The sequence below is a fragment of the Nipponia nippon genome, unplaced genomic scaffold, assembly GCF_047370975.1.
Source record: "Nipponia nippon isolate SJK-2023a ecotype South Korea unplaced genomic scaffold, ASM4737097v1 scaffold_50, whole genome shotgun sequence".
NCBI lineage: Eukaryota > Metazoa > Chordata > Aves > Pelecaniformes > Threskiornithidae > Nipponia > Nipponia nippon.
This window is the reverse complement of record NW_028262370.1, coordinates 731,792-800,442: the sequence shown is the minus strand read 5'-3', so window position 1 is coordinate 800,442 and position 68,651 is coordinate 731,792. Positions and strand designations below refer to the sequence as shown.

The following is a 68,651-nucleotide window of genomic DNA, read 5'->3' as shown; positions in this document are numbered from 1 at the left end:
GTGGGGCAGTGAATGCAGTTGCCTGGATACTGGAAGAGCAGCAAGAGCTTTTGTTCCTGGCACCTTTTGGTGTGGGAGGAATCCCTGGACGTTCAGAATTGCTAGAACTGGCACCGGCTCAGAGGCCCAGGCAGATAGTATTGGACTTTGGGAGAGTACAGAAAGAGACAGCCCCAGCGTTTGTGGGGCAGTGAATGCAGTTGCCTGGATACTGGAAGAGCAGCAAGAGCTTTTGGTGCCGGCACCTTTGGTGTGGGAGGAATCCCTGGACGTTCAGAATTGCTGAGCTGGCTCCGGCTCAGCAGCCCAGGCAGATAGTATTGGGCTTTGCGAGAGTAAAGAAAGAGACAGCCCCAGCGTTTGTGGGTCAGTGAATGGACTTGCCTGGATACTGGAGAGAGCAGCAAGAGCTTTTGGTGCTGGCACCTTTGGTGTGGGAGGAATCCTTGGACGTTCGGAATTGCTGAGCTGGCTCCGGCTCAGCAGCCCAGGCAGATAGTATTGGACTTTGGGAGAGTACAGAAAGAGACAGCCCCAGCGTTTGTGGGGCAGTGAATGCAGTTGCCTGGATACTGGAAGAGCAGCTAGAGCTTTTGGTGCCGGCACCTTTGGTGTGGGAGGAATCCCTGGACGTTCGCTCTTGGTAGAAGCTAGAGCCGGCTCAGCAGCCCAGGCAGCCAGTATTGGACTTTGGGAGAGTACAGAAAGAGACAGCCCCAGCGTTTGTGGGGCAGTGAATGCAGTTGCCTGGATACTGGAAGAGCAGCAAGAGCTTTTGGTGCCGGCACCTTTGATGTGGGAGGAATCCCTGCACGTTCGGAATTGGTGAGCTGGCTCCGGCTCAGCAGCCCAGGCAGCTAGTATTGGACTTTGGGAGAGTCCAGAAAGAGACAGCCCCAGCGTTTGTGGGGCAGTGAATGCGGTTGCCTGGATACTGGAAGAGCAGCAAGAGCTTTTGGTGCCGGCACCTTTGGTGTGGGAGGAATCCCTGGACGTTCGGAATTGGTGAGCTGGCTCCGGCTCAGCAGCCCAGGCAGATAGTATTGGACTTTGGGAGAGTGCACAAAGAGACAGCCCCAGCGTTTGTGGGGCAGTGAATGCGGTTGCCTGGATACTGGAAGAGCAGCAAGAGCTTTTGTTTTTGGCACCTTTGGTGTGGGAGGAATCCCTGGACGTTCAGAATTGCTGAGGTGGCTCCGGCTCAGCAGCCCAGGCAGATAGTATTGGACTTTGGGAGAGTGCACAAAGAGACAGCCCCAGCGTTTGTGGGGCAGTGAATGCGGTTGCCTGGATACTGGAAGAGCAGCAAGAGCTTTTGGTGCCGGCACCTTTGGTGTGGGAGGAATCCCTGGACGTTCGCTCTTGGTAGAAGCTAGAGCCGGCTCAGCAGCCCAGGCAGCCAGTATTGGACTTTGGGAGAGTGCAGAAAGAGACAGCCCCAGCGTTTGTGGGGCAGTGAATGCAGTTGCCTGGATACTGGAAGAGCAGCAAGAGCTTTTGGTGCCGGCACCTTTGGTGTGGGAGGAATCCCTGGACGTTCGGAATTGGTGAGCTGGCTCCGGCTCAGCAGCCCAGGCAGATAGTATTGGAGTTTGGGAGAGTCCAGAAAGAGACAGCCCCAGCGTTTGTGGGGCAGTGAATGCGGTTGCCTGGATACTGGAAGAGCAGCAAGAGCTTTTGGTGCCGGCACCTTTGGTGTGGGAGGAATCCCTGGACGTTCGGAATTGCTGAGCTGGCTCCGGCTCAGCAGCCCAGGCAGATAGTATTGGACTTTGGGAGAGTCCAGAAAGAGACAGCCCCAGCGTTTGTGGGGCAGTGAATGCAGTTGCCTGGATAACGGAAGAGCAGCAAGAGCTTTTGGTCCTGGCATCTTTCGTGTGGGAGGAATCCCTGGACGTTCGCTATTGCGAGCCGGCTCGGGATCAGCGGCCCAGGCAGCTAGTATTGGACTTTGGGAGAGTACAGAAAGAGACAGCCCCAGCGTTTGTGGGGCAGTGAATGCAGTTGCCTGGATACTGGAAGAGCAGCAAGAGCTTTTGGTGCCGGCACCTTTGGTGTGGGAGGAATCCCTGGACGTTCGGAATTGCTGAGCTGGCTCCGGCTCAGCAGCCCAGGCAGATAGTATTGGACTTTGGGAGAGTACAGAAAGAGACAGCCCCAGCGTTTGTGGGGCAGTGAATGCAGTTGCCTGGATACTGGAAGAGCAGCAAGAGCTTTTGGTGCCGGCACCTTTGGTGTGGGAGGAATCCCTGGACGTTCGGAATTGCTGAGCTGGCTCCGGCTCAGCAGCCCAGGCAGATAGTATTGGACTTTGGGAGAGTACAGAAAGAGACAGCCCCAGCGTTTGTGGGGCAGTGAATGCAGTTGCCTGGATACTGGAAGAGCAGCAAGAGCTTTTGGTCCTGGCACCTTTGGTGTGGGAGGAATCCCTGGACGTTCGGAATTGCTGAGCTGGCTCCGGCTCAGCAGCCCAGGCAGATAGTATTGGACTTTGGGAGAGTCCAGAAAGAGACAGCCCCAGCGTTTGTGGGGCAGTGAATGCAGTTGCCTGGATACTGGAAGAGCAGCAAGAGCTTTTGGTCCTGGCACCTTTGGTGTGGGAGGAATCCCTGGACGTTCGGAATTGCTGAGCTGGCTCCGGCTCAGCAGCCCAGGCAGATAGTATTGGACTTTGGGAGAGTACAGAAAGAGACAGCCCCAGCGTTTGTGGGGCAGTGAATGCAGTTGCCTGGATACTGGAAGAGCAGCAAGAGCTTTTGGTCCTGGCACCTTTGGTGTGGGAGGAATCCCTGGACGTTCGGAATTGCTGAGCTGGCTCCGGCTCAGCAGCCCAGGCAGATAGTATTGGACTTTGGGAGAGTACAGAAAGAGACAGCCCCAGCGTTTGTGGGGCAGTGAATGCAGTTGCCTGGATACTGGAAGAGCAGCAAGAGCTTTTGGTCCTGGCACCTTTGGTGTGGGAGGAATCCCTGGACGTTCGGAATTGCTGAGCTGGCTCCGGCTCAGCAGCCCAGGCAGATAGTATTGGACTTTGGGAGAGTACAGAAAGAGACAGCCCCAGCGTTTGTGGGGCAGTGAATGCAGTTGCCTGGATACTGGAAGAGCAGCAAGAGCTTTTGGTGCCGGCACCTTTGGTGTGGGAGGAATCCCTGGACGTTCGGAATTGCTGAGCTGGCTCCGGCTCAGCGGCCCAGGCAGATAGTATTGGACTTTGGGAGAGTACAGAAAGAGACAGCCCCAGCGTTTGTGGGGCAGTGAATGCAGTTGCCTGGATACTGGAAGAGCAGCAAGAGCTTTTGGTGCCGGCACCTTTGGTGTGGGAGGAATCCCTGGACGTTCGGAATTGCTGAGCTGGCTCCGGCTCAGCAGCCCAGGCAGATAGTATTGGACTTTGGGAGAGTACAGAAAGAGACAGCCCCAGCGTTTGTGGGGCAGTGAATGCAGTTGCCTGGATACTGGAAGAGCAGCAAGAGCTTTTGGTCCTGGCACCTTTGGTGTGGGAGGAATCCCTGGACGTTCGGAATTGCTGAGCTGGCTCCGGCTCAGCAGCCCAGGCAGATAGTATTGGACTTTGGGAGAGTACAGAAAGAGACAGCCCCAGCGTTTGTGGGGCAGTGAATGCAGTTGCCTGGATACTGGAAGAGCAGCAAGAGCTTTTGGTGCCGGCACCTTTGGTGTGGGAGGAATCCCTGGACGTTCGGAATTGCTGAGCTGGCTCCGGACCAGCAGCCCAGGCAGATAGTATTGGACTTTGGGAGAGTACAGAAAGAGACAGCCCCAGCGTTTGTGGGGCAGTGAATGCAGTTGCCTGGATACTGGAAGAGCAGCAAGAGCTTTTGGTCCTGGCACCTTTGGTGTGGGAGGAATCCCTGGACGTTCGGAATTGCTGAGCTGGCTCCGGCTCAGCAGCCCAGGCAGATAGTATTGGACTTTGGGAGAGTACAGAAAGAGACAGCCCCAGCGTTTGTGGGGCAGTGAATGCAGTTGCCTGGATACTGGAAGAGCAGCAAGAGCTTTTGGTCCTGGCACCTTTGGTGTGGGAGGAATCCCTGGACGTTCGGAATTGCTGAGCTGGCTCCGGCTCAGCAGCCCAGGCAGATAGTATTGGACTTTGGGAGAGTACAGAAAGAGACAGCCCCAGCGTTTGTGGGGCAGTGAATGCAGTTGCCTGGATACTGGAAGAGCAGCAAGAGCTTTTGGTGCCGGCACCTTTGGTGTGGGAGGAATCCCTGGACGTTCGGAATTGCTGAGCTGGCTCCGGACCAGCAGCCCAGGCAGATAGTATTGGACTTTGGGAGAGTACAGAAAGAGACAGCCCCAGCGTTTGTGGGGCAGTGAATGCAGTTGCCTGGATACTGGAAGAGCAGCAAGAGCTTTTGGTCCTGGCACCTTTGGTGTGGGAGGAATCCCTGGACGTTCGGAATTGCTGAGCTGGCTCCGGCTCAGCAGCCCAGGCAGATAGTATTGGACTTTGGGAGAGTACAGAAAGAGACAGCCCCAGCGTTTGTGGGGCAGTGAATGCAGTTGCCTGGATACTGGAAGAGCAGCAAGAGCTTTTGGTGCCGGCACCTTTGGTGTGGGAGGAATCCCTGGACGTTCGGAATTGCTGAGCTGGCTCCGGCTCAGCAGCCCAGGCAGATAGTATTGGACTTTGGGAGAGTCCAGAAAGAGACAGCCCCAGCGTTTGTGGGGCAGTGAATGCAGTTGCCTGGATACTGGAAGAGCAGCAAGAGCTTTTGGTCCTGGCACCTTTGGTGTGGGAGGAATCCCTGGACGTTCGGAATTGCTGAGCTGGCTCCGGCTCAGCAGCCCAGGCAGATAGTATTGGACTTTGGGAGAGTCCAGAAAGAGACAGCCCCAGCGTTTGTGGGGCAGTGAATGCAGTTGCCTGGATACTGGAAGAGCAGCAAGAGCTTTTGGTGCCGGCACCTTTGGTGTGGGAGGAATCCCTGGACGTTCGGAATTGCTGAGCTGGCTCCGGACCAGCAGCCCAGGCAGATAGTATTGGACTTTGGGAGAGTACAGAAAGAGACAGCCCCAGCGTTTGTGGGGCAGTGAATGCAGTTGCCTGGATACTGGAAGAGCAGCAAGAGCTTTTGGTGCTGGCACCTTTGGTGTGGGAGGAATCCCTGGACGTTCGGAATTGCTGAGCTGGCTCCGGCTCAGCAGCCCAGGCAGATAGTATTGGACTTTGGGAGAGTACAGAAAGAGACAGCCCCAGCGTTTGTGGGGCAGTGAATGCAGTTGCCTGGATACTGGAAGAGCAGCAAGAGCTTTTGGTCCTGGCACCTTTGGTGTGGGAGGAATCCCTGGACGTTCGGAATTGCTGAGCTGGCTCCGGCTCAGCAGCCCAGGCAGATAGTATTGGACTTTGGGAGAGTCCAGAAAGAGACAGCCCCAGCGTTTGTGGGGCAGTGAATGCAGTTGCCTGGATACTGGAAGAGCAGCAAGAGCTTTTGGTCCTGGCACCTTTGGTGTGGGAGGAATCCCTGGACGTTCGGAATTGCTGAGCTGGCTCCGGCTCAGCAGCCCAGGCAGATAGTATTGGACTTTGGGAGAGTCCAGAAAGAGACAGCCCCAGCGTTTGTGGGGCAGTGAATGCAGTTGCCTGGATACTGGAAGAGCAGCAAGAGCTTTTGGTGCCGGCACCTTTGGTGTGGGAGGAATCCCTGGACGTTCGGAATTGCTGAGCTGGCTCCGGCTCAGCAGCCCAGGCAGATAGTATTGGACTTTGGGAGAGTACAGAAAGAGACAGCCCCAGCGTTTGTGGGGCAGTGAATGCAGTTGCCTGGATACTGGAAGAGCAGCAAGAGCTTTTGGTCCTGGCACCTTTGGTGTGGGAGGAATCCCTGGACGTTCGGAATTGCTGAGCTGGCTCCGGCTCAGCAGCCCAGGCAGATAGTATTGGACTTTGGGAGAGTCCAGAAAGAGACAGCCCCAGCGTTTGTGGGGCAGTGAATGCAGTTGCCTGGATACTGGAAGAGCAGCAAGAGCTTTTGGTCCTGGCACCTTTGGTGTGGGAGGAATCCCTGGACGTTCGGAATTGCTGAGCTGGCTCCGGCTCAGCAGCCCAGGCAGATAGTATTGGACTTTGGGAGAGTACAGAAAGAGACAGCCCCAGCGTTTGTGGGGCAGTGAATGCAGTTGCCTGGATACTGGAAGAGCAGCAAGAGCTTTTGGTGCCGGCACCTTTGGTGTGGGAGGAATCCCTGGACGTTCGGAATTGCTGAGCTGGCTCCGGCTCAGCGGCCCAGGCAGATAGTATTGGACTTTGGGAGAGTACAGAAAGAGACAGCCCCAGCGTTTGTGGGGCAGTGAATGCAGTTGCCTGGATACTGGAAGAGCAGCAAGAGCTTTTGGTGCTGGCACCTTTGGTGTGGGAGGAATCCCTGGACGTTCGGAATTGCTGAGCTGGCTCCGGCTCAGCAGCCCAGGCAGATAGTATTGGACTTTGGGAGAGTCCAGAAAGAGACAGCCCCAGCGTTTGTGGGGCAGTGAATGCAGTTGCCTGGATACTGGAAGAGCAGCAAGAGCTTTTGGTGCTGGCACCTTTGGTGTGGGAGGAATCCCTGGACGTTCGGAATTGCTGAGCTGGCTCCGGCTCAGCAGCCCAGGCAGATAGTATTGGACTTTGGGAGAGTACAGAAAGAGACAGCCCCAGCGTTTGTGGGGCAGTGAATGCAGTTGCCTGGATACTGGAAGAGCAGCAAGAGCTTTTGGTGCCGGCACCTTTGGTGTGGGAGGAATCCCTGGACGTTCGGAATTGCTGAGCTGGCTCCGGCTCAGCAGCCCAGGCAGATAGTATTGGACTTTGGGAGAGTACAGAAAGAGACAGCCCCAGCGTTTGTGGGGCAGTGAATGCAGTTGCCTGGATACTGGAAGAGCAGCAAGAGCTTTTGGTCCTGGCACCTTTGGTGTGGGAGGAATCCCTGGACGTTCGGAATTGCTGAGCTGGCTCCGGCTCAGCAGCCCAGGCAGATAGTATTGGACTTTGGGAGAGTACAGAAAGAGACAGCCCCAGCGTTTGTGGGGCAGTGAATGCAGTTGCCTGGATACTGGAAGAGCAGCAAGAGCTTTTGGTCCTGGCACCTTTGGTGTGGGAGGAATCCCTGGACGTTCGGAATTGCTGAGCTGGCTCCGGCTCAGCAGCCCAGGCAGATAGTATTGGACTTTGGGAGAGTCCAGAAAGAGACAGCCCCAGCGTTTGTGGGGCAGTGAATGCAGTTGCCTGGATACTGGAAGAGCAGCAAGAGCTTTTGGTGCCGGCACCTTTGGTGTGGGAGGAATCCCTGGACGTTCGGAATTGCTGAGCTGGCTCCGGCTCAGCAGCCCAGGCAGATAGTATTGGACTTTGGGAGAGTCCAGAAAGAGACAGCCCCAGCGTTTGTGGGGCAGTGAATGCAGTTGCCTGGATACTGGAAGAGCAGCAAGAGCTTTTGGTCCTGGCACCTTTGGTGTGGGAGGAATCCCTGGACGTTCGGAATTGCTGAGCTGGCTCCGGCTCAGCAGCCCAGGCAGATAGTATTGGACTTTGGGAGAGTACAGAAAGAGACAGCCCCAGCGTTTGTGGGGCAGTGAATGCAGTTGCCTGGATACTGGAAGAGCAGCAAGAGCTTTTGGTCCTGGCACCTTTGGTGTGGGAGGAATCCCTGGACGTTCGGAATTGCTGAGCTGGCTCCGGCTCAGCAGCCCAGGCAGATAGTATTGGACTTTGGGAGAGTACAGAAAGAGACAGCCCCAGCGTTTGTGGGGCAGTGAATGCAGTTGCCTGGATACTGGAAGAGCAGCAAGAGCTTTTGGTGCCGGCACCTTTGGTGTGGGAGGAATCCCTGGACGTTCGGAATTGCTGAGCTGGCTCCGGCTCAGCGGCCCAGGCAGATAGTATTGGACTTTGGGAGAGTACAGAAAGAGACAGCCCCAGCGTTTGTGGGGCAGTGAATGCAGTTGCCTGGATACTGGAAGAGCAGCAAGAGCTTTTGGTGCCGGCACCTTTGGTGTGGGAGGAATCCCTGGACGTTCAGAATTGCTGAGCTGGCTCCGGCTCAGCGGCCCAGGCAGATAGTATTGGACTTTGGGAGAGTCCAGAAAGAGACAGCCCCAGCGTTTGTGGGGCAGTGAATGCAGTTGCCTGGATACTGGAAGAGCAGCAAGAGCTTTTGGTGCCGGCACCTTTGGTGTGGGAGGAATCCCTGGACGTTCGGAATTGCTGAGCTGGCTCCGGCTCAGCAGCCCAGGCAGATAGTATTGGACTTTGGGAGAGTCCAGAAAGAGACAGCCCCAGCGTTTGTGGGGCAGTGAATGCAGTTGCCTGGATACTGGAAGAGCAGCAAGAGCTTTTGGTCCTGGCACCTTTGGTGTGGGAGGAATCCCTGGACGTTCGGAATTGCTGAGCTGGCTCCGGCTCAGCAGCCCAGGCAGATAGTATTGGACTTTGGGAGAGTACAGAAAGAGACAGCCCCAGCGTTTGTGGGGCAGTGAATGCAGTTGCCTGGATACTGGAAGAGCAGCAAGAGCTTTTGGTGCCGGCACCTTTGGTGTGGGAGGAATCCCTGGACGTTCGGAATTGCTGAGCTGGCTCCGGCTCAGCAGCCCAGGCAGATAGTATTGGACTTTGGGAGAGTACAGAAAGAGACAGCCCCAGCGTTTGTGGGGCAGTGAATGCAGTTGCCTGGATACTGGAAGAGCAGCAAGAGCTTTTGGTCCTGGCACCTTTGGTGTGGGAGGAATCCCTGGACGTTCGGAATTGCTGAGCTGGCTCCGGCTCAGCAGCCCAGGCAGATAGTATTGGACTTTGGGAGAGTACAGAAAGAGACAGCCCCAGCGTTTGTGGGGCAGTGAATGCAGTTGCCTGGATACTGGAAGAGCAGCAAGAGCTTTTGGTGCCGGCACCTTTGGTGTGGGAGGAATCCCTGGACGTTCGGAATTGCTGAGCTGGCTCCGGACCAGCAGCCCAGGCAGATAGTATTGGACTTTGGGAGAGTACAGAAAGAGACAGCCCCAGCGTTTGTGGGGCAGTGAATGCAGTTGCCTGGATACTGGAAGAGCAGCAAGAGCTTTTGGTGCCGGCACCTTTGGTGTGGGAGGAATCCCTGGACGTTCGGAATTGCTGAGCTGGCTCCGGCTCAGCAGCCCAGGCAGATAGTATTGGACTTTGGGAGAGTACAGAAAGAGACAGCCCCAGCGTTTGTGGGGCAGTGAATGCAGTTGCCTGGATACTGGAAGAGCAGCAAGAGCTTTTGGTCCTGGCACCTTTGGTGTGGGAGGAATCCCTGGACGTTCGGAATTGCTGAGCTGGCTCCGGCTCAGCAGCCCAGGCAGATAGTATTGGACTTTGGGAGAGTACAGAAAGAGACAGCCCCAGCGTTTGTGGGGCAGTGAATGCAGTTGCCTGGATACTGGAAGAGCAGCAAGAGCTTTTGGTGCCGGCACCTTTGGTGTGGGAGGAATCCCTGGACGTTCGGAATTGCTGAGCTGGCTCCGGCTCAGCAGCCCAGGCAGATAGTATTGGACTTTGGGAGAGTACAGAAAGAGACAGCCCCAGCGTTTGTGGGGCAGTGAATGCAGTTGCCTGGATACTGGAAGAGCAGCAAGAGCTTTTGGTCCTGGCACCTTTGGTGTGGGAGGAATCCCTGGACGTTCGGAATTGCTGAGCTGGCTCCGGCTCAGCAGCCCAGGCAGATAGTATTGGACTTTGGGAGAGTACAGAAAGAGACAGCCCCAGCGTTTGTGGGGCAGTGAATGCAGTTGCCTGGATACTGGAAGAGCAGCAAGAGCTTTTGGTGCCGGCACCTTTGGTGTGGGAGGAATCCCTGGACGTTCGGAATTGCTGAGCTGGCTCCGGCTCAGCAGCCCAGGCAGATAGTATTGGACTTTGGGAGAGTACAGAAAGAGACAGCCCCAGCGTTTGTGGGGCAGTGAATGCAGTTGCCTGGATACTGGAAGAGCAGCAAGAGCTTTTGGTCCTGGCACCTTTGGTGTGGGAGGAATCCCTGGACGTTCGGAATTGCTGAGCTGGCTCCGGCTCAGCAGCCCAGGCAGATAGTATTGGACTTTGGGAGAGTCCAGAAAGAGACAGCCCCAGCGTTTGTGGGGCAGTGAATGCAGTTGCCTGGATACTGGAAGAGCAGCAAGAGCTTTTGGTCCTGGCACCTTTGGTGTGGGAGGAATCCCTGGACGTTCGGAATTGCTGAGCTGGCTCCGGCTCAGCAGCCCAGGCAGATAGTATTGGACTTTGGGAGAGTCCAGAAAGAGACAGCCCCAGCGTTTGTGGGGCAGTGAATGCAGTTGCCTGGATACTGGAAGAGCAGCAAGAGCTTTTGGTGCCGGCACCTTTGGTGTGGGAGGAATCCCTGGACGTTCGGAATTGCTGAGCTGGCTCCGGCTCAGCAGCCCAGGCAGATAGTATTGGACTTTGGGAGAGTACAGAAAGAGACAGCCCCAGCGTTTGTGGGGCAGTGAATGCAGTTGCCTGGATACTGGAAGAGCAGCAAGAGCTTTTGTTCCTGGCACCTTTGGTGTGGGAGGAATCCCTGGACGTTCGCTATTGCTAGAAGCTCCGGCACAGGGGCCCAGGCTGATCGTATTGGACTTCGGGAAAGTACAGAAAGAGACAGCCCCAGCGTTTGTGGGGCAGTGAATGCAGTTGCCTGGATACTGGAAGAGCAGCAAGAGCTTTTGGTCCTGGCACCTTTGGTGTGGGAGGAATCCCTGGACGTTCGGAATTGCTGAGCTGGCTCCGGCTCAGCAGCCCAGGCAGATAGTATTGGACTTTGGGAGAGTCCAGAAAGAGACAGCCCCAGCGTTTGTGGGGCAGTGAATGCAGTTGCCTGGATACTGGAAGAGCAGCAAGAGCTTTTGGTCCTGGCACCTTTGGTGTGGGAGGAATCCCTGGACGTTCGGAATTGCTGAGCTGGCTCCGGCTCAGCGGCCCAGGCAGATAGTATTGGACTTTGGGAGAGTACAGAAAGAGACAGCCCCAGCGTTTGTGGGGCAGTGAATGCAGTTGCCTGGATACTGGAAGAGCAGCAAGAGCTTTTGGTCCTGGCACCTTTGGTGTGGGAGGAATCCCTGGACGTTCGGAATTGCTGAGCTGGCTCCGGCTCAGCAGCCCAGGCAGATAGTATTGGACTTTGGGAGAGTCCAGAAAGAGACAGCCCCAGCGTTTGTGGGGCAGTGAATGCAGTTGCCTGGATACTGGAAGAGCAGCAAGAGCTTTTGGTGCCGGCACCTTTGGTGTGGGAGGAATCCCTGGACGTTCGGAATTGCTGAGCTGGCTCCGGCTCAGCAGCCCAGGCAGATAGTATTGGACTTTGGGAGAGTACAGAAAGAGACAGCCCCAGCGTTTGTGGGGCAGTGAATGCAGTTGCCTGGATACTGGAAGAGCAGCAAGAGCTTTTGGTGCCGGCACCTTTGGTGTGGGAGGAATCCCTGGACGTTCGGAATTGCTGAGCTGGCTCCGGCTCAGCAGCCCAGGCAGATAGTATTGGACTTTGGGAGAGTACAGAAAGAGACAGCCCCAGCGTTTGTGGGGCAGTGAATGCAGTTGCCTGGATACTGGAAGAGCAGCAAGAGCTTTTGGTCCTGGCACCTTTGGTGTGGGAGGAATCCCTGGACGTTCGGAATTGCTGAGCTGGCTCCGGCTCAGCAGCCCAGGCAGATACTATTGGACTTTGGGAGAGTACAGAAAGAGACAGCCCCAGCGTTTGTGGGGCAGTGAATGCAGTTGCCTGGATACTGGAAGAGCAGCAAGAGCTTTTGGTCCTGGCACCTTTGGTGTGGGAGGAATCCCTGGACGTTCGGAATTGCTGAGCTGGCTCCGGCTCAGCAGCCCAGGCAGATAGTATTGGACTTTGGGAGAGTCCAGAAAGAGACAGCCCCAGCGTTTGTGGGGCAGTGAATGCAGTTGCCTGGATACTGGAAGAGCAGCAAGAGCTTTTGGTGCCGGCACCTTTGGTGTGGGAGGAATCCCTGGACGTTCGGAATTGCTGAGCTGGCTCCGGCTCAGCAGCCCAGGCAGATAGTATTGGACTTTGGGAGAGTACAGAAAGAGACAGCCCCAGCGTTTGTGGGGCAGTGAATGCAGTTGCCTGGATACTGGAAGAGCAGCAAGAGCTTTTGGTCCTGGCACCTTTGGTGTGGGAGGAATCCCTGGACGTTCGGAATTGCTGAGCTGGCTCCGGCTCAGCAGCCCAGGCAGATAGTATTGGACTTTGGGAGAGTACAGAAAGAGACAGCCCCAGCGTTTGTGGGGCAGTGAATGCAGTTGCCTGGATACTGGAAGAGCAGCAAGAGCTTTTGGTCCTGGCACCTTTGGTGTGGGAGGAATCCCTGGACGTTCGGAATTGCTGAGCTGGCTCCGGCTCAGCAGCCCAGGCAGATAGTATTGGACTTTGGGAGAGTACAGAAAGAGACAGCCCCAGCGTTTGTGGGGCAGTGAATGCAGTTGCCTGGATACTGGAAGAGCAGCAAGAGCTTTTGGTGCCGGCACCTTTGGTGTGGGAGGAATCCCTGGACGTTCGGAATTGCTGAGCTGGCTCCGGCTCAGCAGCCCAGGCAGATAGTATTGGACTTTGGGAGAGTACAGAAAGAGACAGCCCCAGCGTTTGTGGGGCAGTGAATGCAGTTGCCTGGATACTGGAAGAGCAGCAAGAGCTTTTGGTGCCGGCACCTTTGGTGTGGGAGGAATCCCTGGACGTTCGGAATTGCTGAGCTGGCTCCGGCTCAGCAGCCCAGGCAGATAGTATTGGACTTTGGGAGAGTACAGAAAGAGACAGCCCCAGCGTTTGTGGGGCAGTGAATGCAGTTGCCTGGATACTGGAAGAGCAGCAAGAGCTTTTGGTGCCGGCACCTTTGGTGTGGGAGGAATCCCTGGACGTTCGGAATTGCTGAGCTGGCTCCGGACCAGCAGCCCAGGCAGATAGTATTGGACTTTGGGAGAGTCCAGAAAGAGACAGCCCCAGCGTTTGTGGGGCAGTGAATGCAGTTGCCTGGATACTGGAAGAGCAGCAAGAGCTTTTGGTCCTGGCACCTTTGGTGTGGGAGGAATCCCTGGACGTTCGGAATTGCTGAGCTGGCTCCGGCTCAGCAGCCCAGGCAGATAGTATTGGACTTTGGGAGAGTACAGAAAGAGACAGCCCCAGCGTTTGTGGGGCAGTGAATGCAGTTGCCTGGATACTGGAAGAGCAGCAAGAGCTTTTGGTGCCGGCACCTTTGGTGTGGGAGGAATCCCTGGACGTTCGGAATTGCTGAGCTGGCTCCGGCTCAGCAGCCCAGGCAGATAGTATTGGACTTCGGGAAGGTACAGAAAGAGACAGCCCCAGCGTTTGTGGGGCAGTGAATGCAGTTGCCTGGATACTGGAAGAGCAGCAAGAGAAGCTTTTGGTTTTGGCACCTTTGTTCCATGTGGGAGGAATCCCTGGACGTTCAGGAATTGCTGAGCTGAGCTCCGGCTCAGCAGCCCCAGGCAGATAAGTATTGGACTTTGGGAGAGTAGAGAAAGAGACAGTCCCAGCGTTTGTGGGGGCAGTGAATGCAGGTTGCCTGGATACTGGAAAGAGAGCAGCAAGAGCTTTTGGTGCCGGCACCTTTGGTGTGGGAGGAATCCCTGGACGTTCGGAATTGCTGAGCTGGCTCCGGCTCAGCAGCCCAGGCAGATAGTATTGGACTTCGGGAAGGTACAGAAAGAGACAGCCCCAGCGTTTGTGGGGCAGTGAATGCAGTTGCCTGGATACTGGAAGAGCAGCAAGAGCTTTTGGTGCCGGCACCTTTGGTGTGGGAGGAATCCCTGGACGTTCGGAATTGCTGAGCTGGCTCCGGCTCAGCAGCCCAGGCAGATAGTATTGGACTTTGGGAGAGTACAGAAAGAGACAGCCCCAGCGTTTGTGGGGCAGTGAATGCAGTTGCCTGGATACTGGAAGAGCAGCAAGAGCTTTTGGTGCCGGCACCTTTGGTGTGGGAGGAATCCCTGGACGTTCGGAATTGGTGAGCTGGCTCCGGCTCAGCAGCCCAGGCAGATAGTATTGGACTTTGGGAGAGTACAGAAAGAGACAGCCCCAGCGTTTGTGGGGCAGTGAATGCAGTTGCCTGGATACTGGAAGAGCAGCAAGAGCTTTTGGTGCCGGCACCTTTGGTGTGGGAGGAATCCCTGGACGTTCGGAATTGCTGAGCTGGCTCCGGCTCAGCAGCCCAGGCAGATAGTATTGGACTTTGGGAGAGTCCAGAAAGAGACAGCCCCAGCGTTTGTGGGGCAGTGAATGCGGTTGCCTGGATACTGGAAGAGCAGCAAGAGCTTTTGGTTTTGGCACCTTTGGTGTGGGAGGAATCCCTGGACGTTCGGAATTGCTGAGCTGGCTCCGGCTCAGCAGCCCAGGCAGATAGTATTGGACTTTGGGAGAGTCCAGAAAGAGACAGCCCCAGCGTTTGTGGGGCAGTGAATGCGGTTGCCTGGATACTGGAAGAGCAGCAAGAGCTTTTGGTGCCGGCACCTTTGGTGTGGGAGGAATCCCTGGACGTTCGGAATTGCTGAGCTGGCTCCGGCTCAGCAGCCCAGGCAGATAGTATTGGACTTTGGGAGAGTACAGAAAGAGACAGCCCCAGCGTTTGTGGGGCAGTGAATGCAGTTGCCTGGATACTGGAAGAGCAGCAAGAGCTTTTGGTTTTGGCACCTTTGGTGTGGGAGGAATCCCTGGACGTTCGGAATTGGTGAGCTGGCTCCGGCTCAGCAGCCCAGGCAGCTAGTATTGGACTTTGGGAGAGTACAGAAAGAGACAGCCCCAGCGTTTGTGGGGCAGTGAATGCAGTTGCCTGGATACTGGAAGAGCAGCAAGAGCTTTTGGTTTTGGCACCTTTGGTGTGGGAGGAATCCCTGGACGTTCGGAATTGGTGAGCTGGCTCCGGCTCAGCAGCCCAGGCAGATAGTATTGGACTTTGGGAGAGTCCAGAAAGAGACAGCCCCAGCGTTTGTGGGGCAGTGAATGCAGTTGCCTGGATACTGGAAGAGCAGCAAGAGCTTTTGGTGCCGGCACCTTTGGTGTGGGAGGAATCCCTGGACGTTCGGAATTGGTGAGCTGGCTCCGGCTCAGCAGCCCAGGCAGATAGTATTGGACTTTGGGAGAGTCCAGAAAGAGACAGCCCCAGCGTTTGTGGGGCAGTGAATGCAGTTGCCTGGATACTGGAAGAGCAGCAAGAGCTTTTGGTGCCGGCACCTTTGGTGTGGGAGGAATCCCTGGACGTTCAGAATTGCTGAGCTGGCTCCGGCTCAGCAGCCCAGGCAGCTAGTATTGGACTTTGGGAGAGTAGAGAAAGAGACAGCCCCAGCGTTTGTGGGGCAGTGAATGCAGTTGCCTGGATACTGGAAGAGCAGCAAGAGCTTTTGGTGCCGGCACCTTTGGTGTGGGAGGAATCCCTGGACGTTCGGAATTGGTGAGCTGGCTCCGGCTCAGCAGCCCAGGCAGCTAGTATTGGACTTTGGGAGAGTACAGAAAGAGACAGCCCCAGCGTTTGTGGGGCAGTGAATGCAGTTGCCTGGATACTGGAAGAGCAGCAAGAGCTTTTGGTGCCGGCACCTTTGGTGTGGGAGGAATCCCTGGACGTTCGGAATTGCTGAGCTGGCTCCGGCTCAGCAGCCCAGGCAGCTAGTATTGGACTTTGGGAGAGTCCAGAAAGAGACAGCCCCAGCGTTTGTGGGGCAGTGAATGCGGTTGCCTGGATACTGGAAGAGCAGCAAGAGCTTTTGTTTTTGGCACCTTTGGTGTGGGAGGAATCCCTGGACGTTCGGAATTGCTGAGCTGGCTCCGGCTCAGCAGCCCAGGCAGATAGTATTGGACTTTGGGAGAGTACAGAAAGAGACAGCCCCAGCGTTTGTGGGGCAGTGAATGCAGTTGCCTGGATACTGGAAGAGCAGCAAGAGCTTTTGGTGCCGGCACCTTTGGTGTGGGAGGAATCCCTGGACGTTCGGAATTGGTGAGCTGGCTCCGGCTCAGCAGCCCAGGCAGATAGTATTGGACTTTGGGAGAGTCCAGAAAGAGACAGCCCCAGCGTTTGTGGGGCAGTGAATGCAGTTGCCTGGATACTGGAAGAGCAGCAAGAGCTTTTGGTGCCGGCACCTTTGGTGTGGGAGGAATCCCTGGACGTTCGGAATTGGTGAGCTGGCTCCGGCTCAGCAGCCCAGGCAGCTAGTATTGGACTTTGGGAGAGTACAGAAAGAGACAGCCCCAGCGTTTGTGGGGCAGTGAATGCAGTTGCCTGGATACTGGAAGAGCAGCAAGAGCTTTTGGTGCCGGCACCTTTGGTGTGGGAGGAATCCCTGGACGTTCGGAATTGCTGAGCTGGCTCCGGCTCAGCAGCCCAGGCAGCTAGTATTGGACTTTGGGAGAGTACAGAAAGAGACAGCCCCAGCGTTTGTGGGGCAGTGAATGCAGTTGCCTGGATACTGGAAAGAGCAGCAAGAGCTTTTGGTGCCGGCACCTTTGGTGTGGGAGGAATCCCTGGACGTTCGGAATTGCTGAGCTGGCTCCGGCTCAGCAGCCCAGGCAGATAGTATTGGACTTTGGGAGAGTCCAGAAAGAGACAGCCCCAGCGTTTGTGGGGCAGTGAATGCCGTTGCCTGGATACTGGAAGAGCAGCAAGAGCTTTTGGTGCCGGCACCTTTGGTGTGGGAGGAATCCCTGGACGTTCGGAATTGCTGAGCTGGCTCCGGCTCAGCAGCCCAGGCAGATAGTATTGGACTTTGGGAGAGTACAGAAAGAGACAGCCCCAGCGTTTGTGGGGCAGTGAATGCGGTTGCCTGGATACTGGAAGAGCAGCAAGAGCTTTTGGTGCCGGCACCTTTGGTGTGGGAGGAATCCCTGGACGTTCGGAATTGCTGAGCTGGCTCCGGCTCAGCAGCCCAGGCAGATAGTATTGGACTTTGGGAGAGTCCAGAAAGAGACAGCAACAGCGTTTGTGGGGCAGTGAATGCGGTTGCCTGGATACTGGAAGAGCAGCAAGAGCTTTTTTTTTTTTGGCACCTTTGATGTGGGAGGAATCCCTGGACGTTCGGAATTGCTGAGCTGGCTCCGGCTCAGCAGCCCAGGCAGATAGTATTGGACTTTGGGAGAGTACAGAAAGAGACAGCCCCAGCGTTTGTGGGGCAGTGAATGCAGTTGCCTGGATACTGGAAGAGCAGCAAGAGCTTTTGGTGCCGGCACCTTTGGTGTGGGAGGAATCCCTGGACGTTCGGAATTGCTGAGCTGGCTCCGGCTCAGCAGCCCAGGCAGATAGTATTGGACTTTGGGAGAGTCCAGAAAGAGACAGCCCCAGCGTTTGTGGGGCAGTGAATGCAGTTGCCTGGATACTGGAAGAGCAGCAAGAGCTTTTGGTGCCGGCACCTTTGGTGTGGGAGGAATCCCTGGACGTTCGGAATTGCTGAGCTGGCTCCGGCTCAGCAGCCCAGGCAGATAGTATTGGACTTTGGGAGAGTCCAGAAAGAGACAGCCCCAGCGTTTGTGGGGCAGTGAATGCAGTTGCCTGGATACTGGAAGAGCAGCAAGAGCTTTTGGTGCCGGCACCTTTGGTGTGGGAGGAATCCCTGGACGTTCGGAATTGCTGAGCTGGCTCCGGCTCAGCAGCCCAGGCAGCTAGTATTGGACTTTGGGAGAGTACAGAAAGAGACAGCCCCAGCGTTTGTGGGGCAGTGAATGCAGTTGCCTGGATACTGGAAGAGCAGCAAGAGCTTTTGTTTTTGGCACCTTTGGTGTGGGAGGAATCCCTGGACGTTCGCTCTTGGTAGAAGCTAGAGCCGGCTCAGCAGCCCAGGCAGATAGTATTGGACTTTGGGAGAGTCCAGAAAGAGACAGCCCCAGCGTTTGTGGGGCAGTGAATGCAGTTGCCTGGATACTGGAAGAGCAGCAAGAGCTTTTGGTCCTGGCACCTTTGGTGTGGGAGGAATCCCTGGACGTTCGGAATTGCTGAGCTGGCTCCGGCTCAGCAGCCCAGGCAGATAGTATTGGACTTTGGGAGAGTCCAGAAAGAGACAGCCCCAGCGTTTGTGGGGCAGTGAATGCAGTTGCCTGGATACTGGAAGAGCAGCAAGAGCTTTTGGTGCCGGCACCTTTGGTGTGGGAGGAATCCCTGGACGTTCGGAATTGGTGAGCTGGCTCCGGCTCAGCAGCCCAGGCAGCTAGTATTGGACTTTGGGAGAGTACAGAAAGAGACAGCCCCAGCGTTTGTGGGGCAGTGAATGCAGTTGCCTGGATACTGGAAGAGCAGCAAGAGCTTTTGGTGCCGGCACCTTTGGTGTGGGAGGAATCCCTGGACGTTCAGAATTGCTGAGCTGGCTCCGGCTCAGCAGCCCAGGCAGATAGTATTGGACCAGGGGAGAGTACAGAAAGAGACAGCCCCAGCGTTTGTGGGGCAGTGAATGCGGTTGCCTGGATACTGGAAGAGCAGCAAGAGCTTTTGGTGCCGGCACCTTTGGTGTGGGAGGAATCCCTGGACGTTCAGGATTGCTGAGCTGGCTCCGGCTCAGCAGCCCAGGCAGATAGTATTGGACTTTGGGAGAGTCCAGAAAGAGACAGCCCCAGCGTTTGTGGGGCAGTGAATGCAGTTGCCTGGATACTGGAAGAGCAGCAAGAGCTTTTGGTGCCGGCACCTTTGGTGTGGGAGGAATCCCTGGACGTTCGGAATTGCTGAGCTGGCTCCGGCTCAGCAGCCCAGGCAGCTAGTATTGGACTTTGGGAGAGTACAGAAAGAGACAGCCCCAGCGTTTGTGGGGCAGTGAATGCAGTTGCCTGGATACTGGAAGAGCAGCAAGAGCTTTTGGTGCCGGCACCTTTGGTGTGGGAGGAATCCCTGGACGTTCGGAATTGCTGAGCTGGCTCCGGCTCAGCAGCCCAGGCAGATAGTATTGGACTTTGGGAGAGTCCAGAAAGAGACAGCCCCAGCGTTTGTGGGGCAGTGAATGCGGTTGCCTGGATACTGGAAGAGCAGCAAGAGCTTTTGGTGCCGGCACCTTTGGTGTGGGAGGAATCCCTGGACGTTCGGAATTGCTGAGCTGGCTCCGGCTCAGCAGCCCAGGCAGCTAGTATTGGACTTTGGGAGAGTCCAGAAAGAGACAGCCCCAGCGTTTGTGGGGCAGTGAATGCAGTTGCCTGGATACTGGAAGAGCAGCAAGAGCTTTTGGTGCCGGCACCTTTGGTGTGGGAGGAATCCCTGGACGTTCGGAATTGCTGAGCTGGCTCCGGCTCAGCAGCCCAGGCAGATAGTATTGGACTTTGGGAGAGTACAGAAAGAGACAGCCCCAGCGTTTGTGGGGCAGTGAATGCAGTTGCCTGGATACTGGAAGAGCAGCAAGAGCTTTTGGTGCCGGCACCTTTGGTGTGGGAGGAATCCCTGGACGTTCGGAACTGCTGAGCTGGCTCCGGCTCAGCAGCCCAGGCAGCTAGTATTGGACTTTGGGAGAGTACAGAAAGAGACAGCCCCAGCGTTTGTGGGGCAGTGAATGCAGTTGCCTGGATACTGGAAGAGCAGCAAGAGCTTTTGGTGCCGGCACCTTTGGTGTGGGAGGAATCCCTGGACGTTCAGAATTGCTGAGCTGGCTCCGGCTCAGCAGCCCAGGCAGATAGTATTGGACTTTGGGAGAGTACAGAAAGAGACAGCCCCAGCGTTTGTGGGGCAGTGAATGCGGTTGCCTGGATACTGGAAGAGCAGCAAGAGCTTTTGTTGCCGGCACCTTTGGTGTGGGAGGAATCCCTGGACGTTCGCTATTGCTGAGCTGGCTCCGGCTCAGCAGCCCAGGCAGATAGTATTGGACTTTGGGAGAGTCCAGAAAGAGACAGCCCCAGCGTTTGTGGGGCAGTGAATGCGGTTGCCTGGATACTGGAAGAGCAGCAAGAGCTTTTGGTGCCGGCACCTTTGGTGTGGGAGGAATCCCTGGACGTTCGGAATTGCTGAGCTGGCTCCGGCTCAGCAGCCCAGGCAGCTAGTATTGGACTTTGGGAGAGTCCAGAAAGAGACAGCCCCAGCGTTTGTGGGGCAGTGAATGCGGTTGCCTGGATACTGGAAGAGCAGCAAGAGCTTTTGGTCCTGGCACCTTTGGTGTGGGAGGAATCCCTGGACGTTCGGAATTGCTGAGCTGGCTCCGGCTCAGCAGCCCAGGCAGATGTTATTGGACTTTGGGAGAGTACAGAAAGAGACAGCCCCAGCGTTTGTGGGGCAGTGAATGCAGTTGCCTGGATACTGGAAGAGCAGCAAGAGCTTTTGGTGCCGGCACCTTTGGTGTGGGAGGAATCCCTGGACGTTCGGAATTGCTGAGCTGGCTCCGGCTCAGCAGCCCAGGCAGATAGTATTGGACTTTGGGAGAGTACAGAAAGAGACAGCCCCAGCGTTTGTGGGGCAGTGAATGCGGTTGCCTGGATACTGGAAGAGCAGCAAGAGCTTTTGGTGCCGGCACCTTTGGTGTGGGAGGAATCCCTGGACGTTCGGAATTGGTGAGCTGGCTCCGGCTCAGCAGCCCAGGCAGCTAGTATTGGACTTTGGGAGAGTACAGAAAGAGACAGCCCCAGCGTTTGTGGGGCAGTGAATGCAGTTGCCTGGATACTGGAAGAGCAGCAAGAGCTTTTGGTCCTGGCACCTTTGGTGTGGGAGGAATCCCTGGACGTTCTCTATTGCTGAGCTGGCTCCGGCTCAGCAGCCCAGGCAGATAGTATTGGACTTTGGGAGAGTACAGAAAGAGACAGCCCCAGCGTTTGTGGGGCAGTGAATGCAGTTGCCTGGATACTGGAAGAGCAGCAAGAGCTTTGGTGCCGGCACCTTTGGTGTGGGAGGAATCCCTGGACGTTCGGAATTGCTGAGCTGGCTCCGGCTCAGCAGCCCAGGCAGATAGTATTGGACTTTGGGAGAGTCCAGAAAGAGACAGCCCCAGCGTTTGTGGGGCAGTGAATGCAGTTGCCTGGATACTGGAAGAGCAGCAAGAGCTTTTGGTGCTGGCACCTTTGGTGTGGGAGGAATCCCTGGACGTTCGCTATTGCTAGTTGGCTCCGGCTCAGCAGCCCAGGCAGATAGTATTGGACTTTGGGAGAGTACAGAAAGAGACAGCCCCAGCGTTTGTGGGGCAGTGAATGCGGTTGCCTGGATACTGGAAGAGCAGCAAGAGCTTTTGGTGCCGGCACCTTTGGTGTGGGAGGAATCCCTGGACGTTCAGAATTGCTGAGCTGGCTCCGGCTCAGCAGCCCAGGCAGCTAGTATTGGACTTTGGGAGAGTACAGAAAGAGACAGCCCCAGCGTTTGTGGGGCAGTGAATGCGGTTGCCTGGATACTGGAAGAGCAGCAAGAGCTTTTGGTCCTGGCACCTTTGGTGTGGGAGGAATCCCTGGACGTTCGGAATTGCTGAGCTGGCTCCGGCTCAGCAGCCCAGGCAGATAGTATTGGACTTTGGGAGAGTACAGAAAGAGACAGCCCCAGCGTTTGTGGGGCAGTGAATGCAGTTGCCTGGATACTGGAAGAGCAGCAAGAGCTTTTGGTCCCGGCACCTTTGGTGTGGGAGGAATCCCTGGACGTTCGGAATTGGTGAGCTGGCTCCGGCTCAGCAGCCCAGGCAGATAGTATTGGACTTTGGGAGAGTACAGAAAGAGACAGCCCCAGCGTTTGTGGGGCAGTGAATGCAGTTGCCTGGATACTGGAAGAGCAGCAAGAGCTTTTGGTCCTGGCACCTTTGGTGTGGGAGGAATCCCTGGACGTTCAGAATTGCTGAGCTGGCTCCGGCTCAGCAGCCCAGGCAGATAGTATTGGACTTTGGGAGAGTCCAGAAAGAGACAGCCCCAGCGTTTGTGGGGCAGTGAATGCAGTTGCCTGGATACTGGAAGAGCAGCAAGAGCTTTTGGTGCTGGCACCTTTGGTGTGGGAGGAATCCCTGGACGTTCGGAATTGCTGAGCTGGCTCCGGCTCAGCAGCCCAGGCAGATAGTATTGGACTTTGGGAGAGTCCAGAAAGAGACAGCCCCAGCGTTTGTGGGGCAGTGAATGCAGTTGCCTGGATACTGGAAGAGCAGCAAGAGCTTTTGGTGCCGGCACCTTTGGTGTGGGAGGAATCCCTGGACGTTCGGAATTGCTGAGCTGGCTCCGGCTCAGCAGCCCAGGCAGATAGTATTGGACTTTGGGAGAGTACAGAAAGAGACAGCCCCAGCGTTTGTGGGGCAGTGAATGCAGTTGCCTGGATACTGGAAGAGCAGCAAGAGCTTTTGGTGCCGGCACCTTTGGTGTGGGAGGAATCCCTGGACGTTCGGAATTGCTGAGCTGGCTCCGGCTCAGCAGCCCAGGCAGATAGTATTGGACTTTGGGAGAGTACAGAAAGAGACAGCCCCAGCGTTTGTGGGGCAGTGAATGCAGTTGCCTGGATACTGGAAGAGCAGCAAGAGCTTTTGGTGCCGGCACCTTTGGTGTGGGAGGAATCCCTGGACGTTCGCTATTGCTAGTTGGCTCCGGCTCAGCAGCCCAGGCAGATAGTATTGGACTTTGGGAGAGTCCAGAAAGAGACAGCCCCAGCGTTTGTGGGGCAGTGAATGCAGTTGCCTGGATACTGGAAGAGCAGCAAGAGCTTTTGGTCCTGGCACCTTTGGTGTGGGAGGAATCCCTGGACGTTCGGAATTGCTGAGCTGGCTCCGGCTCAGCAGCCCAGGCAGATGGTATTGGACTTTGGGAGAGTACAGAAAGAGACAGCCCCAGCGTTTGTGGGGCAGTGAATGCAGTTGCCTGGATACTGGAAGAGCAGCAAGAGCTTTTGGTCCCGGCACCTTTGGTGTGGGAGGAATCCCTGGACGTTCGGAATTGCTGAGCTGGCTCCGGCTCAGCAGCCCAGGCAGATAGTATTGGACTTTGGGAGAGTCCAGAAAGAGACAGCCCCAGCGTTTGTGGGGCAGTGAATGCGGTTGCCTGGATACTGGAAGAGCAGCAAGAGCTTTTGGTGCCGGCACCTTTGGTGTGGGAGGAATCCCTGGACGTTCAGAATTGCTGAGCTGGCTCCGGCTCAGCAGCCCAGGCAGATAGTATTGGACTTTGGGAGAGTCCAGAAAGAGACAGCCCCAGCGTTTGTGGGGCAGTGAATGCGGTTGCCTGGATACTGGAAGAGCAGCAAGAGCTTTTGGTGCCGGCACCTTTGGTGTGGGAGGAATCCCTGGACGTTCGGAATTGCTGAGCTGGCTCCGGCTCAGCAGCCCAGGCAGATAGTATTGGACTTTGGGAGAGTACAGAAAGAGACAGCCCCAGCGTTTGTGGGGCAGTGAATGCGGTTGCCTGGATACTGGAAGAGCAGCAAGAGCTTTTGGTGCCGGCACCTTTGGTGTGGGAGGAATCCCTGGACGTTCGGAATTGCTGAGCTGGCTCCGGACCAGCAGCCCAGGCAGATAGTATTGGACTTTGGGAGAGTACAGAAAGAGACAGCCCCAGCGTTTGTGGGGCAGTGAATGCGGTTGCCTGGATACTGGAAGAGCAGCAAGAGCTTTTGGTCCTGGCACCTTTGGTGTGGGAGGAATCCCTGGACGTTCAGAATTGCTGAGCTGGCTCCTGCTCAGCGGCCCAGGCAGAACGTATTGGACTTTGGGAGAGTCCAGAAAGAGACAGCCCCAGCGTTTGTGGGGCAGTGAATGCGGTTGCCTGGATACTGGAAGAGCAGCAAGAGCTTTTGGTGCCGGCACCTTTGGTGTGGGAGGAATCCCTGGACGTTCAGAATTGCTGAGCTGGCTCCGGCTCAGCAGCCCAGGCAGATAGTATTGGACTTTGGGAGAGTACAGAAAGAGACAGCCCCAGCGTTTGTGGGGCAGTGAATGCGGTTGCCTGGATACTGGAAGAGCAGCAAGAGCTTTTGTTCCTGGCACCTTTGGTGTGGGAGGAATCCCTGGACGTTCGCTATTGCTAGAAGCTCCGGCACAGGGGCCCAGGCTGATCGTATTGGACTTTGGGAGAGTACAGAAAGAGACAGCCCCAGCGTTTGTGGGGCAGTGAATGCAGTTGCCTGGATACTGGAAGAGCAGCAAGAGCTTTTGGTCCCGGCACCTTTGGTGTGGGAGGAATCCCTGGACGTTCGGAATTGCTGAGCTGGCTCCGGCTCAGCAGCCCAGGCAGATGGTATTGGACTTTGGGAGAGTACAGAAAGAGACAGCCCCAGCGTTTGTGGGGCAGTGAATGCAGTTGCCTGGATACTGGAAGAGCAGCAAGAGCTTTTGGTCCTGGCACCTTTGGTGTGGGAGGAATCCCTGGACGTTCAGAATTGCTGAGCTGGCTCCCGCTCAGCAGCCCAGGCAGAACGTATTGGACTTTGGGAGAGTCCAGAAAGAGACAGCCCCAGCGTTTGTGGGGCAGTGAATGCAGTTGCCTGGATACTGGAAGAGCAGCAAGAGCTTTTGTTCCTGGCACCTTTGGTGTGGGAGGAATCCCTGGACGTTCGCTATTGCTGAGCTGGCTCCGGCTCAGCAGCCCAGGCAGATAGTATTGGACTTTGGGAGAGTCCAGAAAGAGACAGCCCCAGCGTTTGTGGGGCAGTGAATGCAGTTGCCTGGATACTGGAAGAGCAGCAAGAGCTTTTGGTGCCGGCACCTTTGGTGTGGGAGGAATCCCTGGACGTTCGGAATTGCTGAGCTGGCTCCGGCTCAGCAGCCCAGGCAGATAGTATTGGACTTTGGGAGAGTACAGAAAGAGACAGCCCCAGCGTTTGTGGGGCAGTGAATGCGGTTGCCTGGATACTGGAAGAGCAGCAAGAGCTTTTGGTGCCGGCACCTTTGGTGTGGGAGGAATCCCTGGACGTTCAGAATTGCTGAGCTGGCTCCGGCTCAGCAGCCCAGGCAGATAGTATTGGACTTTGGGAGAGTACAGAAAGAGACAGCCCCAGCGTTTGTGGGGCAGTGAATGCAGTTGCCTGGATACTGGAAGAGCAGCAAGAGCTTTTGGTGCCGGCACCTTTGGTGTGGGAGGAATCCCTGGACGTTCGCTATTGCTGAGCTGGCTCCGGCTCAGCAGCCCAGGCAGATAGTATTGGACTTTGGGAGAGTCCAGAAAGAGACAGCCCCAGCGTTTGTGGGGCAGTGAATGCAGTTGCCTGGATAACGGAAGAGCAGCAAGAGCTTTTGGTCCTGGCACCTTTGGTGTGGGAGGAATCCCTGGACGTTCGGAATTGCTGAGCTGGCTCCGGCTCAGCAGCCCAGGCAGATGGTATTGGACTTTGGGAGAGTACAGAAAGAGACAGCCCCAGCGTTTGTGGGGCAGTGAATGCAGTTGCCTGGATACTGGAAGAGCAGCAAGAGCTTTTGGTGCCGGCACCTTTGGTGTGGGAGGAATCCCTGGACGTTCGGAATTGCTGAGCTGGCTCCGGCTCAGCAGCCCAGGCAGATAGTATTGGACTTTGGGAGAGTCCAGAAAGAGACAGCCCCAGCGTTTGTGGGGCAGTGAATGCAGTTGCCTGGATACTGGAAGAGCAGCAAGAGCTTTTGGTGCCGGCACCTTTGGTGTGGGAGGAATCCCTGGACGTTCAGAATTGCTGAGCTGGCTCCGGCTCAGCAGCCCAGGCAGATAGTATTGGACTTTGGGAGAGTAGAGAAAGAGACAGCCCCAGCGTTTGTGGGGCAGTGAATGCGGTTGCCTGGATACTGGAAGAGCAGCAAGAGCTTTTGGTGCCGGCACCTTTGGTGTGGGAGGAATCCCTGGACGTTCGGAATTGCTGAGCTGGCTCCGGACCAGCAGCCCAGGCAGATAGTATTGGACTTTGGGAGAGTACAGAAAGAGACAGCCCCAGCGTTTGTGGGGCAGTGAATGCGGTTGCCTGGATACTGGAAGAGCAGCAAGAGCTTTTGGTGCCGGCACCTTTGGTGTGGGAGGAATCCCTGGACGTTCGGAATTGCTGAGCTGGCTCCGGCTCAGCAGCCCAGGCAGATAGTATTGGACTTTGGGAGAGTACAGAAAGAGACAGCCCCAGCGTTTGTGGGGCAGTGAATGCGGTTGCCTGGATACTGGAAGAGCAGCAAGAGCTTTTGGTCCTGGCACCTTTGGTGTGGGAGGAATCCCTGGACGTTCGGAATTGCTGAGCTGGCTCCGGCTCAGCAGCCCAGGCAGATAGTATTGGACTTTGGGAGAGTCCAGAAAGAGACAGCCCCAGCGTTTGTGGGGCAGTGAATGCGGTTGCCTGGATACTGGAAGAGCAGCAAGAGCTTTTGGTGCCGGCACCTTTGGTGTGGGCGGAATCCCTGGACGTTCAGAATTGCTGAGCTGGCTCCGGCTCAGCAGCCCAGGCAGATAGTATTGGACTTTGGGAGAGTACAGAAAGAGACAGCCCCAGCGTTTGTGGGGCAGTGAATGCAGTTGCCTGGATACTGGAAGAGCAGCAAGAGCTTTTGGTCCTGGCACCTTTGGTGTGGGAGGAATCCCTGGACGTTCGGAATTGCTGAGCTGGCTCCGGCTCAGCAGCCCAGGCAGATAGTATTGGACTTTGGGAGAGTACAGAAAGAGACAGCCCCAGCGTTTGTGGGGCAGTGAATGCAGTTGCCTGGATACTGGAAGAGCAGCAAGAGCTTTTGGTCCCGGCACCTTTGGTGTGGGAGGAATCCCTGGACGTTCGGAATTGCTGAGCTGGCTCCGGCTCAGCAGCCCAGGCAGATGGTATTGGACTTTGGGAGAGTACAGAAAGAGACAGCCCCAGCGTTTGTGGGGCAGTGAATGCAGTTGCCTGGATACTGGAAGAGCAGCAAGAGCTTTTGGTCCTGGCACCTTTGGTGTGGGAGGAATCCCTGGACGTTCAGAATTGCTGAGCTGGCTCCGGCTCAGCAGCCCAGGCAGCTAGTATTGGACTTTGGGAGAGTACAGAAAGAGACAGCCCCAGCGTTTGTGGGGCAGTGAATGCGGTTGCCTGGATACTGGAAGAGCAGCAAGAGCTTTTGGTCCTGGCACCTTTGGTGTGGGAGGAATCCCTGGACGTTCAGAATTGCTGAGCTGGCTCCCGCTCAGCGGCCCAGGCAGAACGTATTGGACTTTGGGAGAGTCCAGAAAGAGACAGCCCCAGCGTTTGTGGGGCAGTGAATGCAGTTGCCTGGATAACGGAAGAGCAGCAAGAGCTTTTGGTCCTGGCATCTTTCGTGTGGGAGGAATCCCTGGACGTTCGCTATTGCTAGTCGGCTCCGGCTCAGCGGCCCAGGCAGCTAGTATTGGACTTTGGGAGAGTACAGAAAGAGACAGCCCCAGCGTTTGTGGGGCAGTGAATGCAGTGGCCTGGATGCCGGAAGAGCAGCAAGAGCTTTTAGTGCCGGCACCTTTGGTGTGGGAGGAATCCCTGGACGTTCGGAATTGCTGAGCTGGCTCCGGCTCAGCAGCCCAGGCAGATAGTATTGGACTTTGGGAGAGTACAGAAAGAGACAGCGCCAGCGTTTGTGGGGCAGTGAATGCGGTTGCCTGGATACTGGAAGAGCAGCAAGAGCTTTTGGTGCCGGCACCTTTGGTGTGGGCGGAATCACTGGACGTTCAGAATTGCTGAGCTGGCTCCCGCTCAGCGGCCCAGGCAGATAGTATTGGACTTTGGGAGAGTACAGAAAGAGACAGCCCCAGCGTTTGTGGGGCAGTGAATGCAGTTGCCTGGATAACGGAAGAGCAGCAAGAGCTTTTGCTCCTGGCATCTTTCGTGTGGGACGAATCCCTGGAGGTTCGCTATTGCTAGTCGGCTCCGGCTCAGTGGCCCAGGCAGATAGTATTGGACTTTGGGAGAGTCCAGAAAGAGACAGCCCCAGCGTTTGTGGGGCAGTGAATGCAGTGGCCTGGATGCCGGAAGAGCAGCAAGAGCTTTTGGTCCTGGCACCTTTGGTGTGGGAGGAATCCCTGGACGTTCTCTATTGCTAGTCGGCTCCGGCTCAGCGGCCCAGGCAGATGGTATTGGACTTTGGGAGAGTACAGAAAGAGACAGCCCCGGCGTTTGTGGGGCAGTGAATGCAGTTGCCTGGATACCGGAAGAGCAGCAAGAGCTTTTGGTGCCGGCACCTTTGGTGTGGGAGGAATCCCTGGCCGTTCGGAATTGCTGAGCTGGCGCCGGACCAGCAACCCAGGCAGATAGTATTGGACTTTGGGAGAGTCCAGAAAGAGACAGCCCCAGCGTTTGTGGGGCAGTGAATGCGGTTGCCTGGATAACGGAAGAGCAGCAAGAGCTTTTGGTGCCGGCACCTTTGGTGTGGGCGGAATCCCTGGACGTTCAGAATTGCTGAGCTGGCTGCCGCTCAGCGGCCCAGGCAGATAGTATTGGACTTTGGGAGAGTAGAGAAAGAGACAGCCCCAGCGTTTGTGGGGCAGTGAATGCGGTTGCCTGGATACTGGAAGAGCAGCAAGAGCTTTTGGCCCTGGCACCTTTGGTGTGGGAGGAATTGCTGGACGTTCGGAATTGCAGAGCTGGCGCCGGACCAGCAGCCCAGGCAGATAGTATTGGACTTTGGGAGAGTACAGAAAGAGACAGCCCCAGCGTTTGTGGGGCAGTGAATGCGGTTGCCTGGATGCCGGAAGAGCAGCAAGAGCTTTTGGTGCCGTAACCTTTGGTGTGGGAGGAATCCCTGGCCGTTCGGAACTGCTGAGCTGGCTCCGGACCAGCAACCCAGGCAGATAGAATTGGACTTTGGGAGAGTACAGAAAGAGACAGCCCCAGCGTTTGTGGGGCAGTGAATGCGGTTGCCTGGATACTGGAAGAGCAGCAAGAGCTTTTGGTCCTGACACTTTTGGTGTGGGAGGTATCCCTGGACGTTCTCTATTGCGAGACGGCTCCGGCTCAGTGGCCCAGGCAGCTAGTATTGGACTTTGGGAGAGCACAGAAAGAGACAGCCCCAGCGTTTGTGGGGCAGTGAATGCGGTTGCCTGGATACTGGAAGAGCAGCAAGAGCTTTTGGTGCCGGCACCTTTGGTGTGGGCGGAATCTCTGGACGTTCAGAATTGCTGAGCTGGCTCCCGCTCAGCGGCCCAGGCAGATAGTATTGGACTTTGGGAGAGTACAGAAAGAAACAGCCCCAGCGTTTGTGGGGCAGTGAATGCGGTTGCCTGGATACTGGAAGAGCAGCAAGAGCTTTTGTTCCTGGCACCTTTGGTGTGGGAGGAATCCCTGGACGTTCGCTATTGCTAGTCGGCTCCGGCTCAGTGGCCCAGGCAGATAGTATTGGACTTTGGGAGAGTCCAGAAAGAGACAGCCCCAGCGTTTGTGGGGCAGTGAATGCGGTTGCCTGGATACCGGAAACAGCAAGAGCTTTTGGTCCTGGCACCTTTGGTGTGGGAGGAATCCCTGGACGTTCAGAATTGCTGAGCTGGCTCCCCCTCAGCGGCACAGGCAGAACGTATTGCACTTTGGGAGAGTACAGAAAGAGACAGCCCCAGCGTTTGTGGGGCAGTGAATGCAGTGGCCTGGATAACGGAAGAGCAGCAAGAGCTTTTGCTCCTGGCATCTTTCGTGTGGGACGAATCCCTGGACTTTCGCTATTGCTAGTCGGCTCCGGCTCAGCGGCCCAGGCAGATGGTATTGGACGTTGGGAGAGTACAGAAAGAGACAGCCCCGGCGTTTGTGGGGCACTGAATGCAGTTGCCTGGATACTGGAAGAGCAGCAAGAGCTTTTGGTGCCGGCACCTTTGGTGTGGGCGGAATCCCTGGCAGTTTGGATTTGCTGAGCTGGCGCCGGAGCAGCAACCCAGGCAGATAGTATTGGACTTTGGGAGAGTACAGAAAGAGACAGCCCCAGCGTTTGTGGGGCAGTGAATGCGGTTGCCTGGATACTGGAAGTGCAGTAAGAGCTTTTGGTCCCGGCACCTTTGGTGTGGGAGGAATCCCTGGACGTTCGGAATTGCTGAGCTCTCTCCGGCTCAGCAGCCCAGGCAGATAGTATTGGACTTTGGGAGAGTAGGGAAAGAGACAGCCCCAGCGTTTGTGGGGCAGTGAATGCGGTTGCCTGGATACTGGAAGTGCAGTAAGATCTTTTGGTCCCGGCACCTTTGGTGTGGGCGGAATCCCTGGACGTGCGGAATTGGTGATCTGGCTCCGGCTCAGCAGCCCAGGCAGATAGTATTGGACTTTGGGAGAGTAGGGAAAGAGACAGCCCCAGCGTTTGTGGGGCAGTGAATGCGGTTGCCTGGATACTGGAAGAGCAGCAAGAGCTTTTGGTCCCAGCACCTTTGGTGTGGGAGGAATCGCTGGACGTTCGGAATTGCTGAGCTGACTCCGGCTGAGCAGCCCAGGCAGATAGTATTGGACTTTGGGAGAGTCCAGAAAGAGACAGCCCCAGCGTTTGTGGGGCAGTGAATGCGGTTGCCTGGATACTGGAAGAGCAGCAAGAGCTTTTGGTGCCGGCACCTTTGGTGTGGGAGGAATCCCTGGCCGTTCGGAATTGCTGAGCTGGCTCCGGCTCAGCAGCCCAGGCAGATAGTGTTGGACTTTGGGAGAGTACAGAAAGAGACAGCCCCAGCGTTTGTGGGGCAGTGAATGCAGTTGCCTGGATACTGGAAGAGCAGCAAGAGCTTTTGGTGCCGGCACCTTTGGTGTGGGAGGAATCCCTGGACGTTCGGAATTGGTGAGCTGGCTCCGGCTCAGCAGCCCAGGCAGATAGTATTGGACTTTGGGAGAGTACAGAAAGAGACAGCAACAGCGTTTGTGGGGCAGTGAATGCAGTTGCCTGGATACTGGAAGAGCAGCAAGAGCTTTTGGTCCTGGCACCTTTGGTGTGGGCGGAATCCCTGGACATTCGCTATTGGTGATCTGGCTCCGGCTCAGCAGCCCAGGCAGCTAGTATTGGACTTTGGGAGAGTACAGAAAGAGACAGCCCCAGCGTTTGTGGGGCAGTGAATGCGGTTGCCTGGATACTGGAAGAGCAGCAAGAGCTTTTGGTGCTGGCACCTTTGGTGTGGGAGGAATCCCTGGACGTTCGCTATTGCTAGTCGGCTCTGGACCAGCGCACAGCAGATAGTATTGGACTTTGGGAGAGTACAGAAAGAGACAGCAACAGCGTTTGTGGGGCAGTGAATGCGGTTGCCTGGATACTGGAAGAGCAGCAAGAGCTTTTGGTCCGGACACCTTTGGTGTGGGAGGAATCCCTGGACGTTCGGAATTGCTGAGCTGGCTCCGGCTCAGCAGCCCAGAAAGATGGTATTGGACTTTGGGAGAGTACAGAAAGAGACAGCAACAGCGTTTGTAGGGCAGTGAATGCGGTTGCCTGGATACTGGAAGAGCAGCAAGAGCTTTTGGTCCCAGCACCTTTGGTGTGAGAGGAATCCCTGGACGTTCGGAATTGCTGAGCTGGCTCCGGCTCAGCAGCCCAGGCAGATAGTATTGGACTTTGGGAGAGTACAGAAAGAGACAGCCCCAGCGTTTGTGGGGCAGTGAATTTTGCTGCCTGGATACTGGAAGAGCAGCAAGAGCTTTTGGTCCCAGCACCTTTGGTGTGGGAGGAATCGCTGGACGTTCGGAATTGCTGAGCTGGCTCCGGCTGAGCAGCCCAGGCAGATAGTATTGGACTTTGGGAGAGTAGAGAAAGAGACAGCCCCAGCGTTTGTGGGGCAGCGAATGCGGTTGCCTGGATACTGGAAGAGCAGCAAGAGCTTTTGGTCCCGGCAACTTTGGTGTTGAGGAATCCCTGGACGTTCGGAATTGGTGAGCTGGCTCCGGCTCAGCAGCCCAGGCAGATAGTATTGGACTTTGGGAGAGTCCAGAAAGAGACAGCCCCAGCGTTTGTGGGGCAGTGAATGCGGTTGCCTGGATACTAGAAGGGCAACAAGAGCTTTTGGTCTTGGCACCTTTGGTGTAGGAGGAATCCCTGGACGTTCGCTATTGCTAGTCGGCTCTGGACCAGCGCACAGCAGATAGTATTGGACTTTGGGAGAGTACAGAAAGAGACATCCCCAGGAGCAGTGGCAGGGGAAGGCAGGAGCTCCCCAACTGCCCCTGGGCAAGGTCCTTCCTCTCCTCAGCAGGTGGGGCCCAGGCTGGGATGTGGGCACCCGTGGGGGCACCCGTGCCTGCCATGCTTCCTTCTTCTCCAAAGGCCCCAGCCCTGCCCTTCAGCCAGCCGGCCAGGGACAGAGCAGGTCCGACGGGGCGATCCCGCAGGGACACTTCCCCCTGCCCCGCAGAGGTGCTCATTCCCAGCGGCATTTGCTCTCTCCCCTGCAGCATGCATGCTGTGTCTCCAGGCAGAGGCTGACCCGGCTATCTGTGGGTGCAAAAGTGCAAAGAAAGGGCTCTGTGCCCACACCTATTGCCTGGTGAGTTCTCCCGGGGCTCCCTCCAGCTGCCTGCCAGGGATGCTCCCTTCCTTGCTGACCTGATGAGCTCCTGGCCTTCTCTGCTCTGCAGTTTCTTGCCAGTGGGCTTTTTCCGCAAGAGAGCAGGAACGGGTTTCTCATTGAGGACACCAGGCGCGTAATCCAGGAGGCAGCCCAGAAGGTGAGGATCTGGAAAGAGCAGGGGGGTTTGCACCAGGAGAGGCTTGTGGGAGCTCCTCCGGGACCCAAGAAAGAAAGGCCAGCCCTTCCCCCAGCTCTGGGACAAACGCCTGCTCCCAGCAGCTCCACAGAGGCTCCGGCACAGGCAAGCGCCTCGTGCGCCAGGCGCATCTGCGGGGTGTGAGCCAGCAGTGCCCACAGCCTGCGCCCTGCCCGGAGGCGTGGGGCTGGCCACACAGGCCCTGAGGCTGCCGCTGAGGGGACTGCTGTGCTCTTTCCAGCGCTGCTTCGTTTGCGGCGAGATGGGCGCTGCCATCAACTGCCAGGAGAAGGGGTGCGACCGCAGCTTCCATCTGCCCTGCGCCTCAGAGGGTGAATGTGTCACCCAGTTCTTTGGGCTGTACAGGTAAGGGCTGCCGGCCCTCGTGCAGGAGCCTCCTCATCTCCAAGTCCCCTCCTGCCAGCAAGTGAGGAACCCACAGGGACACTTCCCAGCAGCCTGCCACAGCCAGAGCCAGAGCCCGGACAGGGTCTGCGGCGCCTTCACCGCTCCTCTGCCCTCCTCGCCGTCGCCAGGCGACTCAGCACTTGTCACTTCACCTCATCCACCCCTTCCACCTTCTCCCCAGGTCCTTCTGCTGGGAGCACCGCCCAGAGCAGGCAGCGCAGGCCAGTCCACAGCTGAACAGCACCTGCATCATCTGCCTGGACCTCGTGGAGGACAAAAAGTCCTACCGCACCATGGTGTGCCCAGCATGCCAACACGCCTGGTTCCACCGGAGCTGCATCCAGAAACAGGCTGTCCACGCTGGCATCTGCTTCCGCTGCTTGCGTTGCCAAAACAAAGATCAGTTTGTGATGGAAATGCTCACCATGGGGATTCGAATCTCCAAGAGGTTGGTTTTTCTCTTCCCAACTCACAAGACGTCAGGCACGAGCGTGGGGCCAGGCCAGGGACTGCCCCGGCAGGCCTGGCCTTCTGCCGTCCCCTGACTCTTCTCCTCTGCTTCATGGAGGAGCTGGAAGCGGGGTGGGGGCGGAAGAGCAGGGACGGCCTGGATCTGCCCGATGCTGGGGCAGCAGGGGCTCACCACTTTCCCTTCCCTCTCCAGCAGACAGCCATCACGGGAGAGCGACCAGGCCTTCGGACTGGTGTACCAGAGGCGCGTCGGCTGCAATGCCAGCAAGTGCCTTTGTCCGGGAGGCAGGGAGCAGGCAGAGGAAGACGGGTAAGTTGCCAGAGCAGAAGTCTAGGGCTCTGCATGGGATCTCTGTCTCCCCATGTGCTTGGGGAGGATGGACTAAGAACAAGGCTTCTGCCAGGCAATGCCTTGCTTGCATCACTTTGTCCTCCCAACCAGCAACCCGTTTGCCTCCCCAGGTCCTGGCAACTGCTCCTGTGCAGCTCCTGCGCTGCCAAAGGCATCCACCAACGCTGCTCCGACTTGGGGCACAGCACAGCCACTTGGGAGTGCGACTGCTGTGCTGGCCTGACCACTGGTAAGAGGCAAAGCACCCGGCTGCCCCTGCGCTGGGGCCAGAGGCCAGGCTAGGCCTGGTAGCAGGGGCTTCGGGTGGGCTTGGCTCCAGCAGGGCTGTGGGCACCACAATGGCCTCTCCTGCCCAGGGGTTGGGTGGCCGTGCTGCTCACCTTCCTGCCTCCCCTCACAGCCTCCAGTGACAATTCAGAGCTGGCAAGCCCCAGCGCTGCCACCCAGGTGGCATCGGGGCTGTCCCATGGCTCCCTGGTGCCTGAGAGCAGCAGGCCCAGCACCATCACCCAGGCACCACTGAGGCCATCCCGCAGCTCCCCAGTGCCTGAAAGAAGCAGTTACTACAGCGAGCCTGGGCCAGACCAGATGAGACACCGCGCACGATTACAACAGCGGGGGCAAAACCCATACAGCAGAAGCTGCGGGACCAGCCGTGTGCCAGCCGCAAGTGCTGAGAGCAGCACCTTGGGCACTGCCAGCCAGCTGGCATTGGGACCACCCTGCGGCTCCCCAGCACTTGAAAGCAGCAGCCCCAGCACTGCCAGCCAGGTGGCACTGGGCCTCTTCCAAGGGTCCCCAGCACCTGCAAGAAGCAGCTCCAACCCCAGCATCCAGGCACCGCTGGCGCCATCCCACAGCTCCCCAGTGCCTGAAAGAAGCGGCCGCTCCAGCCAGCCTGGGCCAGACCGGATCCGACACCGCTCACGGTTACAACGTCGCGCGCAAAAGCCATACAGCCGGCCTAGAAAAGACCACGGGACCAGCCGTGTGCCAGCCCCAAGCGCTGAGCCCAGCAGCTCCAGCTCCACCATGCAGGCGGCATCGGGGCTGTCCCGTGGCGCTCTGGCACTCCAGAGCAGCAGCCGCTCCAGCCACCCTGGGCCAGACTGGATCCGACACCGCTCACGGTTACAACGTCGGGCACAAAAACCGTACAGCTGTCCTGGAAGACGCTGCTGACCCGTCATGCGCCAGCCCCAAGTGCTGGCTCCCATCCCCCAGCACAATAAAGCTGGCTGCTCATCGCATCTGCACTGGCAGAGCCCACACTCATTTGTCGGTCATCCTCCTCTGCCTTTCTCGAGGGGCAGCATTAGGGGACGGGACTGGGGGGTTGTCTTCTCCCCCAGGGTTGGCAGCGCCTTCCCCAGACCTTCCTCCCTAGGCGTGGCCTTGGCCAGGCAGCCAGCACCTTGGCCATGTGCTCCAGGCCTTGCTGGCCTCGGGAAGCTGCTCTTCAGTGTCCCTCCAGAGCAGCGTTTTCCAGGGATTCCTCCCACACCAAAGGTGCCAGCACCGAAAGCTGTTGCTGGTCCTAAAGTATCCTAAAGTAACCCCATTCACAGCCCCACAAACGCTGGTGGTCAGTGTTTGTGTAGCCTCCCAAACTTAGAATCATAGAATATCCTGAGTTTGAAGAGACCCACAAGGATCATCGAGTCCAACTCCTGTCCCTGCATAGGACAACCCCAAAATTCACACCACATGTCTGAGGGCGTTGTCCAATTGCTTCTTGGATGTTGTCAGGCATGGCGCCATGACGACCTCCCAGGGGTGCTTGTTCCAATGCTCCACCACCCTCTGGGTGAAAAACCTTTTCCTAATGGCCAACCTAAAGCTGTAGACCGCGATGAGGTCTCCCCTCAGTCTCCTCTTCTCCACGCTGAACAGACCAAGTGACTTCAGCCACTCCTCGTACGCCTTCCCCTCTAAACCCTTCACCGTCTTTGTGGCTCTCCTCTGGACACTCTCTGGTAGCTTTCTACCCTTGTTGTACTGTGGCACTCAAAACTGCACACAGTACTCGAGATGAGGCCGCACCAGTGCAGCGTAGAGCGGGACGATCACCTCCCTCGACCGGATGGCCATACAGTGCTCGATGCCCCCCAGGGCACGGTTGGCCCTCCTGGCTGCCAAGGCACACTGTTGGTTCATGGTCAACTTGCCGTCGACCAGAACCCCCAGACCCCTCTCCATGGGGCTGCTCTCCAGCCTCTCGTTCCCCAGTCTGGAGGTACATCCAGGGTTGCCATGTCCCAGCTGCAAAATCCGGCACTTGCCCTTGTTAAATTTCATACGGTTGGTGGCTGCCCAGCTCTCTCCTTTGTCCAGATCTCTCTGCAGGGCCTCTCTGCCCCCGGGAGTGTCAACGGCTCCTCCCAGTTTTCTGTCATCGGCAAACTGCGATAACAAACCTTCCAGTCCTGCATCCAAGTCATTTATGAAGATATTGAAGAGCACTCGCCCCAAGATGGATCCCTGCAGAACCCCGCTAGTGACTGGTCGCCAGCCCGATGTAACCCCATTTACTGTAACCCTTTCAGCCCGACCCATCAGCCAATTGCTCACCCATTGCATTATGGGTTTATCCAGCTGCATGCTGGACATTTTGTCCAGGAGGATACTGTGAGAGACAGTATCAAAGACTTTACTGAAGTCCAAAAAGATGACATCGACTGGCTTCCCTTGGTCAGCTAGGTGGGTAATCCTGGCACAGAAGGAAATCAAGTTAGTCAAGCAGGACTTTCCCCTCGTGAAGCCGTGCTGGCTGGGACCAATGACTGCGTTGTCTTTCAGGTGTTTTCAATAACTCCCAGAATAACCTTCTCCATGATTTTGCCAGGCACAGAGGTGAGACTGACAGGCCTGTAGTTACCAGGGTCATCCCTGTTGGCCCTTCTTGAAGACTGGGACAACCTTTGCCAGCTTCCCGTCAACTGGGACCTCCCCAGATTCCCAAGAGCACTAAAAAATCATTGAGACATCAGCCAGCTCTTGAAGTACCCTCGGATGAATCCCGTCAGGCCCCATTGACTTCTAAGGATCCAGCTGGAGCAGCAAATCCCACACAAGTTTGGGGTTGGTTGGGAGTTTGTCATCCTTGCAGGCATGGTTCTCCAGCCCAGAGACCCAGAGGGTCTCTCTGGACCCCCAGAGCCCTTCATCAGTGTTGAAGACTGAGATGTAGCAAAATCTGTTTGTTGTGGGAGTGCTTAGGCCAGATCCCTTCAAGGCCAAAAAGCTGTGTTTTACACTGAACGGCCTCAGGATTAGCCTGGGTTGATGAGTTTTGCTGTGCTCTGACTCGGCGGGTGTCACAGCTGCGCCTCACACCCTGCATCTCACTCCCTGGGGCAGCGGGCCACCGCGGCGCTCCCACACCAGGGCAGCTCCCAAGAGAAGCCCCACGGTGCACAACCAGCGTTCCCGTGCTGGCACCACTTGGCCTCAGTGCGGCCCCTCGGCACCTGCCTGCGCCAGGAAACACAGAACCAGCGTCGGAGAGGGCTGTTCCCGGCCGTGCCGGCTGCCCCAGCACTGTGGAGAGCTGGCTGCGATGCCCAGACAGGGCCATGAGGTGAGGGGCCTGTGCTGCACAGGACCCCGCCAGGGGGTCAGGATGGGACAGTCTCAGTCTCCCTCCCCTCCAGGATCTTCGCCATCCCGAGGGGACGTGTGAGGGCGTGGCGTGCTGGGGGTGGTGCTTGGGGAAGGGCGGTGCCCCAGGGTGTGGCCACGGTGGGGAGGCCAGGCTGTGAGGTCACAGAGCCCCGCTGCGCCACACCATGATGTACAGTGCTGTGCCACAGGCACTGCTCCAGCAGTGCCAGCAGCAGCGGCAGCGGCATGGTGCAGGCACAGGGGGCCTTGGCCCCTGCCCGCCTCCTCCTCCTGCTGGTCCTGCGAGCCTGGGACGTTGGGGCTGCTCCGTGGCGAGCGTGGGGATTAGGTAGGCGGGCAGGTGAGGGCCAGCACCCACCCCGCCTTGGGGTGACAGCAGGCCTGGGGTCATGCTGGGGCAGGGCTGGGAGAGCAGTGGGGCCCAGCTGGGCCGGGTGAGCCATAGCCAGCTCCACGGGCAGCAGGAGGCAGACGCCCTGCGGGGAGGCGCAGGGGGCTGTGGCCACTGCAGGGGCATTTTCCAGGTGAACGATGGGGCCAGGAGCCGTGTCGTAGGGTGAGAAACTGCCCCTAGAGCCGGCCCTGTGCCGCCCTGCCCCGGGGCAGCCTTCCCCTAGCTTGCGCATCCCACGCGAGCGCTTCTCCTCCAGGCTGGTCACAGTTGTTCTTGGCACCGTGGCTCTGCTGCTTGCTGGCTGAGTCCTGGTTTTCAGCCTCGGGGACGTCCATCCTTGGGAGATGTCCACTCAGGAAAACAGGGGCATTCCTGCTCTAGCCCTGCAGTGCTCTCCTTGGGTGAACCCAGGTCCCTCTGGGACACACAGCCCCAGCCCGCAGCCCGGGGAACAGACGGGGCAGCGCTGGTGCAGCCTGTCCCTGGCCAGCAGGCTCTTCTCCACGAGACATGTGAATGATCAATTTTTTCCTCCAGTGCTTTGGTGTGGGCCCCCTTTGTGCACCGTAGAGATGTCCCAGTAAGAAATCCCCGAAGGGCCATGTGTTTGTCCGTCTGGTCCTTGCGGGGTGTCGCACGTGGCCTGGAAACGGTATTTGGAGAGCTGCCAGGTGCCAGCCAACAGGCCACACAGGCCCCTCTGCAGCTTTGGAAATCTCCACCCACGTCTGGGTCCCACGTCATTCCCTGACCCCCTGCAGTCACTGCAGGTCACTGAGACAGAAGCAGATCACAACATCTAATGGAAACATGCTTGGTTACAGCTGTGCCTGCAGGCGATGCCCACCCGACTTCTCAGCTGGATCTTGTCTGGGACCCTCGGGGCGATCCCACAGGTATGGCACTTGACTGAACGAGCAGGTAGGTTTTCATAGCCTGTTGATGTGAAATTTTACTCACTATGTTCTTGGCCGATGCTCAGACAGGCAGAAGAGCAGAGAGGGAATGGGTCGGGCTCAGCGACGGTCCGATGGGGCGCTCTGCCTTGCAAAGCGTTCTTTCCCAGCCTCTCCAACCCTGCGCTGCTTCCAGCGCCTGCTGCAAAGCCAGCGGGCTTGTTGGGCTTGAGTTTAGAGCTGGTGGGAGCTCCCGGGAGTCCTCTCTCCCAACAGCTCCGTGTACGCTTTTTTTTAGACCGGCACGGTCCAGGCACCCAGTAACTGCCTGCATGATGCTCCTGAGGGGAAGGGCAAGTGGCATGGAGCAATCCCGCGTTTGAACTGCGTTCCCTGCCGTTCAGATCTGAACAAGTATATTGAAATAGTTCATAGGAGCTTCTCTGTTCTGTTTCTTTACAGACACGGCTGGAGGCGATGGATATCCAGCTTCCTGGCCGGATTCCAGGGCTGACGCGCAAGGAGATCACATGGGTACGTCATGGCTTTTTAGTTCCTTTGAGAGCTGCCAGCTCAAAGCCCAAATGTGAGTGAGGCATCTCTTGCGGGTGTGAGAATAGAGAGCTGCATCGTGTGTGCCATGTCGTTCTGGGATCCCCTTCTCTGTTCTGCTATTCAGTAATGGCAGTGAAGATCCCGATGGATGATGGAAACTTCTCGTGGGTGTTTGGTTGCAGGTGTGGGCACAGGGAGGGCTTTTGCAGCTTCTCAGCTGGATCCTGCGCTGGAGCTCACCTGGCATGCCAGGGGTGAGTGATCAGTCTTGAGTGACTTCACAGGCTAAGCACTCATTTTCGGTCTTTTATTTGTGAGAAATTTAACTTGATGCTTTCCGTTAAGGTCCTGAAAGAGCAAAGTATAAAGCTGACCGAGGAAAATCTTCCCAGCGGTCATCAGAAGTGCTAAAGGACATCCTGAAGGACTTGGACAAAGCAGCCCGTGGTGGGTATATATCACTCTGAAGCAGAAGACTTGGGCAGCTGAGGTTTGAGATGCGCGTATGGACAAGCCGTAGCCTACGCAGCAGGAAGGGATCGATCAGAGCCTCACGGCGGTGCCACTCAGTTTCAGGCCTTGCAGGCGCTGGCGAGCTGCAGAGATGGTCCAGAGTCTCTGCTGCCAGTTGTGGTTCAAGCTGAGTCCCAGGGACAGCTGCTGCCCCAGTTCTCCCATTCCTAGTCAGCTCTTCTGGGCAGCCATTGGCATCCAGCTGGCAGGAACTGGCGGTGCTCCCACCTGGGGCGCATGAGGGAGTGGCCGAGGAGCTGATTCCTGAGACGCTGTGAGAAGGCCAGCACCCCGCCAGTCGCCAGAGGGGAGAGTGCCCTTGGGCAGCGGAGGGGCTGCACAGGCAGCTTGGGGTCCCTGAGCCCAGCAGACTTTGCCTGGGCTGCAGGCATCCCCTGGCCAGGATGGGAGCACCCCGGCTTCACAGCCTGCTCCAGCCCCGTTGTTCTCCTTGATGGCTGAGGACGCTCGGTGACACCTTGGGGTCAGGGACAGGTGAAAGCTGGACACCCAGCTTGAGGCTGGACACCCAACTTGAAGGCAGCTAAAATGAAGGGCTGGCAATTCGGTCGCGGGTGTCTCAGCTCTCTGTTTCTAGTTTTGCTTTAGATAACTCGGGTGTGGTTTCCCTCTTGTTTTGGGGGACTGTGGGCTCTTCGCCGCCACTTGGGGAAGCGCCCAGAATACGGTTGCCAGAGCTTGCGGTTCAGTCCATCGTGTGCGTCTGCTACCCTTCCCGTGTAATGCAGTTGGCATGAGGGGAAGTGCTTCTCAGAAGGGCTCGTTGCCCAGCTGAACTGGCTACAGCATCTTCCTGTCCTCTCTGAAGGAAGACATTTACCCTCACCTTGCAGTGTGCCAAAAATGCACTAAATGGAACGTGAACAAGGTCACGTGCAATCGCCTAGTCTCTCAGCGGGTCAGGATTTGCTGTCTGCTGGTAAACTGGAAAGTGTCTAGCGCTTACATTTTTCTCCAGGAATGGCGCAGTGTTTGCACTAGCGACTAGGTGCACCCCGAAAGGCCCAGGTTTTGTTTCTAAGCGTTATTCATGTATTTTGAGAAGTAGGGGCTCCCGAAGATAGCGTGTTCCTGATGAGGAGTGTCTACTTCTGATTAACTGACCCACTTTCTTTCTCAAGAGATGGATGGTGAGACTGTGGCGCAGGAGGCGCTTCAGGAAGGAGGCAGTCACGCAGTGCCAGTCTCTGATGAAAAACCGGCGGCAATTCCATCAAGAGGCGTGCCAGGTAATTGCTGTCCTTTGGTCATCCCGTGTCCGGAATGAAAATCAGTGCGTGTCTGCAGGCTCTTCCCCTGGTGCCCAGCACTGCCCACGGTGTCAGCAGCCAAACTATTAGTACAGAGCAAGAGTTGTAAAAGAAGGCAGGAACGGCTCTCTGAGGATGACTGTCGTCCCTGGGGTGTGGAGGTTATTGCTATCCACGTGCCAGAGAGACACCCCCTCGTAACCCTCTGTGGATGCAGGGAGGTGCTCACCACCCACCACACCCAGCTCACAGGAATTTCAGAGCTTTGCCACTTTGGGAACGAGGCCATGTGAACCCCGCTCAGCAGGTGATGGGAAATATGACTCTCAATCGAACAGACCTCCCACAATCCCTGCATCCCAGAGCTTGCCGTGAGTCCCCCTAGGCACAAGAGAGGGGGATCCCTGCTGTGAACTGAGGTCCAAAGGGATGCACTGACAGATCGGGCACGGCTTAGAGGGAACCTGCACCGTCCTTCTGCACCCTCTGTGCCTGAGCCATGCTGAGGCTTTCCCTTTCTCGGATTCTTGGCAGTGCTGTCCAACCCCGGGGAAGCCCACCACACCGGCCGAGAGGAAGTTTTTCAAAAGGATCCAGGTACTGAGCAGTCCTGCAGGGGTCCCTAAGTGAGAGACAAGTCCTGAGAAGTGGGGGCATGCAAGCGGTGCCCATGCGGGAGAAAAGGCAAAGAGGGAGAGCGAGGTTCAGGTGTCTCCCGAGAGGGCCTGACTCCGTCCCCTCGGGGTGTGGGTCCCCTGGGGAGAGAGAGCTGGGGGTGGCACTCCGTGATGCAGGGATGGTTTTGGTCCTTCTCACTTGAAGGGGCAATTGGCCAAACAGCTGCGCTCGCCCACGTGCTCTCCATCTGCTCTTGTGAGTTCTGTTCAGTGGGACAACTTGTCCCAAAGGGTCGGAGAGAGCCTGCAGGCAGCAGCACTAGCAAGCCTTGGAAAGTGAAGGTGGGCGAGCGCAGGAGAAATTGTGCGCAAATGTGAAAGCTCACCAAGAAGGGGGAGCAAACCCATGGCCCTGGGAAAACTGGATTACGGCCATCCCAGAGCGTAAGCAAAACTGAGAGGAGAAAGAGAGGCTTTGGAGTGCATGGATTTGCCAGGGCTTTGGGAGTTTCCTTTGCTTCTCCTAGAAAGCAAGGAAACATTGCAGCCCCAGGGTGTTCAGTGGTTCAGAGATGCTAACCAAGTGCAAAAGGACATTTCCTGGCAGTGTCAGACCTCCTGTGAGGTTACCGGTAGCATGCAGGAGACACTAAGAGATGGAATTGTTCCTCCAGGTGTGGCTGGCAAGAGAAGCACAAATGCTACAGACGCTAAAGATTTCCACCAGTACTGCATAGGGGTCATGGCAATCCTGGGCTCCGTGCTGCTTGGGATGGTGTTGTGTTGTGTGATGTGTCTGTGGAGGAAGAGAAAACAGTGAGTTGCTGAGGGTGGGGTGGGGGGCAAAGTTCTGTATTAGATGGCTGCTCTTAGCCATGAAGCGTTTAGAGGCAGGGTATTCTGGAGTGCCGAGTTAGTTACTGGCCAAGCTCTACTCAGATTTCTGCTGGAAGATGTTCTATCTGGCCTCTCGATTCACGGGCACTCTTTTCTGAAACCCATTCCTAGTAAGTATTAGTTAAAAGTGACCCTGCTTCGAGAAAAGCAGACCCAGCAACAGACATAGGCAGAGCAAGGTCAGGAAGAAAACCAACGAGGGATGACGTAGCCATAGAAAGTGCGAAGCGCACTAGTGACATCTCCCTACCAGCAGAAATCACCCTGTTAGGTGATGCCGTAAATTCCCGATGTTCACCTCGGCCAAGGTGCCCCAGCACCTCAGACCGTGGTGACGAATCTCTCGGCCTTGCTTTGGAGAAAGAGAGTCAGTCTCTCCCATCTGCACCCAAACACTGCCAGCGTGCCAACGCTCCCATGTGCAGCCAGGCACCCGCACCCCACGGTGCGCCCAGCACTACCCCACACCCTCGCACCCGCCCGGCACCGCAGCCGTGGTGGGGCCTCAGCAGCCTCCTCTCTCCACAGGTGCCTCTCTGCAGCTTCAGGATCCCGGCCCGACACCAGCAGCTGCCCCTCGCGCCCGCAAAGCCAGACCGCCCGCCCCAGCACCTCTGAGGACTGGACCCGACACCAGCAGCCATCACCTGTGCCTGGAGAACCAGCCCGCCTGCCACAGAGCAGCGCAGGGGGACGCGCTCGCCCGCCTGCAACCCGGCCTTCATGGCTGTCTCACTCAGCCAGACGGCTGTCACGGGACCAGCCCAGCACCCTCCAGCCCCCAGAGGAACGGAAACCACCCCCCCGCCCCCCAAGCCCATTGCCCCAGCCCTCCTCCAAGGGCCTGAGGCAGCCCCGCCAGGATATGGGGTTTGGGTGGGACGACAGCCTCCCGACCGACAGCTTCAGGGGTCGGCGATTATTTTCGGAATAAGAGCAATAAATACAGATGAGTAGCACAATTGTTTGGGTCATAACGACAGCAAACCCAGGAATTGTCGATTCTGGGACGAACTTTGTATTGGGGCACACAGGGACGTGGATGGCCATGGTGTCAGCAGGCAGGGACCTGGTCATGGATCCCGCCGATGGCCTGGGGGAACCCAGCTTCCCTAGTGGGACCGGCCTGCTAAATTGTGAGCCACAGAAGCACCGATGGGGCTCGTTAACAGGCCATCACCCCCACCTCTGCTCCCTGGGCCAGCTCTGTCCTGGGACAGGGATTTCTCCACAGCAAAGCTGGCACGACTGAAAGCTGCTGCTGATCCTCAAGTATCCTTGGAACCCCATTCACAGCCCCACAAACATGGTGGCTCTGTGCTTGCCTAGAGCCCTAAAGGTCCCAACCCTCTCTTTCTCCCTGTACTGTCCCACTCGGTGAGACACGAGGAGGTTCTTTCGAAATCTCAGCATGGCAGCCATGATTAACGACAATTACCCAAAGGTTCACTCAGGCAAGGTAAGTGGTTAAAACATTTTGCAGCATCTCTGCGGCCGTATGCTGCGCCAAGGCACGGACACGGGGCAGCCACCACCTCAGGTATCGCGCTCTGGCAGCCAGCAGAACAGAGATCCGCAAGAGCTGCTGAGCTGGTGCTGGGGCTGGGGGCAGAGTGAAGGGGAAAGGAGGTGCGGGCCCATGGCTGTAGGCGGTGAGAGCAGTAGTCCCACAGACAGCAGGGCAGCAGGGAGCCAGCAGCACCTCCCAGGGGCATCCCCCAGCAGGACGCTTGGCTCCCCAGCCAGGGCTGCCCCAGCTCCTTTACGCTCAGGCTCTGGCTGGGCAGAGCTTGCATCCGGGGATGCATGACCAGTAGTCCTCCGCCTCCATCTCCCTTCCCACCGCTCTCCCCACCCCGGGCTGGGGAACAAGCTGGCTCTCCACCCCTTGCAGCTGCTGCACCCCTCTGCACAGACCAAGCTCCCTGGCCTGACGCAGGGGGATCTCTGTGAGCAGGGCTTCGATCCTGCTCTTAGGGAGCTGCCCAAAACATCTGGGGGTCTCTTGGGCACAGCCCTCGGGGCACATGGATTTGGGTTCATCAAAGCCCTGGCCTCCGACAGCTGCAGGGACAGCTGGGAAGCCCGGAGGGACTCGCGTGTTCGCTGGCCACAGGCTGCTGCCCAGCCCTGCTGGAGCAAGTAGGGCAGGTCTGGGACATGTCCGTGCCAGCTTCTGCGGCCCTGCGTGCATTGGTCTGCAGGGACCCTTCCTCTGGGTGACAGGGCAGAAGGTGCTAGGGCAGAAGCAGGCCCCTGGCTGGTACAGCTGCTTGTGATGTCACTGGGGGCTAAGTAGCTCATTGGGTATGAATGAACACCTGGCTTTGGCTGGTGCTTGTGATGTCAGTGGTGGCCCTGCAGCTAGCAGAGCAGGAGCATGCAGCTGGCTTGTGCAGCTTTTTGTGATGTCACTGGTGGCTCTGTAGCTCTTAGGGCAGGAGCTGGCCCCTGGCTTGTGCCGGTGCTTGTGATGTCATCTTCCCAAGTAGCTGACAGGGCAGGAGGAAGTCCCTGGTTTGTGCAGCTGCTTCTGGTGTCACTGGTGGCTGAATACCTGATAGGCCAGGAGTATGCAGCTGGTGTGTGCAGCTGCTTGTGAGGTCACTGGTTGCTGAGTAGCTCTTAGGGCAGGAGTAGGCACCTGGCTTTTGCAGCTGCTTATGACGTAAGGGATGGCTGACGAGGTGATATGGTAGAAGCACGCCCCGGATTTATTCAGGTTCCTGGAAGGCCACTCTTGGCTGAGTAGCCAATAGGTGCGGGGCAGGACCCTGCGATGTGCAGGTGCTTGTGATGTCATAGGTGGCCGAGTAGGTGATAGGCCAGGAGCATGCAGCTGGCTTGTGCACGTGCTTGTGAGGTCGCTGTTGGCTGAGGAGCTCTTAGGGCAGGAGCAGGTGCCAGGCTTGTGCTGGTGCTTGTGTTGCCAGAGGTGTAGGAGTGGGCGATAGGTTAGAAGGAGGCACTTGGCTTCTTCATGTGCTTGGAGGCCACATGTGCCTTTCTATGAGATAAGGCCGGAGCAGGCTCGCGGCTTGTGCAGGTGCTTGTGATGTCACTTGTAGCTGAGTAGCTTTTAAGGCTGCAGCTGGCCCCTGGCTTGTGCCGGTGCTTGTGACGTCATCTTCCCAAGTAGCTGGTAGGGCAGGAGAAAGTCCCTGGTTAGTGCAGCTGCTTCTGGTGTCACTGGTGGCTGACTAGCGGATAGGCCAGGAGAATGCAGCTGGCGTGTGCTCCTGCTTGTGGTGTCACTGGTGGCTCTGTAGCAGTTGTGGCAGAAGCATGCAGCTGGCTGGTACAGGTGCTCGTGATGTCATAGGTGGCTGAGAAGGTGACAGGGCAGAAGCAGGCCCCTGGCTGGTACAGCTGCTTGTGATGTCACTGGGGGCTAAGGACCTGATGGGCTATGAATGGACACCTGGCTTCCGCACGTCCTTGTGATGTCACTGGGGCTCTGCAGCTCTTGGGGCAGGAGCATGCAGCTGGGCTGTGCAGGGTTTTCTGATGTCATAGGTGGCTGAGGATGTGATAGGGCTGGAGCAGGAACCTTCTAGGTGCAGGTGCATGTGGTGTCACTGATGACTCATCAGGTGGTGGAGCAGAAGCAGGGTCCTGGCTTGCCAAGGTGCTTGTGATGCAACTGTTGCCTGAGCATGGGACTGGGAAGGAAAGGACACCTGGCTTGTGCAGGTGCTTGTGATGTCAATGGGGAGCGTTGCAGCAAAGCGCTACAGGACCCAGCTGAGTTGGGCAATGTGCCACAGGGCGGCGGTGGGGACCCAGCTCTTGAGTAAGGACTCCGCTAGCTCCTCCTTTCTTCTCACGCACAACTGGTTCAAAGCACTTGCAGTCATCCCGCAATCCCAATGCCCCAGCACAAGCCAAAGCTCCTTTTCCAGCTTGGAAAGCCTTTTCTCGCTCTGGACCCCACTCCCTCGGCCTTGGTAGCTTCTGTCACGGCTTACTTAACTCCCCCAGCCGCACTAGGCAGGCTCTGCAGTAGCCTACAGCGCCTCAAAATCCTCGCGGTTGTTTCTTTGGTATTTCTACAATAGCCTGGACCCGCTCTGGGTCTGCTAATCTTTCTCCCTCTTTTAGCATGAATCCGAACTACTTTACTTCCTGCTGACACAGCTGAAGCTTAGAAAGAGATGCACGGTGACCTTTTGCTGCTAAAGCCGTGCAGAGACCAATGGTATCTTTCCAGCAATCTTCATCTCTCTCACCAGCAAGCAACAATTCATCTGCATAGTGTACAAGTACAGAACCTCCAGGTAACAGAGTATCTTTCAAGTCATCTTTAAGGAAACGGGAGAATATCATGGGAGACCCAGTGAACCCCTGGGGCAAGCGGGTCCGCGTTAGTTGTTGGCCTTCCCACGTAAATGTGAGCAGATGCTGGCTGTCTTCTGCTATACTAAAAAATGCAGGTGTTAAATCGGTAACAGGAGAGTATTTTGCCCAAGGTGGAATTGGTCATAACCTGGTTGATGGGTCTGGAACCACCGGAGGAGGTACAATCACATGTTGATGTATTGCTCTGAGATCCTGTACAAACCGGTATTCTGCACCTCCTTCCTTGTCTAACCTATTTCTGCTGACAGGTAAATTTGGGGTATTATACAGGGAATGGCATGATCGTAAACCCCTTTTTTCAGATATTGGTCCATTTGTTTCTGAATACTTTTCTCAGCTTCCCTGGGAATTTGATGCTGCTTGACTGCTTGACAGGCTTTCCTCTCTTTGTTTTTATGGAGATGGGTTGTGCCGATTTCAATAAACCCACATCCATTCCGGAGGAGCTCCACAATTTTGAAGGTGCTTTAATGAGGTCAGGTGGAACCCCAGGAAATTTGGGCAACTTTTCGGCAGTGAGGCAGACCCCTGCTCCTGTAAGTTCTGCCCCTTCTGGGGACAGACAGATCTGGGCCTTTAGGGACTGTAACAGGTCTCCTCCCAGCAAACACACAGGTGATTCTTCTGCGGTCACAAATCTTCCCCACACCCCCTGGCCACCCATCCCTAGCAGCACTGGCTGGCCAAGTGATTGTTCCTTTTCTCCCTGACTCCTTGAACCAACATGGATCGGTTGAGGGTTGCCCCTTAGGCGTGAAATTCAAAAGTGACACACTGGCTCCTGTGTCCACTAGCAATGGTATTTCCTTCTCTTCTATTTGCTCACAATTTGACCCTTAGGATTCAGTTTAGCACTCCAACACCCATCTATACCTTGAGATTCACCTGAGTCTCCCTCCTCCCGTCATTTCTCTTTGGCGATATTCATCGGATTCCTCCCAATTCTGGCTCCCCAGGGCCCTCCCGGGGCCTTTAATTATCCTGGAATTTCTTTAAGCCTAGGAGCCTCTTTTCATACCCATCTATGTGCATTTTCACAAAGGCACCTGTATGCTTTCTAGTCAGGTATCTTGGTATTCATTCCTAGAAAGTTAAACGGTGTTTCTTACCGTATATATAAATGATTTCAGTGAAATCATTTCTGTTGAAAAAAGGAGGGCAGAAATACGAATGCGTGCGACACTTTAATCTTTCCTTTCTCCCAGAGGATTTTAGCTCTGTTTCATGTACCTCAACTGATAGCAGCGTGCTGGAAATAACACCCGGAAATAATGGAAATATGGAAATATATGGAAATAATACTGCTGTATCATCAATGTCAACGTTGTTTCCTCACATATTCTGCAGTCTGTGGAGTTCACGTTCCTGTCAGCCCGCAAAAAAAAACGACATGGCAATAGTTACTTAGATTTCTCATCGGAGAACACACTTTAATACAGACTTTATCAACATTTTTATTCTATACAGTTCTGCATAATAAAATGTCACCAAACTGTTGGGCTATTGACACCTTAGGAGAAGAGAATGTAGCATGGCGAGTGGACATGGCACCTATAGCTTCAAGATTATTAATTTTTCAGGTTTTCCTGTAGCAATGTCCACTTGACTAGACTGGGATGCTTTCTTCTTTCACCTTCAGGTCCTGAAGAAGGCTTCTGTATGATGTGCACGATGGAAACTCACATTCATTTTATTTTTTTCAATTTTTAATTTTTCAAAGAATTATTTGGTGCATAGAAGTTATTTTGATACTTTAAAGAAGAGAGATTTTAGAAATAAGAATTTTCTTTCATTTCATTTCAGATCAATATAAGAACCTTCCTATGTAGTAGGAATAGGAAAGCATTTCAATTGTGGCAGCCAGGAGGATGCCCGTGAATTCTGATGCTTCACTGGTGATGCTTTGCAGAAAGCTTGCTTGAATGGAAGCACCAAGTAAGCATGCACAAATTAACTTTTAAATGTTCTCTAGTCCCTCTTACTCCTTTATTTACCATCATAAATTAACAACTATGCCCTTAGTTTTCATGAAAAGATAAACTCTTTGAAGGGTTAACTCTGGGCCTTAAATCTTCTGAGGGCTGATGGCCATTTATGTCCACATTAGACAGACCTTCTCAAGCCACAACACTGATTCATCAACTATTTGGAGGATGTCTAAGATCCCGAGGCACTTTTTAAAAATCTTACTCTCCTTTGAACTGGCCTGTGTCTGTCTGTCTGTCTGTAGTAAAGGGTTTGTAGTTTGATTAAAGTAAGAGGTTTTCAGAATTGAAATTTGCACTCTTACTCTCCTTCACATATTGTTAAGCATTTGTATTTTGATTCCAGCAAAGTGCTTGAACTGCAAAGCCCTTTCCGATACATATGGGCCATTCCTGGATATTACTTTGGATCTAAAGGGAAGATGTTTTGTGAATATGGGTCGCGATGCGTAAAGACTTGTACAGCTTTCTAAAATAAACTCCTTTTACTGAAAACCATATACTGTTTAAAGAAAAGAACTCGGTGGTGGATGGGAGTGGCTTGGACTTTGTTCTTCTGTGGAAGCCATGTAAATGGTCTCCATGTTTTCCATTCAAAGCCTGGAAGATAATACATTTGTTTCTAAGAGAGTAATCTTGCTGTTTCTCTTTGAGTCTCTGGAAATATATGCTACGAATTGGGGCCGGTAGCTCACATTACACTTTTATACCTAGTATTGTCTACACTGGGGCTCAACAGCCTTTGTCAGCGTGAAGTTGCACCCTGACATTTTCATATGGCCAGAAGTTCAAAGGCATGTCCGAACATTGGTCTGGGCTTGGTTTTAAGGTGTAAAAAGATGGCTCCTGCATCCAAGAGGTATACGATGCATCGTACTCCCAACGTTCTCACAAGATCACTGAAAAGGTTTGCAAATCTTAGAGGTGGAAAGATTCCACTTGCCACGTCCAACCTGTTAAACCTTCTGAGATTTTCTTTTCTAAAACAAATGGATTGCTTGAAACAGCGCGTTATGTTTGCTCCATCTAGAATTTCTCACCTATGGTGTATTCGGTATAAATAAAGAAGTCATTATCCCACTCTACTCGGCGCTTGTCAGGCCACACCTGGAATACTGTGCACAGTTCTGGTCCCCATTATACAAAAAAGATGTGGACAGGCTGGAGGGGGTCCAGCGAAGGGCCACCAAGATGATGCAGGGTCCGGGCAGCCTGCCGTAGGAGGACAGGCTGAGAGAGCTGGGCTTGTTCAGCCTTGAGAAAAGGAGGCTTCGAGGTGATCACATCACCATGTACCACTACTTAAAGGGGAGCTACAAAGAAGGTGGAGACTCCCTTTTTACAAGGAGGCACATGGTGAGGACAAGGGGTAACGGGTACAAGTTACTGCCAGGGAGATTCCGACGGGACACGAGAGGTAGATTTTTCACAATGAGAACAGTCAATCATTGCAATAATCTCCCCAGGCAAGTGGCTGACTCTGCTACGCTGAACACGTTTAAGACTCAGCTGGGCACGGTGCTGGGCCATCTCGTCTAGATTGTGCTTCAAAGGTTGGACCAGATGATCCTCGAGGTCCCTTCCAACCTGGGATTCTATGACTCAAGACAAAAAAACACCTTCTCTGGGAGCTGAGGAAGGTGTAAGAATAGGCTTCTAAAGGGAATGCCTTTCAGGTTTTCCAGTAGCCACCAGTTTTTTTCCTTCAGGGGATTTCACTCCTAACATTCATCTTTTCAATGGATTTTTTCAAGTGAAAAACCTGGTTTTATTTTGTGCAGTGCCCCTGGACCTCGGAAATCTTCGAAGAATGGTGCTCTTATGGCAACTGTAGTGAGGGCAGCACTGTTTGCCTATAAAGAACCCAGGAAGGTTCCTTCCAACTGTCGTTGTGAGGCTGACAATCTTTTTACTCACCCAGATTCTGAAACCACTTCTACCAAAGAAGAAGTTGCTGAAAGTACTGTAACAAAAGCTGATAATGCGCATCCCAATATCAATGGTCAGCACAAGCTCAGGGAAAAATCCTTGGGCGCTGAAGATGAATTCCTTGGGCAGTGTGAGTCTGAAGACCGTAGAGACAAAGACGAAGCAAGAGGATCAAAAGAACCTGAACTAATTTCAAAAGGAAATCCTTTGTACCTCAAAGGGTCTCTTGACTGCAAAGAGAAATTAGGGCAAACTTCCTCGATAAAGTCTGACATGGAATGTGCTTCTAAAAAACTTGCATCTCTAGCTATCACAGACAAATGCCAAGATACAAAGGACATTTCTAATAACTATGCAGAGGTACCACCTCTTAGTGACACTTGTACGACAGAGCTGGATGAAGTTTTGGAGAGTCAATTTTCCAGAGAAAATGAGGGACCGGGTAACAAAAAATGTGAAGGAGACAAACATAGGAAAGAAGATAGGACTCTCAAAAAACTGACAAAGAGCACCACTGAAAGAAGAGAGAAATCTCAGACACTGAAGAGAGGGAGAAGGAGAAGCAAACCAGATGATCGCTCCCACAAGAGGAGGTGCTCTCACAGTGTGGAAACAAATAAGCAAAATCATCCTAAGCAGGAGTATTGCAATGAAAGCAAGTGTAGATCTTCCCGTCATGAAAGAAACAGTCCCAATAATGTCAGAAGCTCAGGAAAATATTCTCGTTCCAGATCCCAAAGCAGAGAAAGAACAGCACCAGACAGGAATGGGTGTTATCGTTCCAAAGGAGAGAGAACGCGGAGCAGAGAAAGATACTATCAAGACGAACCAGAGAGATGGGAAAAGGCAGATACTGCAATGATTCTTACTCCTCTCACGGAACAAGGGATGGCAGAGAGAGAAAGTCCTCTCATTGTGACAAAGACTTTGACAAATCGAGTCAAGCTTACGACAACAGGTCCCATAAGGATTATCGTTGCAAAAGCAGAGGGCCTCACAACGCACTCTGGAGAGGAAGATGTACATCGCTTTAGCAGCCACCGAGCAAACTTCCATCACTGTTCAATACCTCAGCAGCCACGTGAAAAATATTCTCGTGAAAGGCATGCACTTCCACCTGGGTCAGCTCATTCCAATTTTGAGGACGCATCCCGGGAAAATGAAAAAGACAAACTAAGACATGGCAAAAAAAAACATACCCACACAGAAGGAAGCGGAGGTGAAACCGAGAAGAATTGCCAAAAGACAGGTGACCAAAGAATGAAAAACTGTAGAGAAGGTCAAGGAGAAAAAGAAGTCCAAAGATCAACATCGAGAGAAGGACTACAGGTAAGCAAGGACTCCAGCATGATCAGCAAGTTTTTCCTAATTCTTTTCCAGCTGTTTCTCACGTCTGCCTGTTCTTTATTGTTTCTAAGTTATTTATAAGGCATAGTCTGGCTGGGATGTCTTTGCCCGCCAATAAACATTGTCAAACGATCACGGCTCTGCTGCAGTCATGCCGTCCCCGCCGCTGCTTCACAGTCCTCTGCCGGAGGCCACGCCCCTTTTCACCCCCCCATCCCTCCCACCCTCCTGCTCTGCAACCTTTAGCTGCATATGGGGGGGGACACACACAGACACAACAATTTGAGGGGAGGGACCAGGGTGGGTCTCAGGGAGACACCATGTCCCAGCCCCATTGAGGCACCCCACATGTGCCTTTACACAGGGTTCTTATAGCCTTCAACCGTTCAGGTACCAGATGACTTGACTCATCACTCCCACCCACACAACCAATTACTAATCATAGTCAAACTTTGCAAAGCAACTCTAGTCTTGCAGCATTCTCGCTGCTTGTCTACTGATCCAGACGTCCCTGGAGTCAGCCTTGCTAGCGTTGCTGTTCTATGACGCCCGACGACGCCGGGAGGGTTTCAAAGATGTCTCAGAGGGGTTAGGATGCTGGCGTTCTCTTGGTTGAGCCGCGGTGTCCTTTATCCTTCCTGGACAGCTCTAAGATCCCAGAAGCAAAGGCCTTCTTTCCAGGGCTGGGCTGTCCTTTCCTTTGTTTGATTTCAGCATGAACAATACCAAAATCTCCAGTAAACCTCCACTACCTCGTCACATGACAGTGTATCACGTGAATGCATCATATATCTCTCCCTACAAAGAAAGTTAATACACTTTCATACTCTAAAGACTGGTTGATCTAATAGTTAGGGAAGGGAATTTTCATGCCGTGCCCCAGGGGTCCCACCAGCCAGGGCCCCAAAAAGCCAGTGACAGGGTGACAGAGAGCCAGCAAAGCTGCCACCCTGGGAGGATCGGTGTCCTTTAGTGATTAGATTTGTCGCTGCAAATCAGAAATCCCCCCTCAGGACATTTCAGAGTCCCCAGCAGAGCCGTCCCACAGCATTTCATCTTGCTTGATAACTGCTGTTCCCGAGACCGACATGGCTGACCAGCAGCCCCATGCCCCAGGACTACAGCTCCCGGCATGCTCTGGCATGAGGAGCGGGCACAGGGACAGGGAGAAGGGGACAGGGGGGAAGGGGGCAGGGGGCGGCCAGGAACATGGTGATGAGCAGCGGGACACAGAGAGGAGGGCAGGAGAAAGGACAGAGGCACGGATCGACACAGGCAGGGCGAGGGAGCCGGACAGAGGCAAAAGGATGGGAGGGAAAAGGAAGGCAAAGGGAAAAGGGCATGCTGGCCCCTCTGTGGCATCTTACCTGCATCTTCCTGAGCTGGACAGCTGCTGGCAGCTCTCACCATCAGCCCCGGTTGTGCTTCAAGTCTTCTCCCGGCACAGGCGCACCTCTGCCTGTGCTTGGTGCGGGCCATGCTTCCGGAGGGAGAACAGCAACCCGCAAAGTTACTCCTGGGCAGTGTCCAGCTGGGAAGGGATGAATTGAAGGCAGGTTTGCTGCAGGTCCTGACCCTGCTCCAGGGGTGCTCCCTGTCCCCCAGCTTGGCCACAGGACCCATGTCTGGCTCATTCCAGCAGGAGTTTGGAAAGCCCCTTCCCGGCTGCAAGCACCAGGCCAAGGGCACGGGGAACAAACAGCCCCCTCCACTGAGGGCACCAGCGTCCGCCTGGCCTCTGCCCCCAAACTCCTAAAGCTTCCAAACAGGCTCGCCCTCTAACTAAACCAGCTTCAGTTTCAAAAAAACAAGTTGCATGCTGCCAGATTCACTCGTCCCACTAAGACTAAGGGCAATTTGGGCTTCAGCTGCCCAACAAAAGAATTTCCATTACACAATCCCAGCCACCACCTCCATGACTGTCGTCACTGACCCACAAAACCTGCGCTGTAAAAAATCTTACAGCTAATTAAAATTATCCTCTCCTCCCCAAAACTTTGCTCTTCTCCCACTCTCAGACTGATGCAGCAATAATCATGTCATTCTTCTGGAATTACCACCGATCTCAAACCCCTCCACTGACAGCACTGTTGATAAGGGAGAACCATCACTCACCACGCACCCACCTGTGAGGCCTTTTGCCTCTGCGACTGAGCACGGCTACACGGACATCTCTGCCCGACAGGAGAACACCGGCCCAAAAATATCTCTTACGTTGTCTTGGCTCTACAGGAAGCAAGAATAGTGATCATGATAGCGATAGGAACAAGCTTAAGAGAAAGCAGGAGAGCGGAAGAAGAAGAAAATGGGATATGTCTCACCCCCCTCTAATGTCACAGGCAGTTTCAGGGCTGGGTTTTTGTGTTTGGCTTTTTTCTTCTTTAAATCACTGCCCAGCACAGCACAAGTGAAAACCACACACCTGCGTTTGAAGGAGAACTCTAAACTACAAGAGCAAAACTCTCCAGTCTATGGCATTACACTTCTTGCTAGGATACGTTGCTCATTTTTTTTTTTCACATTTGAGTGTAGAGCTTTACGGTCAAATCACTGAACTCTGATACCCACATAGGAAAACATCGTCCGTAAATCTTTAAAAGAACACTACATCGAAGGAAAACTGTTCATCGAAACTGCAAATGCCATGTTTCTTCTCTCAGAGCTTATAATGCTTTTGAGTATCTTTGCCATCTCCATCTTCTCTCTCTTCCTCTCTTCTGATGACATTATAACTACCGTACCTCAACATAACATTGAACTGTTCAAGCACTCCTGAAAATTACAGGAAATCCAGAATGCCGTTACACTTCTTCAGAGTGCTTTGCATGGGGCTGTGTTTTGGATTTGTGCTGAAAACAGCGTTGATAACGCACCGATGTTTTACTTACTGCTGAGCAGCGCTGACACAGCGTCAAGGCCTTTTCTGCCCCGCCAGCGAGTAGGGGGGAGGTGCACAGCAAGCTGGGAGGGGACACAGCTGGGACAGCTGACCCCAGCTGACCAAAGGCCTGTTCCATACCATACGACGTCGTGCTCAGCAATAAAACTGGGGGGGAGGGTGGTGGGGGGCCACTGCTCAGGGACTGGCTCACCATCGCTCGGTTGGTGCTGAGCAATTGTTTTCATTTGCATCGCTTGTTTTTCCTGGGTTTTATTTTCCTCTCTCTGTTGTTTTCGTCCCTTTTCCTTCCAATTTATTTAAAAAGCATTTCTTTCCCATTATTAAACTGCTTTGATCTCAAGCCACGTGTTCCTTTCTCACTTTTACCCTTCTGATTCTCAGCCCCATCCCACCGGGGTTTGTCATTGCCATCATCTTAATGACACACTAGATCCTGCCAAACCTACAGCCTGCAAAACCTGAACACCAACCTCTGCAAGACACGTTCCAGAAATTACCATCAGCACAGAGAAGCACACGTAGCTATCTTGTTCTGTCCTTGCCAAAACTGCTGGGTGACCTGTCATCAGCCTCGGTGACTGACGGCAGGCAAGACTCTCTCATCTGCCTTAGCTCACATGCAGCTCCTGGGAAAACAGCTACTTCAGAAAGTCACGCCTTGCTATGTTGGGAAAGTGGTTCAAGGAAATGTTTTTCATACTCTAGAATGGGAAGACTAAGCATGGTAATCTCACCCCAACTTCGAGCTCTGCCACAGATTACCTGTGCTTTTCCCTTCTCTTTTCGCCAAAAGGGTGGCACTTCTTCCTGAATGCAAGATGAGTTACGTGGGCTATACGCACAGCCCATGGAAAACTGAGACATGAGGCTGTGACCACCTCCATCCCCACTCCCTGGCACTCCAACACTCCTTTCACACTCCTCTCCTCGACAGCACTCAGGCCTTATGCAGTCTCCGCAACATGTACAAGACGCTGACTTCACCAGATCTTGCCCAAATCATCATCTCTTCTTTGAGATCTGATTGGCTCAACAGCTGCCACAGCCTCTGCTGGCCTTACGTGCAGCCTTGCCCCATTCTCACCCACTCAGAAAGCTCCTACAACGATCATCTCACTCACTGCCTTCATCGCAACTTACAGTCTCCTTAACACCCTCACATTCTTTCCCCCACTTCACGCATACAGTTAAGACGGCCTTTCATGACTTAGCCTCCTCCCTCATGGTATTTCCCACCCAGTACCATGACGATAGCTCCTAATTACATGTCCTGAGAGCAGCTTCCACCGCTCTCACCTGCTACACACCCACAGCAACAGCGCTGGCTCCTCCCATGCCCGTCTCCATGCTGGGGAGGAGCTGCTCACACACCCCTGGCAGCCGGCCTTGCTGCCTGACAATCCTTGCTGTGCTGCTCAAGGCCATGAAAACTCTCACGCTACGGCCGTACCCACATCACTGGTCCTCATTCTGACTGACACTGCCCATGGCTCTGTACCTGCCCACAGCCATCGCTTCTTTCCAATCTTGGCAGCAGTTTGGAAAAGCACACTTTTTTTTCTTTAATACCTGCTTTCACCTCCCTACAGCACAGGCTCACAGTCCAGGACTATGGCTGCTAAAGTCCGCAGCAATACACAATTGTGTAGGGATGAGAAATCCCCAGTAGTTCAGCTCATTTCAGTTGTTTAAGACACGGCTTTTGGTTAGAACGCAGTCAAGAAAATGGAAAACCAGAACTAACCTGCACTCCCTCCTTGACGGGCACCTCTTTCTTCATCAGCTCTTTGCATTTCTTTAGTTCCTGGCAAGTATATACCAAGATTTTCCTGATTAAAAGCAACAAGAAAGATCAGGCACAAATGTGCGGAAAACCTGCCCTTCACATACACGCTGCCCACACAGGAGCATTATCAAGGCCCTGCCTATACGCAAAAGATTAAATCCACGCGCCGGAGAGGACAGAGGAGATGCAGCACTTGGCACCCACGACGAGTAACAAGAATTGCTGCTCTGAACTGGGGCTTAGTCAAAGTGCAAGCACAGTACCGATCCAGACACAAAACCGAGCGGGTCGCTTAACCCCAGGTGCCACACGCACCGTACCTTCTTCCATCGCCTCCTGCCAAGGAATTGTTTTCCAGGCTCTTCCATCTCATCGCAGCTTAGATACCTGCCCTCTGGCTCCGGGCTGACTGGGGGAACTTCTCAGTGCCTTAACTTTGCGTCGGGCTTGGTACGAGCACGAGGCTTCATCCCTTTGGCTTGGCCCCCAGCAGAAGGTGGGCAAGTGGCAGCTTTGCAAGTGGCTTGATGGAAGTCATGCAAGTGGCTTTTCCTTCTGCGGACCTCTCGACGGTTAGCATGCCAAACTTCCCAGCCCCCTGCGTTTTGAGAAGGCTTATTTGGGCTTGGACCAGACTATCAGTTAACACTGCACTGCTGAACCCTCGTACACCTGAGCGTGCTCCTCACAGCTCCGTACCGCTGTGCCCTCTGGGAAGTGAGGCTCAGGGTGACCACTGCTGCACAGATATGTGCTGGAAGGCAGCGCAATGGGAATATAGATACGAGCCTGGTGGGGGAAACGTGGAGTATTGACACTGGGAAATGGGATGCCAGTTCAGTGGCTGCAGCAGGATGCGGGCAGCCACAGAACCGAGCAGCGACTCTCTTGGGAGATCGTGAACCAACGGGTACCCTCACTCCCGCAACCCCCTCTAGATGACATCCCACTTCTCGCATCCTTGCCCTCCCTTTCCCCTCCACCTTTCCAGACTGTGGGAGTCGTCCTCTGAGGCTTAGACAAGACAAAGTGCCCCTTGCTGAACCACCACCGGTGCCTCCACTGGAACCACCCTGGGTCTGCACGCAAGGACATACGGCAGTGGCGGCACTTCACTCCCGTTCTGATCCCTACGTACCCCTCTGATGACTTGAAGGAAGTCTGCACCCGGCATCTTCCTTGTGCCCACACCAGCCTCCTTGAAGAAGTCGACTATCGGCCACTTCTGCTTGCGCAGGAGCTTATGCAGCGCCACAAGATCCTGGGGTGCACAAAGAAGGGGGTGCTGCCCTTCCCCCAGGGCCGTCGGCTCTCTGCTGAGGAGCACTGCAAAAGGTTAGAAAACACCCTGAGAGCACCAAGCAAAAGGGTCAGCAACGCAGAGAGCTCTAACTGCACATTTTCACCTGACTACTGCCTTAAACAAAACAGGCTTGGGATCCCCACTGCTCACTTCACCCTGCAATACTCCCAGTCCTCCTCTGAAAGCTGCTGTGGGCCTGCATCAGGACACACACAATCCACACAGGCAGCAATCAGAGCTAAACCCTCAACTTTCCTTGGTGAACTTTCCTTGGAAAAATTACTATTTTGTAAATTAAAAAAAAAAAAAAACAAAAACCTGTGCCTGCAAGAACCAGGAAAAAAATATCCCTCACAGGTTACTGGAACTTCCCGGCTGTGGTAAAACCATCCACCCTCGGTACCCCCATTTCCCAAAAGCCGGCGGCACAGCTTGGGTTCAGGGAAAGGCAGCAATCAGACCTTGGGGCCAAGAGAGGGGCACAAGCATCTGCCAGGGGAGCTGCATCCAGCCAGGAGCCCTCCCCACGGGCTTCTCTGGCAACAAAGCCCCTCTGCGTGCTCCCACCAGGAGGCAGAAACAACTCCAGGTCTGGAAATCCCCATTTATCAAAGGCTGGCAGCAGAGACGGGGCTGTCCATGAGCACCACACCCACGGGAAGGCCTGGGGACAGCAAAGGCCCCTGGCCTGTCCCCACCACAGCATGCCTGCTCCAAAGCCTGGAGCCGCCTCTAGACAGGAGGCCACTCTGCCTTCCCCTGGCCTGCGGACATCAAACACCCACCCCCAGCTGTCAGGGCTGGGGCTGGCGACCCTGGGGGCAGCAGCAGGGACTGCTCTGACCCTGCTGGTGGGGCTGGCCCTGGGCTGAGCACTCGGGCCCAGGGCTCCTGACTGGGCCATGGCGGGGCCCGTGCGTGGTGAGGCCTCCACGTCCCTCCCCCCAGGCCCAGCCGCACTGGCAGATACCTGCTCCTGCTGCTGCAGCTCCCCTGGCCCTGGCCCTGGCCCTGGCCCTGGCCCTGGCCCTGGTCCTGGCCCTGGCCCTGCTCCCCCTGGGCCTCGGCTGCCTCCAGCCTGGCTCTCGCCCTTTTCTCCCCAGGCCCCTCGGCCTCGGCCCCCTCCAGCCCCGCCCCAGCCTGGCTCTGACTGACAGGCCGCCTCCGGCTCCGCTGATTGGCTCAGCCGTGGCCAATGGCGCGGCTGTTGCCGGGCAGGCTCAGGCAGCCTGGGCCTCTCCTCCCAGAGCCACCCTGCGCCCGCTGCCCCCCGCAGCGCAGCAGCTCCTCAGCCCGCCGGGACACGGGGCCTTTGGAGAGACGGCCTCGAGAAGGGCCATGGCAGCAGGAGGTGCTCTCTCAGCAGCGCAGGGGGGTGTGTGCACAGCTCTGCCCTCCCTCAATCCGCTCGGGGGGTCTGGGCGTGCGCAGGGAGGGAGGGGCGGGCAGGGAGTGCAGGGGAGGGGACAGGGCAGGAGGGGAGGTGGCAGGAGGGGAGGTGCCCTGGAACTGCTCTGGATCAGCAAGTCTTTCCCAAACTGTGGGTCTAGCTGTGCTCCAGCCACAGCCCTGGGCAGGAGGAGCTGCGTGACGGGAGCCGCTGGCATCGGCCAGGCCGGCAGCTGGCAGGAGACGGGGCTCTGCCCCCGGTCCCACCGCCCGTGCTGAGCCCAGCGCCCAGGGCCTCCCTCAGGCCTTGCCTTCCCCCGGGCGGTGAGGAGGAGAGACGCCCTGTGCTGGCGTGGCCCAGGGCATCCTCCTGTGGCCAGAAGGAAGGACAGAGCCCCGTCACTCTCCCTACGGGGCTGACCACTGTCCTTGGCTTCTGTCCCCGGGCTCCCCAGCCCCAGGCCCCTCAGCGCTTCAGGGCCAAGCAAATGTCCAGGCGCCAGGGGCTCCTGGGGCTCAGGGCGCCTTTGGGCATCTCCGAAGCTGAGCTGCAGCTGCCCCTTTGCTTCTGCAGATGCAGTTGTTTGCTACCCCCTTCGTGGTCAAACCTGTTTCCCCTCGTGGCACGTGGACTGGACAGAGGCCACGTCCCTGTTAGTCTGGGAGGACTTCAGGGAAACGAGGAGGTCTCAGCACGCACAGAGGTAGGAGGAGAGTGGAAAGGAGCCCTGTCGGGGCTTTTCTGCTGTTTCCCATCTGAACTCAGACATCTGTGTGCATCCCAGCACCAAAGCCAGCTCTTTCCCCTCCAAGCTGCACAGCTTTTTGGCAGTGAAAGCGAGGTGGGCTGAGCTGGCCTTTGGGATAACTCAGCTCCTTTCTTTTTACTTGCGTGCCTACACTTCTCCTTTTTTCCACCTTTTCTTTCTCCCCCTTCCCCCAGATCCATGCTCTATGAAACGTCATTTTGACGTGACTTTCTGCAGAGGTGATAGAGCAGGTAGATAGAGGCTGGAAGTATAGGCCGGTCTATACCTTCAGAGCTGTAGGCTGGATAGATATGGGCTGTGGGTAGAGTTACTGTTTGACAATTCTCTCTTTCCCAGCGGCTTCTGCAGCCCAACTTTGATGATGCTCCTGGATTTGTGTCCGCTCATCCAGGGCAAACACTGATTCAAATAATTGTTGGACGTCTGCCCAAGTGGGATCATATGCTCTGAGGATACCCCGAGTGGTCTGGACTGCCTTTTCTGGGTCACCTCTGAGCCCGACCGTCTGTTGTTGCCCTAACACAAAATCCTTAGGGCTAAAAGGAACACGAACAGTTCTGGAAGTGAGATGTCTGGGAACCTGCCTGGGTCCTACTCCAGTTTGTTTTGGAGGATCCCTCCAGTGCTCAGCACTGTACCTACCCCCAGGCTCGGCGCTGTCTCTGTCCCCACGCTCAGAGCCATAACCCCTCCACCACACTTGGCAGCCTTCCCATGCCAGCGTCAGTGCTGTCCCCATCCCCGTGCTCGGCACTGGCCCCGCTCCCATGCTTGGCCCCACCTCCACGCTCTGCGCGAGCCCTGACCCTCAGCTTGGCGCTGGCCCCATTCGGTGAGGTCCCCAGCCCCATGCTCAGCAGCACCCATGTCCCATGCTGGCATGCTTTAACCCCGGTAGGCAGCTAAGCCCCACACAGCCGCTCACTCCCTCTCCCCCACAGTGGGATGGGGTAGAGAATCAGAAGGATAAAAATGCAAAACCTCATGGGTTGAGATAAAGACAGTTTAATAAGGAAGACAAAACAAAACAAAACAAAACAAGCGATGCAAAAACCCGCAAGTGCTCACCACCAGCTGACCGATGCCTAGCCAGCCTGGGAGCAACAACAGCTGGCAATTTTCTTGCTGAGCAGACCTCATAAGGCGTGGGATATCCCTTTGGTCATTTGGGGTCAGCTGTCCTGGCTGTGTCCCCTCCCAGGGTCTTGTGTACCCCCAGCCTACTCGCTGGTGGGGCTGTGTGAGAAGCAGGAAAGGCCTTGACACCGTGCGCACACCGTTGAGCCATAGCTACAACATCGGTGTGTCACCGACACTGTTTTCGTCACAAATCCCAAACATGGCACCATACCAGCTACTAGGAAGAAAGTTAACTCTGTCCCATCCAAACCCAGCACACATGCTCAGCGCTGTCACCAACTCCACACTCAGTCAGGTCCCCATCTCGCTGCTTGGTGCCACCCCTGTCACACGCCTGCAATGTCCCCAAAGCCTGAACTTTTCAAGGTCCCCACCCCTTGCTCGGTACCTCCTAGTCCTCACTCTTGGTGCTGCCCACATCCCCGTGCAGTTGGCCCCGTTCCCGTTTCTGTGCTCGCCACTTTAGGCGTGCCCGCCATCGACAAGCTCCCTGTCAACACATGGAAGGCCGGCCACCTTTGACAGAATCCTGGAATGGCTGAGGTTGGAGGGCGCCTCTGGAGACCATCTAGTGCAAGCGCCTGCTCAAGCAGGGTCCCCTGGAGCAGGCTGCCCAGGCCCTTCTCCAGCCGGATTGGGCCCGTCTCCAAGGCTGGAGACCCCACGGCCTCTCTGGGCGACCTGTGACAGCACTGCAGCCCCGTACGGGTGCAAGAGCAGCTGCCCCCCTGACTCGGGTGCCGAGGTGGCTGTGTCACAGAGGGTGACAGGTAGCCAAAGGCCCCCTTACCCCTATTGGGGGCACACGCAGACGGGTGGTGGCGATGTCACAGCAGAAACTGTGACCTGTCACCAAGGCCTGCATAAAGGGCTGCTGGGCTCCAGGCGTGCGTCAGTGCCACTCGGTGAGGTGAGGAGAGGGCAGGGCATGGGAGGAAGGGGCTTGCCCGGGGCTGCTGGGGGAGGAGGGGAGCCTGACACGTCGGGGCTCTGGGGCCTGTGCAGCAAGCTCACCACGTCCCACTGTTCCCTCAGGGTTGGCAGAGGAGCATTCGGAGCAGAAACCCCGGCACTGCTGGGGCAGAGGCTCTCCAAGTGCTCGCTGTCAACGTGCGCCATGTTTGCAATGAAGCAGCAGGTCCCCAACTCGAGGGAGCAAGGTGAGAGCGAAGTATCCCTCCCCACAGCTCCCGATGGCTGGCAGAGGGGTTGTCGGGGCAGGCTGTGTGCAGCCAGGAGCAGTGGCAGGGGAAGGCAGGAGCTCCCCAACTGCCCTGCGGCAAGGTCCCTCCTCTCCTCAGCAGGTGGGGCCCAGGCTGGGCTGTGGGCACCCGTGGGGGCACCCGTGCCTGCCATGCTCCCTTCTTCTCCAAAGGCCCCAGCCCTGCCCTTCAGCCAGCCGGGCAGGGACAGAGCAGGTCCGTGGGGGCGATCCCGCAGGGACACTTCCCCCAGCCCCGCAGAGGTGCTCATTCCCAGCGGCATTTGCTCTCTCCCCTGCAGCATGCATGCTGTGTCTCCAGGCAGAGGCTGACCCGGCTATCTGTGGGTGCAAAAGTGCAAAGAAAGGGCTCTGTGCCCACACCTATTGCCTGGTGAGTTCTCCCGGGGCTCCCTCCAGCTGCCTGCCAGGGATGCTCCCTTCCTTGCTGACCTGATGAGCTCCTGGCCTTCTCTGCTCTGCAGTTTCTTGCCAGTGGGCTTTTTCCGCAAGAGAGCAGGAACGGGTTTCTCATTGAGGACACCAGGCGCGTAATCCAGGAGGCAGCCCAGAAGGTGAGGATCTGGAAAGAGCAGGGGGGTTTGCACCAGGAGAGGCTTGCGGGAGCTCCTCCGGGACCCAAGAAAGAAAGGCCAGCCCTTCCCCCAGCTCTGGGACAAACGCCTGCTCCCAGCAGCTCCACAGAGGCTCCGGCACAGGCAAGCGCCTCGTGCGCCAGGCGCATCTGCGGGGTGTGAGCCAGCAGTGCCCACAGCCTGCGCCCTGCCCGGAGGCGTGGGGCTGGCCACACAGGCCCTGAGGCTGCCGCTGAGGGGACTGCTGTGCTCTTTCCAGCGCTGCTTCGTTTGCGGCGAGATGGGCGCTGCCATCAACTGCCAGGAGAAGGGGTGCGACCGCAGCTTCCATCTGCCCTGCGCCTCAGAGGGTGAATGTGTCACCCAGTTCTTTGGGCTGTACAGGTAAGGGCTGCCCGCCCTCGTGCAGGAGCCTCCTCATCTCCAAGTCCCCTCCTGCCAGCAAGTGAGGAACCCACAGGGACACTTCCCAGCAGCCTGCCACAGCCAGAGCCAGAGCCCGGACAGGGTCTGCGGCGCCTTCACCGCTCCTCTGCCCTCCTCGCCGTCGCCAGGCGCCTCAGCACTTGTCACTTCACCTCATCCACCCCTTCCACCTTCCCCCAGGTCCTTCTGCTGGGAGCACCGCCCAGAGCAGGCAGCGCAGGCCAGTCCACAGCTGAACAGCACCTGCATCATCTGCCTGGGCCTCGTGGAGCACAAAAAGTCCTACCGCACCATGGTGTGCCCAGCATGCCAACACGCCTGGTTCCACCGGAGCTGCATCCAGAAACAGGCTGTCCACGCTGGCGTCTGCTTCCGCTGCTTGCGTTGCCAAAACAAAGATCAGTTTGTGATGGAAATGCTCACCATGGGGATTCGAATCTCCAAGAGGTTGGTTTTTCTCTTCCCAACTCACAAGACGTCAGGCGCGAGCGTGGGGCCAGGCCAGGGACTGCCCCGGCAGGCCTGGCCTTCTGCCGTCCCCTGACTCTTCTCCTCTGCTTCATGGAGGAGCTGGAAGCGGGGTGGGGGCGGAAGAGCAGGGACGGCCTGGATCTGCCCGATGCTGGGGCAGCAGGGGCTCACCACTTTCCCTTCCCTCTCCAGCAGACAGCCATCACGGGAGAGCGACCAGGCCTTCGGACTGGTGTACCAGAGGCGCGTCGGCTGCAATGCCAGCAAGTGCCTTTGTCCGGGAGGCAGGGAGCAGGCAGAGGAAGACGGGTAAGTTGCCAAAGCAGAAGTCTAGGGCTCTGCATGGGATCTCTGTCTCCCCATGTGCTTGGGGAGGATGGACTAAGAACAAGGCTTCTGCCAGGCAATGCCTTGCTTGCATCACTTTGTCCTCCCAACCAGCAACCCGTTTGCCTCCCCAGGTCCTGGCAACTGCTCCTGTGCAGCTCCTGCGCTGCCAAAGGCATCCACCAACGCTGCTCCGACTTGGGGCACAGCACAGCCACTTGGGAGTGCGACTGCTGTGCTGGCCTGGCCACTGGTAAGAGGCAAAGCACCCGGCTGCCCCTGCGCTGGGGCCAGAGGCCAGGCTAGGCCTGGTAGCAGGGGCTTCGGGTGGGCTTGGCTCCAGCAGGGCTGTGGGCACCACAATGGCCTCTCCTGCCCAGGGGTTGGGTGGCCGTGCTGCTCACCTTCCTGCCTCCCCTCACAGCCTCCAGTGACAATTCAGAGCTGGCAAGCCCCAGCGCTGCCACCCAGGTGGCATCGGGGCTGTCCCATGGCTCCCTGGTGCCTGAGAGCAGCAGGCCCAGCACCATCACCCAGGCACCACTGAGGCCATCCCGCAGCTCCCCAGTGCCTGAAAGAAGCAGTTACTACAGCGAGCCTGGGCCAGACCAGATGAGACACCGCGCACGATTACAACAGCGGGGGCAAAACCCATACAGCAGAAGCTGCGGGACCAGCCGTGTGCCAGCCGCAAGTGCTGAGAGCAGCACCTTGGGCACTGCCAGCCAGCTGGCATTGGGACCACCCTGCGGCTCCCCAGCACTTGAAAGCAGCAGCCCCAGCACTGCCAGCCAGGTGGCACTGGGCCTCTTCCAAGGGTCCCCAGCACCTGCAAGAAGCAGCTCCAGCCCCAGCATCCAGGCACCGCTGGCGCCATCCCACAGCTCCCCAGTGCCTGAAAGAAGCGGCCGCTCCAGCCAGCCTGGGCCAGACCGGATCCGACACCGCTCACGGTTACAACGTCGCGCGCAAAAGCCATACAGCCGGCCTAGAAAAGACCACGGGACCAGCCGTGTGCCAGCCCCAAGCGCTGAGCCCAGCAGCTCCAGCTCCACCATGCAGGCGGCATCGGGGCTGTCCCGTGGCGCTCTGGCACTCCAGAGCAGCAGCCGCTCCAGCCACCCTGGGCCAGACCGGATCCGACACCGCTCACGGTTACAACGTCGGGCACAAAAACCGTACAGCTGTCCTGGAAGACGCTGCTGACCCGTCATGCGCCAGCCCCAAGTGCTGGCTCCCATCCCCCAGCACAATAAAGCTGGCTGCTCATCGCATCTGCACTGGCAGAGCCCACACTCATTTGTCGGTCATCCTCCTCTGCCTTTCTCGAGGGGCAGCATTAGGGGACGGGACTGGGGGGTTGTCTTCTCCCCCAGGGTTGGCAGCGCCTTCCCCAGACCTTCCTCCCTAGGCGTGGCCTTGGCCAGGCAGCCAGCACCTTGGCCATGTGCTCCAGGCCTTGCTGGCCTCGGGAAGCTGCTCTTCAGTGTCCCTCCAGAGCAGCGTTTTCCAGGGATTCCTCCCACACCAAAGGTGCCAGCACCGAAAGCTGTTGCTGGTCCTAAAGTATCCAGGGAACCCCATTCACAGCCCCACAAACGCTGGTGGTCAGTGTTTGTGTAGCCTCCCAAACTTAGAATCATAGAATATCCTGAGTTTGAAGAGACCCACAAGGATCATCGAGTCCAACTCCTGTCCCTGCATAGGACAACCCCAAAATTCACACCACATGTCTGAGGGCGTTGTCCAATTGCTTCTTGGATGTTGTCAGGCATGGCGCCATGACGACCTCCCAGGGGTGCTTGTTCCAATGCTCCACCACCCTCTGGGTGAAAAACCTTTTCCTAATGGCCAACCTAAAGCTGTAGACCGCGATGAGGTCTCCCCTCAGTCTCCTCTTCTCCACGCTGAACAGACCAAGTGACTTCAGCCACTCCTCGTACGCCTTCCCCTCTAAACCCTTCACCGTCTTTGTGGCTCTCCTCTGGACACTCTCTGGTAGCTTTCTACCCTTGTTGTACTGTGGCACTCAAAACTGCACACAGTACTCGAGATGAGGCCGCACCAGTGCAGCGTAGAGCGGGACGATCACCTCCCTCGACCGGCTGGCCATACAGTGCTCGATGCCCCCCAGGGCACGGTTGGCCCTCCTGGCTGCCAAGGCACACTGTTGGTTCATGGTCAACTTGCCGTCGACCAGAACCCCCAGACCCCTCTCCATGGGGCTGCTCTCCAGCCTCTCGTTCCCCAGTCTGGAGGTACATCCAGGGTTGCCATGTCCCAGCTGCAAAATCCGGCACTTGCCCTTGTTAAATTTCATACGGTTGGTGGCTGCCCAGCTCTCTCCTTTGTCCAGATCTCTCTGCAGGGCCTCTCTGCCCCCGAGAGTGTCAACGGCTCCTCCCAGTTTTCTGTCATCGGCAAACTGCGATAACAAACCTTCCAGTCCTGCATCCAAGTCATTTATGAAGATATTGAAGAGCACTCGCCCCAAGATGGATCCCTGCAGAACCCCGCTAGTGACTGGTCGCCAGCCCGATGTAACCCCATTTACTGTAACCCTTTCAGCCCAACCCATCAGCCAATTGCTCACCCATTGCATTATGGGTTTATCCAGCTGCATGCTGGACATTTTGTCCAGGAGGATACTGTGAGAGACAGTATCGAAGACTTTACTGAAGTCCAAAAAGATGACATCGACTGGCTTCCCTTGGTCAGCTAGGTGGGTAATCCTGGCACAGAAGGAAATCAAGTTAGTCAAGCAGGACTTTCCCCTCGTGAAGCCGTGCTGGCTGGGACCAATGACTGCGTTGTCTTTCAGGTGTTTTCAATAACTCCCAGAATAACCTTCTCCATGATTTTGCCAGGCACAGAGGTGAGACTGACAGGCCTGTAGTTACCAGGGTCATCCCTGTTGGCCCTTCTTGAAGACTGGGACAACCTTTGCCAGCTTCCCGTCAACTGGGACCTCCCCAGATTCCCAAGAGCACTAAAAAATCATTGAGACATCAGCCAGCTCTTGAAGTACCCTCGGATGAATCCCGTCAGGCCCCATTGACTTCTAAGGAGCCAGCTGGAGCAGCAAATCCCACACAAGTTTGGGGTTGGTTGGGAGTTTGTCATCCTTGCAGGCATGGTTCTCTAGCCCAGAGACCCAGAGGGTCTCTCTGGACCCCCAGAGCCCTTCATCGGTGTTGAAGACTGAGATGTAGCAAAATCTGTTTGTTGTGGGAGTGCTTAGGCCAGATCCCTTCAAGGCCAAAAAGCTGTGTTTTACACTGAACGGCCTCAGGATTAGCCTGGGTTGATGAGTTTTGCTGCGCTCTGACTCGGCGGGTGTCACAGCTGCGCCTCACACCCTGCATCTCACTCCCTGGGGCAGCGGGCCACCGCGGCGCTCCCACGCCAGGGCAGCTCCCAAGAGAAGCCCCACGGTGCACAACCAGCGTTCCCGTGCTGGCACCACTTGGCCTCAGCGCGGCCCCTCGGCACCTGCCTGCGCCAGGAAACACAGAACCAGCGTCGGAGAGGGCTGTTCCCGGCCGTGCCGGCTGCCCCAGCACTGTGGAGAGCTGGCTGCGATGCCCAGACAGGGCCATGAGGTGAGGGGCCTGTGCTGCACAGGACCCCGCCAGGGGGTCAGGATGGGACAGTCTCAGTCTCCCTCCCCTCCAGGATCTTCGCCATCCCGAGGGGACGTGTGAGGGCGTGGCGTGCTGGGGGTGGTGCTTGGGGGAGGGGCGGTGCTTGGGGGAAGGGCGGTGCCCCAGGGTGTGGCCACGGTGGGGAGGCCAGGCTGTGAGGTCACAGAGCCCCGCTGCGCCACACCATGATGTACAGTGCTGTGCCACAGGCACTGCTCCAGCAGTGCCAGCAGCAGCGGCAGCGGCAGCAGCAGCAGCAGCGGCATGGTGCAGGCACAGGGGGCCTTGGCCCCTGCCCGCCTCCTCCTCCTCCTCCTGCTGGTCCTGCGAGCCTGGGACGTTGGGGCTGCTCCGTGGCGAGCGCGGGGATTAGGTAGGCGGGCAGGCGAGGGCCAGCACCCACCCCGCCTTGGGGTGACAGCAGGCCTGGGGTCATGCTGGGGCAGGGCTGGGAGAGCAGTGGGGCCCAGCTGGGCCGGGTGAGCCGTAGCCAGCTCCACGGGCAGCAGGAGGCAGACGCCCTGCGGGGAGGCGCAGGGGGCTGTGGCCACTGCAGGGGCATTTTCCAGGTGAACGATGGGGCCGGGAGCAGTGTCGCAGGGGGAGAAACTGCTCCTAGAGCCAGGCCTGTGCCGCCCT

The 68,651-nt window shown here is 56.2% G+C and overlaps 1 protein-coding gene, 1 long non-coding RNA gene and 1 pseudogene across 2 annotated transcripts; 2 read left to right on the top strand and 1 right to left on the bottom strand.

Annotated features, from left to right (window-relative positions):
• Positions 1-32,701: 32,701 nt before the first annotated feature.
• Positions 32,702-52,043, top strand: LOC148051964 (uncharacterized; annotated as a pseudogene).
• A 5,122-nt stretch (positions 52,044-57,165) lies between these two features.
• LOC148051963 (uncharacterized) lies at positions 57,166-59,137 on the bottom strand. Its single transcript, XR_015699387.1, has 3 exons — positions 59,019-59,137; positions 57,884-58,071; positions 57,166-57,343 (listed from the first exon to the last, which is right to left on the bottom strand). It is a non-coding gene; the product is annotated as an uncharacterized LOC148051963 (long non-coding RNA).
• A 3,327-nt stretch (positions 59,138-62,464) lies between these two features.
• Positions 62,465-64,674, top strand: LOC148051962 (E3 ubiquitin-protein ligase PHF7-like). Its single transcript, XM_087734925.1, has 7 exons — positions 62,465-62,507; positions 62,851-62,942; positions 63,034-63,123; positions 63,404-63,528; positions 63,751-64,017; positions 64,237-64,350; positions 64,503-64,674. Exons 1-7 carry the CDS (start codon positions 62,465-62,467, stop codon positions 64,672-64,674), a joined length of 903 nt encoding a protein of 300 aa, XP_087591051.1.
• Positions 64,675-68,651: the final 3,977 nt, after the last annotated feature.

Excerpts from the sequence above, each read along its gene's own strand:
- LOC148051962 (XM_087734925.1), top strand. The coding sequence starts at position 62,465 with ATGTTTGCAATGAAGCAGCAGGTCCCCAACTCGAGGGAGCAAG. Across the intron at positions 63,529-63,750 it reads CAGTTCTTTGGGCTGTACAG|GTCCTTCTGCTGGGAGCACC; the intron begins GTAAGGGCTGCC and ends ACCTTCCCCCAG. Across the intron at positions 64,018-64,236 it reads GGGATTCGAATCTCCAAGAG|ACAGCCATCACGGGAGAGCG; the intron begins GTTGGTTTTTCT and ends CCTCTCCAGCAG.